Source organism: Bufo gargarizans, chromosome 3 (assembly GCF_014858855.1).
Source record: "Bufo gargarizans isolate SCDJY-AF-19 chromosome 3, ASM1485885v1, whole genome shotgun sequence".
NCBI classification, from domain to species: domain Eukaryota; kingdom Metazoa; phylum Chordata; class Amphibia; order Anura; family Bufonidae; genus Bufo; species Bufo gargarizans.
This window is the reverse complement of record NC_058082.1, coordinates 229,946,169-230,018,105: the sequence shown is the minus strand read 5'-3', so window position 1 is coordinate 230,018,105 and position 71,937 is coordinate 229,946,169. Positions and strand designations below refer to the sequence as shown.

The following is a 71,937-nucleotide window of genomic DNA, read 5'->3' as shown; positions in this document are numbered from 1 at the left end:
ACCAGCTGTTATTTATCGTCCCCCAGGCCCAGCCACCATCTTTCTTGACCACTTTAACACCTGGCTCCTACACTTTCTTTCTGCCGACATCCCTACTGTCATCATGGGTGACTTCAACATCCCTATTGACACCTGCTATTCAGCCGCCTCTAAACTCCTATCACTCTCTTCCTTCTGCCTCTCACAGTGGTCTCCCGCTCCAACCCACAGAGATGGTCACACTCTGGATCTTGCCTTTACCCGCCTCTGCTTCCTATCTAACCTTTCTAATTCGCCTCTCCCCCTATCCGACCACAACCTACTCACCTTCCCTTCATTGGTCTCTTCTGCTGCTGCTTCCCCGTTCCACACACTAACAACCCCCCCCCCCCCCTCCCCAGGAACATTAAACAGCTCGACTTTCGCTTGCTTTCTGACTCTCTTCTGACACTCTCTACCATTTGTTTCCTCCAAGACCCAGATACTGCCACCAACCTACCACAATAAGTACAGCTCTGGACATTGTTGGCCCCCTCACACACAACAAAACCCGAAAAATCAGCAGACAACCCTGGCACACCAACCTGACCAAGAAACTCAGACAACCTTCCAGGGCTGCTGAGTGGCAATGTAAGAAATCCCACTCTAAGGATCACTTCACCACATACAAGCAATCCCTCCTCATTTTCAAATCCTCACTCGCTGATGCAAAACAGGCCTACTTCTCATCTCTCATATCTTCCCTGGCCCACAGCCCTAAACAACTTTTTAACACTTTTAACTCTCTTCTCCATCCCCCAGTGCCCCCACCCTCTCCTCTCATCTCAGCTGAGGACTTTGCCACATACTTCAAACAAAAGATAGTCAACATCAGAGAAAGCTTCAGTGCATAGACCCTCTACACAACTGCCCAGTCCTCTTCTCCCAAAACTCGCTTCTTCACCATTACAGAAGAAAAACTCTCCACTCTACTCTCCAGATCACATCTCTCCACCTGTGCACTTAACCCAATCCCATCCTACCTCATCTCTAACCTCACAACAGTGTTTATCAGGGGTGTAGCTATAGGGGGTGCAGAGGTAGCAGTCGCTACCGGGCCCAGGAGCCTGAGGGGCCCCAAAGACCCTTGTGGTGCATAAGAAGACACCGGTATTATAGAAAGTGCATGCTGGTCAAGTTACACCTCTGGCTGGACGGAAGCAGTTAAAGGGGTTATCCCACTTTGCGTTTTTAAACTTACCTGCTGCCACCGCGCGTTCACTTCCTGGATTCTGGCTGGGGGCGGGCTTCATCTTGATTGAAGTCTTCTCCCGGTCGTGCCGTGCGCTGGACTGAACGCGGACGCCGCCGCGCATGCGCAATGGTGACTTATTCCTGCCCAGTATAGTACAGAGCCGGCGTGTGCGTCAGCAGCTCTGTACTATTCTGGCCGGGAAGAAGTCACCGTCGCGCATGCGTGGCAGCGTGCGCGTTCAGAACAGCGAGCGGCCCGGCCGGGAGAAAAGAAGGAGTCTTCTGGGCAAGCGCGACCATCGGGATTTTGGAGAAGAGCGGTGGTCGTAACCAGGGGAGACCGAGTCACAACAATAAGGTAAGTGGGGATGAATTTTATCCTAATTGGTGGGAATTTGTTAATAAAGTATATTTACAAAAATGATCACTGTCAAATCATTAACAGATTTAACAGTGATCATTATGATGGGATAACCCCTTTAAGTCAAGAATTTAACATGGGGGGAGACATTTCAATTTTTGCCTCAGGCAGCACGAAGGTTTTGTGCTTCCCTGCCCCTGACCACTTAACACTGAGTCAAGGGGGGCCGAAGCTGAACTCTTGCACCAGGGCCCGCGAGCCTTTAGCTACGCCCCTGGTGTTTATCCCAGCCCTAACTCATCTCTTCAACCTATCACTAACCTCTGGTGTGTTCCCCTTTGGTTTTAAACATGCTACCATTATACCCATCCTCAAAAAGCCTTCACTTGACCCATCTTCTTTGTCCCGTTATCGCCCCATTTCACTTCGTCCATATGCCTCAAAGCTACTTGAACAACATGTCCATTCTGAACTGTCCTCTCATCTCTCCTAGTGCTCCCTCTTTGTCCTCTGCTTTTGACACTGTCGACCACTCCCTTCTGTTACAAACTCTCTCATCTCATGGCATCACTGACCTGGCCCTCTCCTGGATCACATCATACCTCACAGAGCGGACATTTAGCGTCTCCCTCTCTCACACCACCTCCTCGTCTTATTCCCTCTCTGTCCTAGGACCCCTGCTCTTCTCTATCTACACTTTCGGCCTGGGACAACTCATAGAGTCCCATGGCTTTCAGTATTACTTTTATGCTGACGACACACAAATCTACCTCTCTGGTCCAGACATCACCACCTTACTATGCAGAATCCCACAATGCCTATCTTCCATATCCTCCTTCTTCTCCTCTTGCTTTCTAAAACATAACATGGATAAAACAGAATTCATCATCTTTCCCCATCTTGCTCAACCCCCCTTCCCCCCCCAACAGACCTATCTATCACGATCATGGCTGCACACTCTCCCCGATCAACCAAGTCCGCTGCCTTGGAGTGACCTCGGATTCTGCCCTCTCCTTCCAACCGCACATCCAAGCCCTTTCCACCACTTGCCGCCTCCAACTCAAAAACATCTCCCGCATACACGCTTTCCTCAACTTTGAGTCCTCTGTGGCCTTCCATCTAGCACTCTCGCACCCCTCCAATCTTTCCTCAACTCTGCTGCCTGACTAATCTACCTCTCACCCTGTTACTCCTCTGCCTCTCCCCTCTGCCAATCCCTTCACTGGCTGTCCACAACCTGTCCCCTCCCTACATCTCTTAGCTACTTTCCCGATACATCCCCACACGCAATCTCCTATGCTCACAAGACCTCCTCTCCTTTTATCACCTCTTCCCACAATCGCCTCCTGTGCATCCCCCACACTCTGGAACTCGCTAGCCCAACATATCAGACTTTCACCTACAGTGTAATCCTTCAAAAGAAACCTGAAAACCCACCTCTTCAGACAAGCCTACAACTAGTGACCCTGCTGCCTCTACACCGCCATGACCAACTTTATGCTCTCCTACTGTGTCCTTCTCCCATACCATGTAGATTGTAAGCCCTCACGGGCAGGGCCCCCTCTTCTTCCATACCAGTTTGTAACTCGTCTTGTTCATGCTTAGTGCAATTGTCTGTATTATGTATGTATACCCCTTTTCAGGGGTCGAGTGGAGGGGGAACGCATGGGAACGGCGTTCCTGCACTTTTTTCATGGCAGGAACGCCGTTCCCTTTCAGCCTCAGCCCTTTCACGGCTGAATCAGATTCACAGGGGGAGACGGAGCGCACTGTGCAGGGCAGGTTAAGGGAGGAGGGGCGGCTTCAGTTGAGAGGAAGCTGTCTGTGCGGTGCCGCTGCCTGCGACTCCTCTCATGGCGCCCCGCCCCCTAATGACATCATCTCCTTCACTACGAGATCATTTAGAATGTCTTTTAGAAAAGTTTGTCCTGGGATTCGAACTCACGACCTCTACACATCAGAGGAAGGCATTTACCCTCACAGCCATGAAAGCCGTCTAGGTAAATGCTTAAAAAAAAAAAATATAAGATTTCTAATTATACCTAGTGTACTGATATCTAGTGTACAACCATACACATGACAGCTGCCCACTGTGTATGGATGTAGCAGAGCTGGGTGTGTTGGGGCAGCTGTCATGTGTATGGTTGTACACTAGATATCAGTACACTAGGTATAAGTAGAAGTCTTAGTTTTTTTTTTTTTAAGCAACTACCTCAACAGCTTTTATGGCTGTGAGGGTAAATGCCTTGCCTGTAATGTGTAGAGGTCATGAGTTCGAATCCCAGGACAAACTTTTCTAAAAGTGTTTTTTTTTTTTTTATAAGACTTCTACTGATACCTAGTTTACTGATACCAAGTGTACAACCATACACATGACAGCTGCCCACTGTGTATGGATGTAGCAGAGCTGGGTGTGTTGGGGCAGCTGTCATGTGTATGGTTGTACACTAGGTATCAGTACACTAGGTATAAGTAGAAGTCTTAGTTTTTTTTTTTTAAGCAACTACCTCAACAGCTTTTATGGCTGTGAGGGTAAATGCCTTGCCTGTAATGTGTAGAGGTCATGAGTTCGAATCCCAGGACAAACTAAAAGTGTTTTTTTTTCTTTTTCTGATACTTCTACTGATACCTTGTGTACTGATACCTAGTGTACAACCATACACATGACAGCTGCCCCAACACACCCAGCTCTGCTACATCCATACACAGTGGGCAAAGTTACCTACAGTAGAAGTCTTATATATATATTTTTTTTAAGTAGCAAGCTAGACAGCTTTCATAGCTGTGAGGGCATATGCCTTGCTTCTGCTGTGTAGAGGTCATGAGATCGAATCCCAGGACAAACTTTTCTAAAAGTGCTATTTTTTTAATTTATTTTTTAGTCCGCAGCGACACAAATTACAGCATGCTAGATTTTCTGTGCTTTTTTATTTTTTGGAGGGGGGGGGGGGGTTGCAGTGGATCTTGGGTGAGTTCCCACACTTTTTTTCCCAGGACTTGACCCCTGCCCCTTTTCATATGTACAGCGCTATGGAATGAATGGCGCTTTAATAATAAATAATAATAATAATCACACATGCTGTAATTTTGCCTAAATGACAGGTTTCCCTGTATATCTGGGTTGCTGGGAGTGAAGCCACTCTTAGGGCCAGATTTATCATTAGCTCAAGTCAGAATAATGGAGTGAAAAAGTCACAAATTTTTGCGCAATCGTTTAAACTGCGCAAAAATTTGCGACTTTTTTCTGCTCTGCACTATGCTCGCCAGTTTTCTGAAAGTGGGCGTGTTTTCTTATGTAAATGAATCTCTAGACAGATTTACTATTGAGACTATTTAAAAAGTCGCAAAAAAGTTGCAATTTCACTCCAGTGAGGACCATGCTTATCTTATGAGACTTTTTAATAGAACATGTGACTTTTTCATAAAAACGTGCGACTTTTTCGTAAAGATGTGCGACTTTTGTAAAGCTGCTTACTGACGGATAAACTGCTACCGTCAAACCACATTTATTACAGTCTTAAAGGGCCGATGTCACGGACGGTGTACAGGAAACAAGACAAAGCAACATGCATATATGACTCACTGGATCCAAAGCTAAGGAACCAAGGGGAGACCCCTGCACAAGACCTAGCACTTTCCCTGGCTGCTCAGCCTATGCAAAGATCCCAGAGGTGGATGGTTGCATAGCCACGTACCTCGACTATATTACCCCTGAACACCCTACAATAGTGAGGGGACACGACCACCGGCTCCCTACACCAGACACGGAGGGAGTCAGGGTCACCTGGGATCGAGCAAACAGAAAATAACAGATAAATGTACAGCACTTAACTTTTTAGCAGACAGGAAAACAGGATGAGCATGCACACACACTCCAGGAAGAAGTATAAGCCGCCCAGTAATGCATTATGGGGCGGAATTTAAAGGGATGCAATCAGTCCAACTCCATGACAGCTGAGAGAGGCTAACGAGATGAGGAACTGAACAGCACAACAAAGAGAACTCAAGGAGGAGGTTCTGAAAGGCCTCTGTCAGAGCTTCTCAGCTGTCTGGTTGTGACAGTACCCCTCCCTCTACGAGTGGACTCCGGACACTCAGAGCCCACCTTCTCAGGATGGGACCTATGGAAAGCCCTGATGAGACTAGAAGCCTTAATGTCCGTCACTGGGACCCACATCCTCTCCTCAGGACCATAACCCTCCCAATGAACAAGGTACTGAAGAGAACCGCGGACAAGACGAGAATCCACAATCCTAGAGACCTGAAATTCAAGATTCCCATCAACCATAATCGGAGGAGGAGGCAAAGGTGAGGGTACAATGGGTTGAACATAAGGTTTCAATAAGGACTTATGAAAAACATTATGGATCTTCCAAGTCTGAGGAAGATCAAGACGGTAGGCAACAGGATTGATGACAGACAGGATTTTGTAAGGCCCAATAAACCTAGGACCCAACTTCCAGGAGGGAACCTTCAACTTGATATTCTTGGTAGACAACCACACCAGATCACCAACATTCAGGTCCGGACCAAGCACACGTCTCTTATCTGCCACACGCTTATATCTCTCACTCATGCTCTTTAGATTATCCTGAATCTTTTGCCAAATAGATGACAAAGACGAGGAGAATCTGTCCTCATCAGGTAAACCAGAAGACCCCTCTCCAGAGAAAGTCCCAAACTGCGGATGAAACCCATATGCACCAAAAAAGGTGACTTATCAGAGGACTCCTGACGACGGTTATTTAAAGCAAACTCAGCAAGGGACAAAAAAGAATACCAATCCTCTTGATTCTCCGCCACAAAACAGCGCAGATATGTCTCCAGATTCTGATTGACGCGCTCTGTCTGGCCATTCGACTGCGGGTGGAAAGCAGAAGAGAATGACAACCGAACCCCCAAGCTGAGAACAGAAAGCCTTCCAGAATCTGGAAACAAACTGCGTGCCCCTATCAGAGACTATGTCTGAAGGAATACCGTGCAATTTGACAATGTGATCAATAAATGCCTGCGCCAGCGTCTTAGCATTGGGCAAACCAGGAAAAGGGATGAAATGCACCATTTTGCTAAAACGGTCCACCACCACCAGAATCACAGTCTTCCCCGAGGAACGAGGCAGGTCCGTTATAAAGTCCATGGACAGATGTGTCCAAGGACCGGAAGGAATGGGCAAGGGAAGGAGAGGACCTGATGGCCGTGAATGAGCAAGTCTCGCAGGCTGCCACAAAACCCTCAACCAACTTACGAAGCGCAGGCCACCAGAATCTCCGAGCGATGAGATCCAGTGTGGCTCTTGCCCCCGGGTGCCCAGCAAGGACCGTATCGTGGTGTTCCTTAAAAATCTTGTGTCTTAAAGCGAGAGGCACAAACAACCTCCCAGGAGGACAAAGATCAGGAGCCTCTGATTGGGCTGCCTGCACCTCTGCCTCCAATTCAGAAAAGAGAGCAGAGACCACCACACCTTCAGCCAAAATGGGACCCGGGTCTTCAAAATTCCCGCCTCCCGGAAAACAACGTGACAGGGCATCTGCCTTCAAGACCATCTGGCCTGTCTCGGGTTCAGACGCTTGGCTGACTCCAAGTAGGCCAGATTTTTATGGTCAGTAAATACGGTAATAGGGTGTCTGGCTCCCTCTAGCCAATGGCGCCATTCCTCAAAAGCCAACTTGATGGCCAACAATTCCCTATCTCCCACGTCGTAATTTCTCTCTGCGGAGGAGAGTTTTTTTGAGAAAAAGGCACACGGTCGCCATTTGGCAGGAGAGGAACCCTGAGACAAGACCGCACCCACACCCACCTCAGAAGCATCAACCTCAACTATGAAGGGTAAAGAAATATCAGGTTGCACCAAGATGGGAGCGGAAGCAAAACTCTCCTTGATATTAGAAATAGCCTTATGCGCCTCTACCGACCAAGAAGAAAAATCTACCCCCTTTCTGGTCATATCAGTGAGTGGTTTAACAATAGAGGAATAATTCAAAATAAACTTCCTGTAATAATTGGCAAAGCCCAAAAAACGCATCAGCGCCTTCTGATTCTCAGGAAGCTCCCACTCAAGCACAGCGCGGACCTTTTCGGGGTCCATGCGAAAACCAGAAGCGGAGAGAAGAAACCCCAGAAATTGAATTTCTGGAACCGCAAAGACACATTTTTCCAGTTTCGCATATAATTTATTCTCCCGCAGGATCAGCAAGACCTGACGTAAATGTTCCTTATGAGTTTTGAAATCAGGAGAAAAAATCAAAATGTCATCCAAATACACTAATACAAATTTTCCCATCAAATGATAAAAAATGCTGTTCACGAAATACTGAAAAACGGCTGGGGCATTCATCAAACCAAAAGGCATAACCAAATTTTCAAAATGGCCCTCAGGGGTATTGAAGGCCGTCTTCCATTCGTCTCCTTCTCTGACCCTGACCAGGTTGTATGCCCCTCTTAGATCTAATTTGGAAAAGACTTTAGCCCCAACAACCTGGTTAAACAGGTCCGGGATCAGAGGAAGCGGATAAGGGTCACAAATAGTGATACTGTTCAGCTCCCTGAAATCCAGACAAGGTCTTAAAGAACCATCTTTTTTCTTAACAAAGAAAAAACCAGCGGCAACAGGTGACTTCGAGGGTCGTATGTGTCCTTTTCTCAGACTCTCAGAGATATAAGCACGCATAGCGATCCTTTCAGGTTGGGAAAGATTGTATAAACAAGATTTAGGCAGCTTGGCGCCTTGGATGAGATTAATAGGGCAATCATACTCCCTGTGTGGAGGCAAATCCTGAACTCCACTCTCAGAGAAGACATCCGAAAATTCAGAGAGAAAAGATGGTACAGTCTTAGTAGCAACCTCAGAAACAGATGTCGTGAGGCAATTCTCTCTGCAAAAGTCACTCCAACCATTTATTTGCCTCGCTTGCCAATCAATGGTGGGGTTATGTTTAGTGAGCCAGGGTAGCCCCAAAACTAGAGGAGTAGGCAAACCGCTAAGGACGAAACATGACACATCCTCAAGATGAGCATCACTCACAATTAAACGGATATTGTGAACTATGCCCTTTAATGATTTCTGAGAAAGTGGAGCGGAATCAATAGCAAAAACAGGTATATCCTTTCCCAAAGTGCGCACCTGGAAACCATGAGTTATCGCAAATTGATTATCAATGAGATTGACAGCTGCTCCACTATCCACAAAAATCTCACAAAAAATGCTCTTGCTCTCTAGCGCCACCCTAGCAGGCAGGACAAAACGGGAACTACAAGCAAACGGAAAACCTTCAATTTCCGCCTCAACCCTGCCAATAGTAACAGACGGAACATTTTTAAAAGATTTTTTCCTGTTTGTTTCTTTATTACTCCCAGAGAACTGCCTGAATCTCCTAGAGGGACAAACATTTGCCAAATGATTTATACCTCCACAACAAAAACAAACCCTCCCATGCGAGCTGAATCTTCTATTGTCAGAAGCAATCAACCCCAGCTGCATGGGCTCTTGCTCAGAAGGGGCTGACAGCGACTGAGACCCCTGCGCACAGAATGGGACCGCTGCACTGTCCTGGGACTGAGTATGACAGGAAGGAGAGATCTCTCCTCTCTCTCTAAGACGCCTGTCAATACTAACGGCCTGAGACATAGCAGAGTCCAAGGAAATAGGCCTTTCATGAAAGGCAAATGCATCTTTCAATCCCTCTGAAAGACCATGGCAAAATTGACTTCGGAGTGCAGCATCATTCCAACCAGTATCAGCTGCCCATCTCCGAAATTCTGAGCAGTATATCTCTGCGGATTGTTTACCCTGGCATAATAGACGTGGTCTAGACTCAGCCAGAGCAATACGATCCGGATCATCATATATCTGACCCAGGGCAAAAAAGAATTCATCCACTGAATGGAGGGGCTGTGCCCCCTCCGGCAGCGAAAAGGCCCAGGACTGAGCGTTACCCCAGAGCAGCGATATAATGATCCCCACCCTCCGTTCCTCATCACCAGAGGAATGGGGAAGAAGGCGAAAATTGAGTTTGCAAGCCTCTCTAAAACGCACAAAATTCTCACTACCCCCGGAAAACGTATCAGGGAGCGAGATCTTAGGCTCAGAACAAACTTCATGAATGCCAGCTGAACCGGTCACTTGAAGCTGAGAAAAAGTCCTGCGGAGATCAGCTACCTCCAATGAAAGACCCTGAAGGCGTTCAGCCAAAAGTGAAACCGGATCCATGCTTGAGACGGTTTTGGCGGCTTATAATGTCACGGACGGTGTACAGGAAACAAGACAAAGCAACATGCATATATGACTCACTGGATCCAAAGCTAAGGAACCAAGGGGAGACCCCTGAACACCCTACAATAGTGAGGGGACACGACCACCGGCTCCCTACACCAGACACGGAGGGAGTCAGGGTCACCTGGGATCCAGCAAACAGAAAATAACAGATAAATGTTCAGCACTTAACTTTGTAGCAGACAGGAAAACAGGATGAGCATGCACACACACTCCAGGAAGAAGTATAAGCCGCCCAGTAATGCATTATGGGGCGGAATTTAAAGGGATGCAATCAGTCCAACTCCATGACAGCTGAGAGAGGCTAACGAGATGAGGAACTGAACAGCACAACAAAGAGAACTCAAGGAGGAGGTTCTGAAAGGCTTCTGTCAGAGCTTCTCAGCTGTCTGGTTGTGACAGCCGATCATAAATCTGACTTGGCTAAAACTGACTTTAGCCATATGTTAAAGTGGAGTGAGCTGTCAGTCGTGATAAATCTGGCCCTTAGTCTCTTGATTTCTCAGTGGCAGTAGAAGAAACATTTAAGGGGTTGCCGCAAGTTTTAAACTATGGGGGAGATTTATCAAGAACGGTGATTTCTGCTCTGGTCTTGATATCCCCTGCTTTGCCGGAGGATGTACCTAGTTTATGATGAGGCACAGGCCTCATCATAAATTAGGCGTATCCTCAGGCAGTCTGTGTGCCTAAACAGAAATCTACAACAGCTCAGAACTGATGTAGATTTATGGTTTTATTTGCCACCAGAACTAGTGTAAATGAAGATAAATTTGTCTTGGCTGTTGACCACGCCCCTTCCCACCATTGTCACGCCCCTTCTGGAAAAGTGGCGAAGGCAGCGTACAAAGAGATACTTGCTATTTTTTTTCCTTCAAAAAGTCACATTTAAAAAGCTTTTTAAAGCCAATTTTCTGGCGCAAGCCAGATGATAAATCTTCCTCTGTGTGTCTACTTTGTGTCTGATTGGTGGTGATCCAACAATCACGATAATGGGGGTTGCCCTCAAATGAATGGAACAATGGTCAAGCATATGTGCTTCTGCTTATTTCATATCTATAGGGCTCTATAGCTCAACATTTATGCATATCTCTAGGATGTGCCACAAATGTTACAAAAAAGGTGAAGGTCTCACCTCTGGGACCCATTTCTATCTCCAGAACGGGCCCCCTGATCTGATGGGTGTGCAGCTGCTCATGCACGGCCACCCCCATGCACCTATATGGAAGTTGAAAAAACAGAGGATCTAGGACAACCCCTTTAAAAATGTTTTTATTGAATCACTTGCTACCAATACCTGTTTGTGATGATTAATTGAACTATAGATTTGCTGAATAAAATTTGCAGAAATAGATCTAATATTTCGGTAACTTAAGATGAAGAAAATGCGGTCACCAGTAGTCTGGAGTGATGCGGGTTTTTTTTGTAGCTCTATGGAACAATGGCCTGTTCCCACATGACATTTATATGGCAGCTGGGATTACTGGTTGCTGCTTGTACTTTTTAGAACAAATCTCACGAATGTCACATGCTTTCTGTGATTTGCATTCCTGCCTGCTGCAGCTTTTTTTAACCCCTTTTCAACATCTGCAGTACATGTATAGTGACATGGTTATAACATGGTTATAATGGAAAATAATAGCATTCTTTAATACAGAATGCAAAGTCAAATGTCAAGTGAGGGTTAAAAAATAATAAAAACATTACACACCCCATCCACTTGATCGCACAGGCTGGATCCTCTTCTTTCTTCTTCTTGAAGAACCTGCAAAAGGACCTTCGCTGACGTCATCGCGCTCACCATGTGGTGAGCGCAATTACGTCATCAAAGGTCCTTTTGCAGGTCCTTCAAGAAGAACAAAGAAGAGGATCCCGGCTGCGCGATCAAGTGGATGTGGTGAGTAAGGTTTTTATTATTTTTTAACCCTTAATTGACATTTGACTTTGCATTCTGTATTCAAGAATGCTATTATTTTCCATTATAACCATGTTATAATGGAAAATAATAAAGTAAATGTCGTCCCGTTTTGCTCATCCCTCGTCTCCTTAGCAACCATCCGTGAAAATCAGCCCCATTCATTTCTATGGGGCCTGCGTTACGTGAAAAACGCAGAATATAGAACATACTGCGATTTTCACGCAACGCACAAGTGATGCGTGAAAAACATCGCTCATGTACACAGCTTCATTGAAATGAATGGGTCCGGATTCAGTGCGGGTGCAATGCGTTCACCTCACGCATTGCACCCGCGTGGAATACTCGCCCGTGTGAAAGGGGCCTAAGGGTTTGTTATCCATTTAGTGCATGTGCTGGAGTATTTCCAGTGTGTCTGAATAGTCATGCTCAGTAATGGTATGGCTATACCTCCAGATCATTGCTCCTAAATGTCTTTCATTTTATTTAGACTTATGCAAAACTGCAAGTGAGTAAACCGAAAATAAGAGATGGGATGGAAAAAGTGGAGAATACGTCAGAGAATTACTTTCCGTGTGAATGTCGTAGGCATAAGGTGAGAAAAAACAGTATACTCTGTTCATCACATCATATATTTTTAAGTATTATTAAAGGGGATTTCCAGGTGTTTAAAGGGAATCTGTCACCACAATCTTGGACTATTATCTGCTGTAATATATGAGTAGAACTGCAGATAAGGAGTCCTCCCCACTATGATGGTATGGCACAGCAGCCTGGACTGTGTATTTCAGGGCAGCTTTGAGTGCTGATAGTAGGGGGAACAGAGGACAGTAGGAAAATAAAAAAAATGCTAAACTGGACTCCTTCCTCATGTATTACTGCAAGTAATAGTCCAGAATCGTAGTCACAGATTCCCTTTAATACTGATAACCTATCTTTAGGATAGGTAATCAACATCTGATCAGTAGTGGTCTGACTCCCAGCACCCCCACCAGACCAGTCAGCTGTTTGAAGAGGCCGCCTCGCAGCTAACCAAGTACAGCACCATCGATTAGATAGTGGCTGTGCTTGATATTGCAGCACAACCTGATTGACTTGAATGGGACTGAACTGTGCCTAGGCCATAGACTGATAACAGTGAAGTTACTGGTCTAGCAAGAGGCCACAGCACGCTGTAGCCTCTTCAAACAGCTGACCAGTGGGGGTGCTGGAAGTCCGACCACCACTGATCACTTATTGATGACCTGTCCTGAGAATATTACTATTACATGGCTGACGTGCATAGCTAGCTTTAAACTCAGCCGATGACAGTTCTGCACATGCCAGTGTCGGACAGGGGAGCGAGACTTTCCTGACTTTGACTGTTTTACAAACGTTTTACACCACTTTTCTGTGCACAAATAGTGGTGAACTATGCTAGCTATAACCCACATGTTTGAGTTGTGAATAAAGCATATACACTGTATAAGGTTCTGTTCACATTTTTGCTGTGGATCCAGATATAACAAAAGCCCAAATCACCTGTTGCAAGACGGCCATCACTGGTACTTAACATCTCTTGTGACTTATAATGGGGTATTTCTGTTTTCCCTGAGGTGTCCTTAATATTAACAGGAAAAAGGTGCTGTATACTGCACTATTTGTCATGGCAAACATGACAGAGTCTGCTGTGGAGGCTCCAACAGAACAGTCTGAACAGAGTCTTACACTTTATATATCGCTGTAACAGTGATACATTAGCAATTGTGCTTCTATGGGATTTTGCAAGGAATACTTCTCTAGGCAATCATAAATAATCCTTAATACAAAATCTGTGTCATTCATACCAACCAATCAGATTACACATTTCATTTTTGCAGAACGGAAATTTTCTATCCTTTGCCCAAAAAATATGTTATCATCCCAGCCATAGTCTGATCAGTGTCTGAGAAGAGAAGGGGATGCAGAAATAAGGGGCCATGCTGGGATTCTAGGGGCACTACTAAATGACAAAAAATAGGCATTTGTTATGTACTTTTAGACAAAAACTTGAAAAACATTTTTTTTATCTTGCAGGTCAAGGATGAGCTTTGATGCTAACAGAGGGTTCTTGTTTTCCATTACACGGAGCGCTGGAAGTTTGGGGATTTATAAAACAGCTGTATTTTGTACAGTCGATACAGTACTGCCAGACAACGCACAATAATATTCTGCCCCATTTCTACAAGAGAAATCTTTTTTTAAATAAATCCTGGTGTTTTAAACTTTCAGGTGGATGCAGTAACTTCTCCAGAGGGGCAGCAGTCAAACAGATCACTCAGTCTTTAAACAGCTGGATTAATAAAGGTTTCTAGCTAGATGATTTTATATTGTGCCTTTGATGAATGATGAAAGCATGGTAATAATGGATTGTCCACCAGCATTCTTCCTCTCAGTTCATTTTGCTGTAGACGACCAAGTAGACAGCACTGGGTGGCATAGTGACCTGCAGCATTGGGTTCCTGAAGGGAAATGCCCCCTTATCAACTCTACTATAGCCATGCTTGTACCTATGTGGCCATTCACCTCTACTCATGGACAGGCGCTATTCATCCACTTTTTTATTTTATTTTAAGGTTGATTTAAAGATCTCATTTATTAAAACTGGCTAACAGAAAACTTGGTCTTATTGCCCATGGTAGCCAATAAGAGTTCCCTTGCTTTGGTCTGGAAATTTTTTTGCGGTGCGGTGGCACGGACAGAAACACCAGAGAAGCACTCCGTAGTGCTTCCGTGGGGTTCTGTGCCTCCGTTCCGCACCGCAGCTCCAGATTGCGGACCCATTCACATTGCGGGCCACAATACCGCCACGGCCGTGTGCATGAGGACTTAGTGGGCGACATCAAAACAGTATCTGGTTCATATCAAGTTAGTCTTAACAACCTTGGCAGCAGATTGTTCTCAGAAGATTATGAAGAGGAGTTGAAGGACTGACACAATTTACATCCACTATTCCATATGTATGGAAACTTTTAAATCACCACAGCAGAGCTGGAGAATGCAGAGTGGAAGCAGCGCAGACCAGGGAAGGGAGATCTGCCGTCTGCTCAGTGTATAAATGGAAGCAACATGTGGTAAGAGCACCCCTTTGTGCTGCAGGAGATTAACCCTTTAGGGGGGAGGGCTCTGGTTACTGACACTTTTGGGGGGGGGGCTATTGTTGCTGGCTAGTAAGGGAAGGCGGGATTAGCCTCAGGGGGAGGGCAGTGACGGCCATCTTAACTGAATAGTGAAATTGCAGTTTTATGCAGACTGGTTGCTAAGGGCTGAATCTTATTAAATACGGGGTAAGTGAGTCTAATAGTAACTGATTCTGGAAGATCATCTTATTAGTAATTACATATATGAAAATTGAAATTAGGGTCTAAGTGTGACAGTTATCCTTTAAGTTTTACACAGTGAAATAATTTTTAAACAGAATAAAATCTTGTTTTTGTGTTGCCATTTTCTGAGAGGCCTATTTTTTTAATTTCTTGAGTAGGGGCTCATTTTTTGCAGAATGAGATGACAGTTTGATTGGTACAATTTTGGGGTACATAAGACTTTTTGATCACTTGGTATTAAACTTTTTGTGCGGCAAGGTGACCAGAAAATTGTGTTTTTTACTTTTTTTGTCACGGTGTTCGCGGGTCGATATGGACGTGGCGATACCTAAGGCTACTTTCACACCTGCGTTAGGTGCGGATCCGTCTAGTATCTGCACAGACGGATCCGCACCTATAATGCAAACAATTGTATCCATTCAGAACGGATCTGTTTGCATTACCACGAACATTTTTTTTTTCATGATAATGCAAACGGATCCATTTTGACTTACATTGAAAGTCAATGGGAGGCGGATCCGTTTTCAATGCAAGCAGAGTTTTGGTGTCCGCCTCCAGAGCGGAATGGAGGCTGAATGGAGGCAAACTGATGCATTCTGAACGGATCCTTATCCATTCAGAATGCATTGGGGCTGAACTGATCCGTTTTGGGCCGCTTCTGAGAGCCCTGAAACGGATCTCACAGGCGGACCCAGAAACGCCAGTGTGAAAGTAGCCTAATATGTCTACTTTTCTTTTTTCCCTATTTTTTGTTACTTTATTTTTTTTTCCCACTCTGGGACTTCAACTTTACAAAGCATTGGCTGTAAGTGTATTACAGACTGGCTCTCACGGAAGGCAGCCACGATGCCTAAGGAAGGAATCGGGCTGCCTTCTCTGCCATCGGGTCCCCGTCACAGCAGCGCGGGGACCTGATGGACACGCCACACCCGGCAGTATACTGAAAGTGCCGTGGTCAGCGCTGACCGCGGCAGTGCAAGGGTTAATGCGCCGGCATCTGTGTTTTCACCGATGCCAGCGCATACAGCAGGGGTCCCACTATCAGTGACTTCCGGACCCCTGTAGCTAATCGGGTGGGCGCAGCTCCTGCACCCGCCCGATCAGAGCGCTGTAGCTGTATGGCGCTGGGATTTCTGTCCCAGTTTGGCGCTGGTATCTTACGGGTTAATCTAGGCCGTGCTGTCTTTTAACCACTTCAGCCCCGCTAGCTGAAACCCCCTTCATGACCAGGCCACTTTTTACACTTCGGCACTACACTACTTTCACCGTTTATCGCTCGGTCATGCAACTTACCACCCAAATGAATTTTACCTCCTTTTCTTCTCACTAATAGAGCTTTCATTTGGTGGTATTTCATTGCTGCTGACATTTTTACTTTTTTTGTTATTTATCAAAATGTAACGATTTTTTTGCAAAAAAATGACATTTTTCACTTTCAGCTGTAAAATTTTGCAAAAAAAAAAGACATCCATATATAAATTTTTCACCAAATTTATTGTTCTACATGTCTTTGATAAAAAAAAATGTTTGGGCAAAAAAACAATGGTTTGGGTAAAAGTTATAGCGTTTACAAACTATGGTACAAAAATGTGAATTTCCGCTTTTTGAAACAGCTCTGACTTTCTGAGCACCTGTCATGATTCCTGAGGTTCTACAATGCCCAAACAGTAGAAAAACCCCACAAGTGACCCCATTTCGGAAAGAAGACACCCTAAGGTATTCGCTGATGGGCATAGTGAGTTCATAGAACTTTTTATTTTTTGTCACAAGTTAGCGGAAAATGATGATTTTTTTTATTTTTATTTTTTTCCTTACAAAGTCTCATATTCCACTAACTTGCGACAAAAAATTAAAAATTCTAGGAACTCGCAATGCCCCTCACGGAATACCTTGGGGTGTCTTTTTTCCAAAATGGGGTCACTTGTGGCGTAGTTATACTGCCCTGGCAATTTAGGGGCCAATATGTGTGAGAAGTACTTTGCAATCAAAATCTGTAAAAAATGACCGGTGAAATCCGAAAGGTGCACTTTGGAATATGTGCCCCTTTGCCCACCTTGGCTGCAAAAAAGTGTCACACATCTGGTATCGCCGGACTCAGGAGAAGTTGGGCAATGTGTTTTGGGGTGTCATTTTACATATACCCATGCTGGGTGAGAGAAATATCTTGGTCAAATGCCAACTTTGTATAAAAAAATGGGAAAAGTTGTCTTTTGACAAGATATTTCTCTCACCCAGCATGGGTATATGTAAAATGACACCCCAAAACACATTGCCCAACTTCTCCTGAGTATGGCGATACCAGATGTGTGACACTTTTTTGCAGCCTAGGTGGGCAAAGGGACCCACATTCCAAAGTGCACCTTTCGGATTTCACCGGTCATTTTTTACAGATTTTGATTGCAAAGTACTTCTCACACATTTGGGCCCCTAAAAAGCCAGGGCAGTATAACTACCCCACAAGTGACCCCATTTTGGAAAGAAGACACCCCAAGGTATTCCGTGAGGGGCATGGCGAGTTCCTAGAATTTTTTATTTTTTGTCACAAGTTAGCGGAAAATTTTTTTTTTTTTTTTTTTTTTTTTCATACAAAGTCTCATATTCCACTAACTTGCGACAAAAAATAAAAAATTCTAGGAACTCGCCATGCCCCTCACGGAATACCTTGGGGTGTCTTCTTTCCAAAATGGGGTCACTTGTCGGGTAGTTATACTGCCCTGGCAATTTAGGGGCCCAAATGTGTGAGAAGAACTTTGCAATCAAAATCTGTATAAAATGACCGGTGAAATCCGAAAGGTGCACTTTGAAATATGTGCCCCTTTGCCCACCTTGGCTGCAAAAAAGTGTCACACATCTGGTATCGCCGGACTCAGGAGAAGTTGGGCAATGTGTTTTGGGGTGTCATTTTACATATACCCATGCTGGGTGAGAGAAATATCTTGTCAAAAGACAACTTTTCCCATTTTTTTATACAAAGTTGGCATTTGACCAAGATATTTCTCTCACCCAGCATGGGTATATGTAAAATGACACCCCAAAACACATTGCCCAACTTCTCCTGAGTACGGCGATACCAGATGTGTGACACTTTTTTGCAGCCAAGGTGGGCAAAGGGGCCCAAATTCCAAAGTGCACCTTTCGGATTTTGCAGGGCATTTTTTACACATTTTGATTGCAAGGTACTTCTCACACATTTGGGCCCCTAAATTGCCAGGGCAGTATAACTACGCCACAAGTGACCCCATTTTGGAAAGAAGACACCCCAAGGTATCCCGTGAGGGGCATGGCGAGTTCCTAGAATTTTTTATTTTTTGTCACAAGTTAGCGGAAAATGATGATTTTTTTTTTTTTCTCTTTTTTCCTTACAAAGTCTCATATTCCACTAACTTACGACAAGAAATAAAAAATTCTAGGAACTCGCCATGCCCCTCACGGAATACCTTGGGGTGTCTTCTTTCCAAAATGGGGTCACTTGTGGGGTAGTTATACTGCCCTGGCAATTTAGGGGCCCATATGTGTGAGAAGTACTTTGCAATCAAAATCTGTAAAAAATGGCCTGCGAAATCCGAAAGGTGCACTTTGGAATATGCGCCCCTTTGCCCACCTAGGCTGCAAAAAAGTGTCACACATCTGGTATCGCCGTACTCAGGAGAAGTTGGGGAATGTGTTTTGGGTTGTCATTTTACATATAACCATGCTGGGTGAGAGAAATATCTTGGCAAAAGACAACTTTTCCCATTTTTTTATACAAAGTTGGCATTTGACCAAGATATTTCTCTCACCCAGCATGGGTATATGTAAAATGACACCCCAAAACACATTCCCCAGCTTCTCCTGAGTACGGCGATACCAGATGTGTGACACTTTTGCGCATCTAGGCTGCAAAAGTGCCCAAATTCCTTTTAGGAGGGCATTTTTAGACATTTGGATCCCAGACTTCTTCTCACGCTTTAGGGCCCCTAAAAAGCCAGGGCAGTATAAATACCCCACATGTGACCCCACTTTGGAAAGAAGACACCCCAAGGTATTCAATGAGGGGCATAGTGAGTTCATAGAAATGTATTTTTTTGGCATAAGTTAGCGGAAATTGATTTTTTTTTAGTTTTTTCTCACAAAGTCTCACTTTCTGCTAACTTAGGACAAAAATTAAAATCTTTCATGGACTCAATATGCCCCTCAGCAAATACCTTGGGGTGTCTTCTTTCCAAAATGGGGTCAGTTGTGGGGTGTTTGTACTGCCCTGGCATTTGAGGGTCTCCGCAATCATTACATGTATGGCCAGCATTAGGAGTTTCTGCTATTCTCCTTATATTGAGCATACAGGTAATGAGATTATTTTTTCCGTTCAGCCTCTGGGCTGAAAGAAAAAAATGAACGGCACAGATTTCTTCATTCGCATCGATCAATGTGGATGAAAAAATCTCTGCCAAAAAAAAAGGAGGGGAATGGCGTCTGCCAGGACATAGGAGCTCCGCCCAACATCCATACCCACTTAGCTCGTATGCCCTGGCAAACCAGATTTCTCCATTCACATCAATCGATGTGGATGAATAAATCATTGCCGGGATTTTTTTTTTTATATATATATATATATATATATATACAAAGTGCTTGCCAAAGCATAGGAACGCCGCCTCCTCCTCAGCTCGTATGCCTCGGCAAACATATCTGTCACTGCAGAGGAGAAAATCCCGTCTTGCAGCGCCGCATACACCGACTTGCGTGTAATCTGACAGCAGCGCAATGCTTCTGTCAGAATGCACATCGGTGCTGCAGCTAGTTCATCGGTTGGTCCACCTGGAAGGTAAAAAAAGAAAAAAAAAAAAAAAAGAAAAAACCAGGCCGCAACGCAATAATTTTATTAACTTTGGAACAGAATGCATAAACTTTAACTTTTTGAACTAAACATTAACATTTTGCTTACTGGTGTTTTTTTTTTTTTTTTTTTTTGTTTTTTTACCTTTATAGAACAAACCTCTCCTCCCCCATGGGTCAATGTGCAAAGCGCAAATCGCCCAAAGATGTGGCGAAGTGCGTTATGCACTTTGTCCCATGTGAAAGGAGACGTTTGCAGCAGCTGTGTGAGTGAATGGGCCCTAATAGCCCTGTGTGCCTATCCTGGTGAGATGTGATCCCTATGCTAGGTGTACCTGTGTGTGGTACTTTCGGAAACAATCCCCTAAGCATAGGGCAGGGTGGTCAGGACAGTCAGGACAGAAATACCGGGTGTCACGCCTTATTCCACTCCTGCTACAGACACGACATCTTTTTCGGGGTGACGGTTGGGTTGAGGTACCAGCAACGACATTGGGGAAATGTCGCTCGTGTAGACGGCTAACTACACTGGTGGATGGGGCCACGGAACCTTCTGGATACAGGAGGTTCTCAATGATCTCTTCCTGAAATTTGAGGAAGGATCCAGTTCTCCCAGCCTTACTGTAGAGAACAAAACTATTATACAGCGCCAATTGAATCAAATATACAGACACCTTCTTATACCAGCGTCTGGTTCTGCGGGAAACTAAATACGGAGACAACATCTGGTCATTGAAGTCCACCCCTCCCATGTGGAGGTTATAGTCGTGGACTGAGAGGGGCTTTTCAATGACACGGGTTGCTCGCTCAATTTGTATTGTCGTGTCTGCGTGAATGGAGGAGAGCATGTAAACGTCACGCTTGTCTCTCCATTTCACCGCGAGCAGTTCTTCGTTACACAGTGCGGCCCTCTGCCCCCTTGCAAGACGGGTGCTAACGAGCCGTTGGGGGAAGCCCGCGCGACTAGTTCGCGCGGTACCACAGGCGCCAATCCGTTCTAGAAACAAATGCCTAAAGAGGGCCACACTTGTGTAAAAATTGTCCACATAAAGATGGTACCCCTTGCCGAATAAGGGTGACACCAAGTCCCAAACTATCTTCCCACTGCTCCCCAGGTAGTCAGGGCAACCGACCGGCTCCAGGGTCTGATCTTTTCCCTCATAGACACGAAATTTGTGGGTATAGCCTGTGGCCCTTTCACAGAGCTTATACAATTTGACCCCATACCGGGCGCGCTTGCTTGGGATGTATTGTTTGAAGCCAAGGCGCCCGGTAAAATGTATTAGGGACTCGTCTACGCAGATGTTTTGCTCAGGGGTATACAAATCTGCAAATTTCTGGTTGAAATGGTCTATGAGGGGCCGAATTTTGTGGAGCCGGTCAAAAGCAGGGTGGCCTCTGGGACGGGAGGCGGTGTTGTCACTAAAGTGCAAGAAACGCAGGATGGTCTCAAATCGTGTCCTGGACATTGCACCAGAGAACATGGGCATGTGATGAATTGGGTTCGTGGACCAATATGACCGCAATTCATGCTTTTTTGTCAGGCCCATGTTGAGGAGGAGGCCCAGAAAAGTTTTAAATTCGGAAACTTGGACTGGTTTCCACCGGAAAGGCTGGGCATAAAAGCTTCCCGGGTTAGCGGTTATAAATTGTGTGGCATACCGGTTTGTCTCTGCCACGACTATGTCTAAGAGCTCCGCAGTCAAGAACAGCTCAAAAAATCCCAGGGCCGAACCGATCTGAGCTGTCTCAACCCGAACTCCAGACAGGGCGGTGAAAGGGGGAACTACAGGTGCGGCTGAAGTTGGGGGCTGCCAATCAGGGTTTGCCAGCACCTCTGGGATTCTAGGGGCTCTACGGGCACGTCTTTGCGGTGGCTGCGACGGGGTCACTACTGCTCGTGCCACCGTACCAGCTTCAACTGCCCTTCTGGTGCTCGCTACTTCACCAGGTTGTACGGCAGTGCTGGTACTAGGTCCAGGATGGGCTGGTCTGCTGGTGTATGCCTCACCACGTAATCCGGCAGCACCAGCCCCACTCTGATGCTCTTGAAGCGGATCCTGCGCAACCTGCGGTCTAGCAACACGGGGCCGGGTACGCCTGGTTCTATCAGGGACCTCAGCCTCCTCGTCCGAACTTTGGGTCAGAGAGCCGCTGCTTTCTACAGGTTCGTATTCTGACCCGCTGGATTCATCAGATGAGGGTTCCCACTCCTCATCCGACTGGGTCAGAAGCCTGTAGGCCTCTTCAGAGGAATACCCCCTGTTTGACATGTGGGCAACTAAATTTAGGGGTATTCCCTGAGACTACCCAGGTAAAAAAAGCAAGCCTGTCTTACAAAGGGGAGGCTAGCGAAGTACCGGAGGCCGCTGCGGTTGATAAAAAATATCAAAAGTGATTTTTTTATCGCCGCAGTGCGTGTAAAGTGGATGTGCAGCGATCAAAAAAAAATTTTTTTTTGTCACTGCGGTGGGGCGGGTGTGGGTGAACGCACGTGTGGGCGACCGATCAGGCCTGATCGGGCAAACACTGCGTTTTGGGTGGAGGGCGAACCTAAAGTGACACTAATACAGTTATAGATCTGACCGTGATCAGTTTTGATCACTTCCAGATACTATAAAAGTACAAATGCTGATTAGCGATACGCTAATCAGCGAATAACGGACTGCGGTGCGGTGGGCTGGGCGCTAACTGATCCCTAACTACCTAACCAAGGGACCTAAACTATACCTAAAACCTAACGGTCAATACCAGTGAAAAAAAAAAGTGACAGTTTGCACTGATCACTTTTTTTCCTTTCACTAGTGATTGACAGGGGCTAGAAGGGGTGATCAAAGGGTTAATAGGGGTTCAGGGGGGTGATCTGGGGCTAAGTATGTACTGTTGGTGTACTCACTGTGAAGCCTGCTCCTCTGCTGGATCCAACCGACGAAAAGAACCAGCAGAGGAGCAGGCAGCCATATAACAGATCATATTTACAAATATGATCTGCTATCTGGCACTGCGATTGGTTTTTTTGAAAATCAGCAACCTGCCAGCCAATGATCGCTGGCTGGCAGGTCCTGACGAAATACTCCTCTATGAAATGCCGGCCCGCGATGCGCATGTGCGGGCCGGCTGCGGCGAAATCTCGCGTCTCGCGAGATGACGCGCCGATGCGTCCAGGAGGAGAAAAGCAACCACCTTCCGGACGCATCGGCGCGTTAGGCGGTCCGGAGGTGGTTAAAGGGGCTGTCCAATGTTAACATCTTATCCCTTATCTACAGAATAGAGGATTAGTGTCTGATCAGCGGAGGGTCTGACACAGTATTGTTTTATTCCTTGTCTGTTGTTCCGTTTTTCGTGATTTTCTGCGGACCCATTGACTTTCAATGGGTCGGTTGAAAACTCGGCTAATGCACCGTTTGTCATCCGCGTCCGTGGTTCCAGTCCGTCAAAAAAATATAACCTGTCCTATTATTTTCACGGAAAACGGTTCGTGGACCCATTCAAGTCAATGGGACCGCAAAAAAACACGGAGGCACACAAGATTGTCATCCGCGTCCGCGCGTCTGTTTTTTATCATTTGCATGGCAAACCTGTCTTAGATTTTTTTTTTACTTTCCTTCATGTCTGGTGATCCTCCAAAATTAAAGGAGGACACACAGAAACGGAAACGGATCACGGAACAACGGAACCCCATTTTGCGGAACGGAACACAACAACGGTCGTGTGCATGAGGCCTAAGGGGCTGCTGGAGTTAGCCAAGTACAAGCGCTCAGCTATCTCCGGCAGCCTCATTTATAGCATCTGTTATTGGTCTGTCTTTCACTGATCCATTGCATAGAAAATGGCTCAAAATGATGTAAAAAAAGAAAAAAAAACTTGGCTTTTTTGTAGACACAAAACACGGATCAACCACAGTGAAAAAACAGGAGACATCACATGTCCTGACCTCAGACTTTTGCAGATGCAAACCGTCTAAGTATTTGCGTCCACAAAAAGGACACAGATGTGTGGTTAAAGGGTTTTTCTGAGATTTTAATACCGATAACCTATCCACATAGAATATGTAATCCACTTAGTGGGGGCCGAAAATGCGGGAAAACCTAAGCCGAATCCACACCATGTGCAGGTAGCTTTAGGCCAGTTTCAGATGAGCGAGTTGTGGGAGTGTGATTTCCTGAACGGAAGTGCGCTCCTGTGGCAGGACTTTACTGCGTTCTTATAACTTATAATGCTGTGTGTCATTGCCCAACCGGCTGTGATGAATAGTACTGACATAATGTCGTCAATTTCCTCCGATTTTTTTTCTGCATCGTGTGGATGAGATACACAATGGGGGAGATTTATCAAAACTGGTGGAAAGGATTTTTTTTTTAATTGCCCATAGCAACCAATCAGATTCCACCTTTTATCTTACAAAGGAGCTCTGAGAAATGAAAGGTGGACTCTGATTGGTTGCTATGGACAACTAAGGCCCCTTTCAGACGAGCGAGTGTCACACTCCTGACTCGCAGCGAGGCCCCGTCCTGACCTTCCAGCACTGCCGGGGTCACACAGCATTATACTGATTTATGAGGCTATGTAACCCTTACAGTTCTGGAATGTATTGGATAACACTGGCAGCATTACGCACCAAAAACCAGGGGTCAAGTCCTGGGAAAAAAAGTGTGGGAACTCACCCAAGATCCACTGCAACCCCCCCCCCCCCCTCCAAAAAATAAAAAAGCACAGAAAATCTAGCATGCTGTAATTTGTGTCGCTGCGGACTAAAAAATAAATTAAAAAAATAGCACTTTTAGAAAAGTTTGTCCTGTGATTCGATCTCATGACCTCTACACAGCAGAAGCAAGGCATATGCCCTCACAGCTATGAAAGCTGTCTAGCTTGCTACTTAAAAAAAATATATATATAAGACTTCTACTGTAGGTAACTTTGCCCACTGTGTATGGATGTAGCAGAGCTGGGTGTGTTGGGGCAGCTGTCATGTGTATGGTTGTACACTAGGTATCAGTACACAAGGTATCAGTAGAAGTATCAGAAAAAGAAAAAAAAAACACTTTTAGTTTGTCCTGGGATTCGAACTCATGACCTCTACACATTACAGGCAAGGCATTTACCCTCACAGCCATAAAAGCTGTTGAGGTAGTTGCTTAAAAAAAAAAAACTAAGACTTCTACTTATACCTAGTGTACTGATACCTAGTGTACAACCATACACATGACAGCTGCCCCAACACACCCAGCTCTGCTACATCCATACACAGTGGGCAGCTGTCATGTGTATGGTTGTACACTTGGTATCAGTAAACTAGGTATCAGTAGAAGTCTTATAAAAAAAAAAAAAACACTTTTAGAAAAGTTTGTCCTGGGATTCGAACTCATGACCTCTACACATTACAGGCAAGGCATTTACCCTCACAGCCATAAAAGCTGTTGAGGTAGTTGCTTAAAAAAAAAAAAACTAAGACTTCTACTTATACCTAGTGTACTGATATCTAGTGTACAACCATACACATGACAGCTGCCCCAACACACCCAGCTCTGCTACATCCATACACAGTGGGCAGCTGTCATGTGTATGGTTGTACACTAGATATCAGTACACTAGGTATAATTAGAAATCTTATATTTTTTTTTTTTAAGCATTTACCTAGACGGCTTTCATGGCTGTGAGGGTAAATGCCTTCCTCTGATGTGTAGAGGTCGTGAGTTCGAATCCCAGGACAAACTTTTCTAAAAGACATTCTAAATGATCTCGTAGTGAAGGAGATGATGTCATTAGGGGGCGGGGCGCCATGAGAGGAGTCGCAGGCAGCGGCACCGCACAGACAGCTTCCTCTCAACTGAAGCCGCCCCTCCTCCCTTAACCTGCCCTGCACAGTGCGCTCCGTCTCCCCCTGTGAATCTGATTCAGCCGTGAAAGGGCTGAGGCTGAAAGGGAACGGCGTTCCTGCCATGAAAAAAGTGCAGGAACGCCGTTCCCATGCGTTCCCCCTCCACTCGACCCCTGCCAAAAACCATCACAAAACTGACCAGGAAAATGTGCAACACCAGCCTAAAAACTGCATGTGGTTTCCAGGATTATTTTTACTGCGCCAAAAAAGCCAGAACCAATTTGTGTGTTAAAAAAACAAAGAGCAAAATCATCCTTAGGTGTTTTTATGGCCAAAATTTGCACAAAATGACGTGAGGCAGGCAGCCCAGCTGAATCTGCCCCGCTGTTATTCCGCTTCTCCTGCACTAGAGGGCAGCACTGGGGCCTACTGCTCGGAGCCCGCCACAGCTGTCAGTGACTATCCTACAGAAGACTGCAGAGGAAGCGAGCAGTCCACAGTCTGCACAGCAGCCACGTGCCTGGGAGTTACGTCATACCCGGAAAGAAGTGATAGCCCCGCCCCTCACCGTGTAGTCACCCCGCCTAGATGTGTGTGGTGGCAGCCATGGGGGATTACACTGAGGTACATGTCGGAGGGATGTCTGTCTGGGCATGACTTGTCTGTACTGTGGCTTCGTTCCCCCAGTGTGAGCACTCTTCTAATCTGTGCAGTGCAATCATCAGCACACTGCACTGAGAGGGGAATGCAGTGTTATCAGCAGACTGCACTGAGAGGAAATGCAGTGTTATTATCAGCAGACTGCACTGAGGGGAATGCAGTGAAATCAGAACACTGCACTGAGAGGGGAATGCAGTGTTATTATCAGCAGACTGCACTGAGGGGGAATGCAGTGTTATTATCAGCACAAGGCACTGAGTGGGAATGCAGTGTTATTATCAGCACACTGCACTGAGGGGGAATGCAGTGTTATCAGCACACTGCACTGTGGGGGAATGCAGTGTTATTATCAGCAGACTGCACTGAGGGGGAATGCAGTGTCATTATCAGCAGACTGCACTGAGAGGGAATGCAGTGTTATTATCAGCACACTGCACTGAGGAGGAATGCAGTGTTATTATCAGCACACTGCACTGAGGGGGAATGCAGTGTTATTATCAGCAGACTGCACTGAGGGGGAATGCAGTGTTATTATCAGAAGACTGCACTGAGAGGGAATGCAGTTATTACCAGTACACTGCACTGAGTGAGAATGCAGTTATTATCAGTACACTGCACTGATAGGGAATGCAGTGTTATTATCAGCACTGCACTGAGAGGGAATGCAGTGTTATTATCAGCTCACTGCACTGAGAGGGAATGCAGTGTTATCAGAACACTGCACTGAGTGAGAATGCAGTTATTATCAGTACACTGCACTGAGAGGGAATGCAGTGTTATTATCAGCACACTGCACTGAGAGGGAATGCAGTGTTATTATCAGCACACTGCACTGAGAGGGAATGCAGTGTTATTATCAGCACACTACACTGAGAGGGGAATGCGCGTGAATGCAATGTTACACAGAATTCAGTGATGTGTGGTGATGGTAACCCTGCATTCACGCTCGGTACAGTGTAATGACACCACTGCATTCACACTCGGTACAGTGTAATGACACCACTGCATTCACGAGCGGTACAGTGTAATGACACCACTGCATTCACGAGCGGTACAGTGTAATGACACCACTGCATTCACACTCGGTACAGTGTAATGACACCACTGCATTCACACTCGGTACAGTGTACTGTCACCACTGCATTCACCCTCGGTACAGTGTACTGTCACCACTGCTTTCACGCTCGGTACAGTGTACTGTCACCACTGCTTTCACGCTCGGTACAGTGTACTGTCACCACTGCATTCCCGCTCGGTACAGTGTACTGTTACCACTGCATTCCCGCTCGGTACAGTGTACTGTCACCACTGCATTCCCGCTCGGTACAGTGTACTGTCACCACTGCATTCCCCCTCGGTACAGTGTACTGTCACCACTGCATTCCCCCTCGGTACAGTGTACTGTCACCACTGCATTCCCCCTCGGTACAGTGTACTGTCACCACTGCATTCCCCCTCGGTACAGTGTACTGTCACCACTGCATTCCCCCTCGGTACAGTGTAATGTCACCACTGCATTCCCCCTCGGTACAGTGTAATGTCACCACTGCATTCACCCTACAGCCTGGGAGAAGGAGACGCCCACTGAGAAACAGGGCAGTCTCCTCCTCCCTGTACCGATAACAATTAGCATACCAGGCAGGCAAAGTGAACGGGGGAACGGAGCGCCGGACAGACACACTAGTAAGAGATATTACATCCATGAATTATGCCCTACACAACCCCCTACTTATTTCATAATGTCTGGATCCATGAAAGGTCCTCTTTTGTGTCATTCCTCTATTATTCCTAGTAGAAAGTTATGAATAATGGTCCATTTGTGTGTCCCTGCACAGTCTGCTACTGTTCGGTCAGTGCTGCCAGTGACAGCCCATCCCACTGGTAACACCCAGGTGGATCTTTATTCATAAACTTCTAGCAGGAATAACAGAGGAATGGCACAACATAGTTGCATACGAAATGCATTGGGAAATGTGAGTATTTACTAAGGGCTCATGCACACAAATGTATCTTCGGATGCAGAGCCATTCACTTCACACGCTGTGCTGTCTGCATTTGTATGTCTGTTCCGTGCCACACGCAACGGATGGCCCATTCTGCAAAATACAGAACACACATGGCATCGCCAGTATCCGTGTTTTACAGATCCGATTTGTGGACTGCAAAACTACGGTTGAGTGCATGAGCCCTAAAATATGTAAAGGGGTTTTCCAAAGTTCAGATATTGAAGACCTATCCTCAGGGTGTCTGGCTACTGGCACCCCGCAATCAGCTGTTTGAGGAGGCTGCGGTGCTCCGATGAGTGTTGTGGCCCCTTCCTAGGCCAGTGGTATCACGTGACCTAGTGAATGGGGCTGAGCTGCAATATCAAGCACAGCCACTATCCAGTGGACGGCGCTGTGCTTGGTAGGCCGCTGGGAAGCTGCAGCCTCCTCAAATAGGTGATCAGCAGGTGTGCCCGGTGTCTGACTCCTGCTGATCTGATATTGATGACCTATCTGAATCTTGGAAAAAACCCTTAAGGCCTCATGCACACCACCATACGTATTTTGGGGTCCGCAAAACACAGATCCGCCAAAAATACAGATGATGTCCGTGTGCATTCCGTATTTTGCGGAACGGAACAGCTGGCCCCTAATAGAAGAGTCCTATTCTTGTCCGTAATGCGGGCAATAATAAGACATGGAGTATCTTCCCTTTTCTTTTTGCGGACTCGTTGACATGAATGGTCCCACATGCAGTCAGCAAAAAAACTAAACGGAAAAGACATGAAAAAATATATGTTCGTGTGCCTGAGCCGTAACTGTGCTGAGTGGGATTTGGGAGAACTAACATTCCCAACCCTCCAGCCCCCCCCCAAAAACCTTGGAATACGGTACACTTTCTTTCTGAAATTGTCCTCTGTCTCCTGTTGCTGGTGTCCATGTGCCCGCATCTTCCATCAGCACATCCCTATGGATGGAAAGCCATGGCCTACTGCCTGGAAGCAGCGATGGAGCCACCTACGTGTAACCTTGTATTTAGGGGAAGGTGTAATGCCTCTTTTCTAGGGAGTTTTATTGTATCTTTATGTTTTCAGGAGAAGATGACAATACCGTTTGGTGAGAAACACCTGGATGCAATGCTTTCTCTACCTAGAGACTACAGTGGAGTTAGATATGGACTTATTCTGACCCATGGCGCTGGAGGTGACATGAACTTCCCACAATTGGTGTCTTTGGCAAATTACCTGGCCTCCCATGGATTGCTGTGTCTGAGATTTACATGTAAAGGCCTTAATTTAGTATACAGAACAAAGGCTTACAGTGCAGCGCTGGTATGTACATCCTTGATCAGATTTCACATCACGTGGCTTTCCCCATATTTCCAGTATGGACGCAGCGAGTGTTTGGCCGCATTCAGTATGTGCCCAGATGCAGCCGCCACAGGCTCCATTTTCTGACTTGAATTACAGTAAAGGGAATCCCATGTAAAGATCTCTCGGAGTCAGGAAAACACAGGGAATCCTGTCATCCTTTACTTTCTTCTGATGGAAGCCTGTGGGCGAGGTATGCCTATACAGTGTATATGTTGGGAATTCCTCCTGATCTCCAGTATACAGTGCAGGCACCGTCTGCATAGGCGAGGGTACTTCCACACTAGCGATTTTCTTTTCCGGCACTGAGTTCCGTCCTATGGGCTCTAGAACTGATCAGTTTTATCCCCATGCATTCTGAATGAAGAGTAATCTGTTCAGGAGGCATCAGGATGTCTACTGTTCAGGACGGAGACCATACCGTAGCATGCTGCGGTTTTATCTCCTGCCCAAAAAACGGAACACTTGCCGAAATACCGGATCCGTCATTTTTGTTTCCATAGGAATGAATTAGTGCCGGATCAAATTAGTGCCATTCAAAATACCGGAATGCCGGATCCGTCTGCGCAGACTGAAATTTTTTTAAAAATAAATAAATGCCGGATCTGTTTTTTCCAGATGACACCGGAAAGACTGATCCGGCATTTCAATGCATTTGTAAGACAGATCAGGATCCTGATCAGTCTTACAAATGCCATCAGTTGAGATACGTCTTGCCGGATCACTGTGCCGCAAGTGTGAAAGTACCCTTATCAGTATCTGTTCAGTGGGGGTCCGACACCCAGAACCCACGCTGATTAGCTTTTTGAGAAGGCATCGGCACTCGCAGCTATGCCTAGGTCTTTTGACGTCACATGGCCTAGATGTAGCTCAGCCCCAGTCAAGAGCTGCTATATAATGTACTGCGCTGTGCTTGGTGGATAGAGGGAAGGCCGTGGCGCTACAGCTGATTGGAGGGGTCCCGGGTGTTGGACCCCCACCGTTTAGAAATTGATGACCTATGCAGAGGATATGTCATCAGGAAAAATATCTCAGACAGCCCTTTTTAAGGTCCCTTTCACACAAGCGTGATTTCCACGCGGGTGCAATGCGTGACGTGAACGCATTGCACCCGCACTGAATCCTGACCCATTCATTTCAATGGGGCTGTGCACATGAGCATTGTTTTTCACGCATCAGTTCTGCGTTGCGTGAAAATCGCAGCATGTTCTATATTCTGCGTTTTTCACGCAGCCCTGGCCCCATAGAAGTGAATGGGGCTGCGTGAATAACGCATTGCATCCGCAAGCAAGTGCGGGTGCAATGCGTTTTTCACTGATGGTTGCTAAGAGATGATGTTTGTAAACATTCAGTTTTTTATCACGCGCGTGAAAAACGCATCAAAACGCATTGCACCCGCGCGGAAAAAACTGAACAACTAAACGCAATCGCAGACAAAACTGACTGAACTTGCTTGCAAAATAGTGCGAGTTTCACTGAACGCACCCTGAACGCATCCGGCCCCAATCCGCAACGCCCGTGTGAAACCAGCCTAAGGCCCCTTTCACACGGGCGAGTTTTCCGTGCGGGTGCGATGCGTGCGGTGAACGCATTGCACCCGCACTGAATCCTGACCCATTCATTTCTATGAGACTGTGCACACGAGCGGTGATTTTCACGCATCACTTGTGCGTTGCGTGAAAATCGCAGCATGCTCCTCTTTGTGCGTTTTTCACGTAACGCAGGCCCTATAGAAATGAATGGGGTTGCGTGCAAATCGCATGCATCCGCAAGCAAGTGCGGATGCGGTGCGATTTTCACGCATGGGTTCTAGGTGACAGTCTATTCACTGTATTATTTTCCCTTATAACATGGTTATAAGGGAAAATAATAGCATTCTGACTACAGAATGCTTTGTATAATAGTGCTGGAGGGGTTAAAAATAATAAAAAAGTTAACTCACCTTCTCCTCTTGTTAGCGCAGATGCCGGTCTGTTCTTTATCTGTGGGCTAAAGGACCTTTGATGACGTCAGATCACATGCTCCATCACCATGGTGATGGACCATGTGATTGGAGCATGTGATCTGACGTCACCTCAGGTCATTCAGTCCACAGCTAAAGAACAGAGTGGCATCTGCGCGAACAAGAGGAGAAGGTGAGTTAACTTTTTTATTATTTTTAACCCTTCCAGCACTATTATACAAAGCATTCTGTAGTCAGAATGCTATTATTTTCCCTTATAACCATGTTATAAGGGAAAATAATACAATCTTCAGAACATCAATCCCAAGCCCGAACTTCTGTGAAGAAGTTCGGGTCTGGGTACCAAACATGCGCGATTTTTCTCACGCGAGTGCAAAACGCATGACAATGTTTTGCACTCGCGCAGAAAAATCGCGCATTTTCCCGCAACGCACCCGCCTCTTATCCGGGCAAAAAACATGACGCCCGTGTGAAAGAGGCCTAAGGGTTTATTCACACGATGGATGTTTTGCATCTAGCCACTATTTTTGCCTCCAGATATGAACATAGCATTAATTGTACAGTATTTGTGTTACGTGGGTGAGAAGGCTTTATATTGTATACACACACTCCTTTCTAATAGTGAAATAACATTTTGTTTGCACTTATTCTAGACCTACATGAAGTCTAATGAAGAATATAAAGTTGCTGGTGTCTTTCTTGCAGGTGAGGTTTATCACTTAAAGGGGTTATCCGAGATTTTAATACTGATATACTTTACATATATAATGTGTGTATTTAAAGGGCTTTTCTAAGACATTTTAACTGATGACCTATCCTCTGGGGGGTCCGACACCCGGGAGCCCCTCCAATCAGCTGTATGAGAAGGCACTGGCAGTCCTGTGAGCGCCGTGGCCTTCGCGCAGATTACCAAGCACATCACCGTACATTGTATAGCAACTGTGCTCAGTATCATGCTTGAATGGGGCTGAACTGCGTCTAGGCCACGTGACCGATGAACGCGTCGTCACCAGCCTAGGAAAAGCTGAGAGAAGGCCGGGGTGCTACTATTCAGAGGATAGGTTGTCGGTATTAAAATCTCGGAAAGCCCCTTTAACAGAACACTTGTATAACAAAGAACTATTGTATGATAAAAGGGCATTTTTTTTATTCAATATTCATTTTTGGCCGGTTTTCCCTTTTGCCAGTACTGTATTAATGGAAATCAAATACAAAATAGTATCCTGTGGCAGTCAGCGCAGAGAGATAACATTCCTATGCAGATAGGTAATCCATTTTTAGTTTACTGCTGCTGTGAGAGATCTTATTTGCTAGTATACGTGGAATTAGGATAACAGTATAACAGCTCTAATGTTCTCTTGAAGAGCATTGCACTTATCAGTGTCGTGTTTGATGCTCTGAGGTATGATCTCTCCTTGGGGAGAGCGCCTCGGTGGGAGGAGACTTATAGGCCATACAAGCGCCTCTGGAATTCTGGGAAGAAAAGGATGCAAATGAGCTCCTAGCAGGCTGATGCTCTAATTGAGTCACTCCCCCCCCCCCCCCCCCCCCCCCTCTGGCAATGTAGAGAGGGAACAGCCTGCCAGATATTAAGTGCTAGTGTGAAACTAGCTTATACCCCTGTCAGAACTTTTTAGTGCTTTATATAAGTACTGTATTTGTATTTTTGACTAGTGATGCTCCACATAATTTCTTTAAAGAGAGCAAGTACTGTAGTAAATTGAATAGCCAAGGTAAAGTTTATAAGACTGGCTTCACACACCAGATTTTTTTTCTGAAAATCAGTTCCATTTATTTGAATGGGGCGGCAAGCACACGGATTTCTGCAAGCCCCATTCAGGAGAATGGAACTCTCAGACGCTGACATTTCTGCACCCTAATAGTATAGCAAGCAATCACAGTGACGTTTGGGCAGTTGACAAGTATATTGTGGCTGTCACACAGGACGATCGATGGGCTCTCGTGCTGCCGCCTCTATAATGAGAACTGCTTGTGAACAAGAGGACTCCTTTATCCAGGGCCTGATCTGTCTGTCATATCCTCTACACCCTCCCAAGGCAAAAAGCAAGCTGCGAGATGAAGATCTGTTACTGATAACAAAACCAGCCTTGTTCATCTCTGGCTCAGCAGATGAGATGTGTGACAAGGTAACTGCTTTTCTTGAAGATCTATTATATGGCGTTTGTAAATCCATGTAGAGGTTGGTTATTAACTCACTGTAATAAATTAGAGTAGATATAGTTGTCATTTAATTTGCACAAATTAGTAATACATATATTATTACCCTTCTGTAGCCGATAGTTCTCCTTTCCTTACTTATAGACTGTGAGAGGGAAGGGGGAGCTGCAACTACATGATGTGTGAGACTGGATGCTGTGAGAGGGGAAGAGGAGCAGCAAGGCGAGGGCAACTGATAATTAGTCAGAGCACACAACACAGCTCTTCAGCTCCACATCAAAATGAAACAGCTCATTCAGCAGAGTTAAAGCAACCCTCTGCTTCAAGAAAAAAAATTGTCATTAACTCGGGAACAAACAGAATACTTACATGGTGCCTACCCCTGTGCGCCCCTTCTGCTATCCTAGATCATTCTAGAGATTGGTGGGGGTCTCATCAGTCAGACCCCACTGATCAAAACCTTTCAGATATTGCTTTGCATATGTGCAGTGTCCTCTGTAACCGACACACTATGGGGGAAATTTATCAAAACTGGTGCAAAGGAAAATGGCTTAGCTGCCCATAGCAACCAATCAAATTGATCCTTTAATTTGTCAATGGAGCTTTGAATAATGAAAGGTGGAATCTAATTGGTTGCTGTGGGCATCTAAGCCAGTGTTCCTTTGTACCAGTTTTGATAAATGTTCCCCTGTATCTCTGGTGGAGTTCTATAAAATGCACACAGGTTCACTGAAAATATTCATAAAAAGAATAATATCCATGACGCTCACCAAATAAAAGTTTATTTTATATCTCCATCATAAAATCTGAATCCAGGTAGTGTGAGAAGTCCTGCGCTCCTCCCAACAACGGTTGGTGTCTCCCTGACGCTTCATCCAAGCTCACTATGTCAGATGTCACATACCAGATGTTTTCTGAAATGACAATTATGCCATGGGTTGTCCCAAGATATGTCTCACCTTGTCACCACCACTGATTACAAGAACTGTACTGCTATATCTATTAAACCCATAGACTGATTGGAGTTGCAGAATGCACACTTGACTCCCGTTCCATCCATGGACCATCTATGGTTAGAATATTTATTTATTAATACTTTGTATAAATGTGTGTAAATATATAGGTAACTTTATCACATGATGGTGTACTGTTGTGCGACAAGATGTAATACCGCACTATGATGAAGCATCTCCTCTGTATTTACTACCTTTTTTTATCTCAATCCTGTTTTAGACCTTGATGACTAATGTTGTCGGTAAGATGAAAGCTCCTGTAAAGATCCACTGGGTTGAGAATGCAAATCATGGACTGACAGCCAAAGGGAGAACACTGGAAGATGTGCTGCCTGAAATGAATGAAAAGACTTTCTTGTGGATTCAGCAGATTGTGAAACTACACACAGTTTGATCGCTCTGCACATTTCAAAGATTACGCACTGCAAATGGCATCCAGACTGTGCGGAACTGGTGAAATGATGGGGATTCACAGAACCACCAGTGGATCTGTGAATCCTGACACATCAAGGTGCAGTGGATTGCTCTAGAGCAGGGATCAGCAACCTCCAGCTGTTCAGAAACTACAACTCCCAGAATCCTCCTTTCACTTCTATGGGTGTTCTAAGAACAGCTGAGTAAATGTGCATGCTGGGAGTTGTAGTTTCACAACAGCTGGCGTGCCGGAGGTGGCTGATCTTTGTTCAAGACCATACATACATACTTAGAGATTATACTATCCAGTTTGGTACGGGGGTGAGGGGGCTGGGGGGGTGTTAAGGCCCCATGCACACAAACCTATTTTTGTTTTGCACCTGATTCGCATTTTTTGTGGATCAGATGCGGAACCATTCATTTCAGTGGGGGCTGCAAAAAATGCAGACAGCACTTCTGTATGTCCGTTCTGCTAGGACATTTTTATAGACGTGAAAAAAAATGGAAGCATGCACACGAACGTGTCCGTGTTTTGTGGATCAGCGGTTTGCGGACCGCAAAACACGTATGGTTGTGTGCATGTGCCAAAATCTCCTGAAGACATTTATCTTAAGGTGCTATACACCTTAAAAAGCTGTCGGCCAAGCACTGTTTTGGCCAACGGCTATCTCTCCTGGTTCTCACATACATGCTAGGTTTGGACATGCGTGTATGTGTTTTCAATGGGGAGAGACGAGAAAGCCACTGTCCGACACCTCTGGCTGCGGCTTATATTCCTGGAGGACAAAAGGATCAGGTGTTAAAATTCAAAGCTCCCAATCCTTTTCTTTCCCAACATCAGCTGACTAAGAAGAGTCAGGAGACCCCTATAAACATTAGACTGTTCGGCAATTTTGCAGGGAATGACAGGTTTGACTGCCAGTAGCTTAACTAGCATCTGTCAGCATGATCAACCCTCTTAAACAAGGTATATTGCCTGGAAGGGTTGATCATGCTGAATGATACCTTTATTTTGTCTCAAGGGTTAATATTTGCAGATTTATTGACCTTTTTATATCTATATAAATTACCTATTTGGAGCACCAAGGGGCTGGCCGTAGGGCTAGGACCACTGCTAGCTCGACGCTCTGTGCTCTCCCTACTCCCCCCCCCTCCCCTATGATTGACAAGGCTAGACATTTAATCTAGCCCTGTGTTATCACTTGGAAAGCAGCAGATGCATGATTATGGGGGTGGCCATCTTGTCTGAGCTGTTTTTAACAGCATTAGGCCTCTTGCACACTGCCGTGTTTCACGGCCGTATGCGGGCCGTGGAACCGCGGCCTGGATCCCTCCTGAGAGCAGGAGCGCACGGCGTCACTGGTTGCTATGACGCCGTGCGCTCCCTGCTGCCGCCGCTATACAGCAATACACTGGTATGATCTATACCAGTGTATTACTGTACTGTGCCGGCAGCAGGGAGCGCACCGCGTCATAGCAACCAGTGACGCCGTGCGCTCCTGCTCTCAGGAGGGATCCAGGCCGCGGTTCCACGGCCCGCATACGGCCGTGAAACACGGCAGTGTGCAAGAGGCCTTAAAGGGAACCTGTCACCAGGATTTTGGTTATAGAGCTGAGGACATGGGTTGCTAGATGGCCGCTAGCACATCCGCAATATCCAGTCTCTATAGCTCTGTGTGCTTTTATTATGTAAAAAAAAAAACATTTGATACTTATGCAAATAAGGCCTCATGCACACAACCGTTGTGTGCATCCACGGCCGTTGTTCCGTTTTTTTCTGTGGACCCATTGACTTTCAATGGGTCCGTGGAAAAATCGGAAAATGCACCGTTTGGCATCCGCGTCCGTGTTTCTAGTCCGTGAAAAAAATGTGACCTGTCCTATTAAAAGGTGAATTGCGTTATGGATTCCGTTACCACGGACCATCACAGAACGCCTTCAGAGGCATAACGCAATTCACCACCAACAAATGAAGTGTGAACGAATTTCAAAATATGAAATCCGCTTATGTAAGCAATAGGTTATTCGCTGATGACACATTTCCTTTGGACACAGTGAACCGATCCACACCCAGAATGACTTAGAATGTAATAATGTCATAAAATGATGCTGGATCCCGTCACATCTGACCACACGGCATAAAGTTCACTTTTCTCTATACTGTAGCGTATTGGTTTTGTACAGTTGACTGTATATCTTCTTAATAAATGTCTTCACGTTGTGCTTCTTGATGCTGTGCTGCATGGCTTTACGCTTCTAGGAATAATTTAGAGGTCAACCCTTTCACTGCCAAGGACATGCCTAATCCTGTATATTTGGTTTAGGCCTCTTTCACACAACTGTATGGCTTTTTCAGTGTTTTGTGGGCCTTTTTTCGAGATCTGTTTTTCTGTTTTTTGTTTCCGTTGCATTTCCGCTTTGGTTTCGTTTTTCTGCATAACATATACAGTATAAAGTAATTACATATAAAAAATTGGGCTGGGCGTAACATTTTCAATAGATGGTTCAGCAAAAACGGAACGAATACGGAAGACACACGGAAGAATTTCCGTATGTGTTCAGTTTTTTTGCAGACCCATTGACTTGAATGCAGCCACGGAACGTGATTTGCAGGGAATAATAGGATAATAGGACATGTTCTATCTTTCAACGGAACATAAAAACGGAAACTGAATGCATACGGAGTACATTCCGTTTTTTTTCGGAACCATTGAAATTAATGGTTCCGTATACGGAACACAAAAAACGGCCCGTATGCAGAACGCAAAAAATGATCATGTGAAAGAGGCCTTACTTCATGCTTCGGGGGGAGGGGGCTGCAAGTGACATCAGAAAGAGAGCACAGTCTATTACTGCTATCTCTCCCCTACCAATCGGAGACTACAGTATTCAACTTCACACAAAACTGGGTAAAAATGGATACTAAACAATTGTAAAATCTGAAAAAAATCATCAATATAATTAGGGTTTAAAATTAGGTTTGTAATATTTTAACCCATTGAGGAAAAATTTGTAATAGCTTAATTCAAAAGATATTTTTTTTCAGTCAACATAGCTATAGGAGGGCTTGTTTTTGTGGGTCGAGTTGTATTGTTTTCAATGGCATCATTACGGGGTTCATCTGATTATATTGTATAACTTTTTTTTGCCGGAACTGCCTGCCGAATCAGGCAATCTGCATTCAACCGCACAGCATTTGTAGACAAATGCATTGCAAGAACGGATCTGTCTCTCCGTTTGTCATACGGACAAACAGATCCGTTCGATCTAGACCGTTTTTTTTTCCCCCACATTTTTACCGGTCTGCGCATGTGCCGACCAGAAGGACGGATCTGGCATTGCAGTATTTTTAATGCTGGATCCGACACTAATACATTTCAATGTAAATTAATGCCTGATCTGTTCAGGATGCATCCTGATCGGATTGCTCTCCATTTAGAATGCATGGGGATATACCTGATCAGTTATTTTCCGGTATTGAGCCCCTAGGATGGAACTCTCTGCCGGAAAAGAAAAATGCTAGTGTGAAAGTGCCCTTAAAGGGGTGCAGTGTGATGATATTGATGATGTATTCTCAAGGTAGGTCATCAGTATCAGATCAGCAGGGGTCCAACTCCTGCCGATCAGCTGTTTGAAGGGGTCGTGGTGCTTGTGCCAGGGCTGCATCCTCTTCCCTGTTTACCTGCAGGCCATCTGGATGTAGCAGAGGTGCAGTGTTATTACAACTGCTCCTCCCATGGGTCAGCATTCGTAGTTACACTGCACCGCTGCTACAAGCTAGACTGTGTGCAGTGAAGGGCGCATGCACACGACCGTATGTATTTTGTGGTCCGCAAAAAAAAAATGGATGACATCTGTTTTTTCTTGTGGATCCATTGTAACAATGTCTGTCCTTGTCCGCAAAACGGACAAGAATACGTCATTCTATTTTTTTGTGGAACTGACTTGCGGACATACAGATACAGAATACACATGGAGTCATTTCCGTTTTTTGCGGCCCCATTGAAATAAATGGTTCCGCATAAGGGCCGCAAAAACAAAAAAGGTACGGACAGGGGTCGGGAGCACTGCATTCTCTCCACTCTTTAGGGATCATGCACACAACGTTAATAGTTCAGAGGAGGACAGGAGTAAAAAACGAAAATACAAAAACGGAATGCTTTGAGGGTCTTAAAGGGGTCATTTCTGTAAGAGGCGAGCCCTCCATGGGCTGGATTTGTTTTTTCAGTGATCACACAGCTGCTTGATCAGATGGAAGTCCGAAGTTTTAGACCACCTGCACAGGTTGCGGAAATACCTCAGCGTAGTACAGTACCCGCACACTCACAAATCCCATGTACACTTTGCGGAAGGTTGCAGGTCTCCAAATCTGCAGCATGTCAATTAGGCTACATTCACACGCGGCAGAAAATTCTGCGACTGAAAATCTGTTCCGTTCACCTTGATGGAGCTGGCAGAAATCCATGTGCTTGCTGCCCCATTCAAATGAATGGGACCAATTTTCACTTTCTGCCACCAAATCTGCCGCATGTAAAGGCACCCTTATGTTTGCGGTTTTACATTTCACCCTTTTCCAATGAAGGGCGAGATCAGCTGCAATTAGAAATTGTGGATTTTGGTGCGGATATGTTGCAGAAATGCACATAAATCTGTGTAGATCTTATGTGTTACCACCGGCATGGTCTGCAGGCAGCTTTAGGAGGTCAAGTCAACACCTTGAACTTTTTGTCGTGTCCCTCAAACTATTCCTGAACAACTTTTGCATTGTGGCAGGGCTCCATATCCTGCTGTCAGAGACCACTGCCAGTAGGGATACCATTGTACCCAAGTGCCACATGCTCGTACCCATCACAGATCCTATAATGCAGTGGATCGTTTCCCATCTCACTAGATTTAGAGAGGTCTGTGGATGAGATCTAGTCCAGGGATGCTCAACCTGCGGCCCTCCAGCTGTTGTAAAACTACAACTCCCACCATGCCCTTCTTTAGGCTGATAGCTGTCTGGGAATGATGGGAGTTGCAGTTTGCAACAGCTGGAGGGCCGCAGGTTGAGCATGCCTGATCCACGTCAATCAAGCAAAGTTGGGAAGCAGCACAGGTGACCATGTCCTGTGCCTGCGCCATTATTATACAGCTGGCGCAATATGTGCAGATGACGTAATACTGCCGCAGCCAGGACATTGCGATCTACGTGTCAGTGTGTAGCCCCAGCCTTACAGAAAAACAGAACCTTGTAGGGGAGTCCCAGTCATGCACACGAATGTGTGTGCCGCGGACCGCAATGCATGGACACCTGCCATTTGCAGATCCATTCACTGTTACAGCCGGCGCCTGTATACTGTGGACTCGCTGTTTGCGGGCCTCACACGTTCATGTGCAAGAGCCCTAAGGCCTCATGCACACGGCCGTATGTATTTTGCAATCCGCAAAAAATACGGATGACGTCCGTGTGCATTCCGTAGTTTGCAGAACGGAACAGCTGGCCCATAATAGAACAGTACTATCCTTGTCCGTAATTTGGGCAATAATAAGACGTGTTCTATTTTTTTGCGGAATGGAATGCACACGGAGTAACCAGTTTTTTTTTTTTGCGGACCCATTGAAATGAATGGTTCCGCATACGGTCCACAAAAAAAGACTGAACCTAACGGCCGTGTTTTGCGGTCAGCAAATTTTAGATCCTGGCCGAGTGCATGCCACTTTTTTTTTTTTTTTCTCCATTCAGTAGAAAAGTCCTATCCTTGTCTGCAAAACGGACAAGAACAGGAGGTTTTTTTTTTTGCGGAGCCGTGACAGACGTGCGGATGCGGACAGTGAGAGGGTCCACATCGGATCAGACGGAACTCCAGCCCTTGGACTGGTTGGCGACTGTTTATACCATGCGGCACACCGTTCACACTCACTACATGCGACATCCTGGTCCCATGTAAACGAATGACGGAGCCGCTCTTATTTCCGTCATGACCAGTTACATGAGGAATCTGCACACACTGCCAGGAGGACTTGTGTGATCGGACTGCTGGGACAGCCCGGAAGCGGTTAGCGGGGTGAGGAGACTACTTCCGGGGCACTGAAAACTTTGTTGCACGCTGTACTGGCAGAGTGTGGAGTGCCTCATCATGGCACCTGACCCCTGGAATCGGATCTCTGTGCCCAGACCTGCCATTCAGTGCCAGCTGACCGTGCCCCCCGGAGACCACACAGGTGATGTGACAGGGTGCAGTAATGTCCTGCAGCAGCCTGGGGTCTGCTGACCATGTGCAGGGCTCCCCTGTGTGTGGCGCTCTCACAGGCAGCTATGTGATTATAGACAGGCTGGTAAGGGCACTTTCACACTTGTGGCACAGTGATCCGTAGCACTGCCTGCTCCATCCGTCAAACCGCATGCAAACTGATGGCATTTGTCAGACTGATCAGGACCCTGATCCATATGACAAATGCATTGAAATGCCGGATCCGTCTCTCCGGTGTCATCCGGAAAATCGGATCCGGTGTTCTGCCAAATCTCTATACCTTGCGAAAAGTCTATACCGGAAGTGACGCGGCCGCACAGGGATCAGCTGGAGGAGGGTGTGCGTGGCGCTGCGCAAGCGCAAATCCACCGGCTTGCCAAGGAATCATTGCAGCGCCGCGATAGAAGTACTTTGTGCACCTCGTGTGCGCACTTAGGGGTATAGAGATTTTGCAGCAGATCTCCCTACCCCTGAGTGCGCAGGCACCCACAAATCGGTTGCAGAGCTGAGTGCTGGATACCGAGGTCACCAGTCGCCTGCGCACCCAGGGGTAGGGAGATCTGCTGCAAAATCTCTATACCCCTAAGTACTTATATTGCGGCGCTGCAATGATTCTTTGGTAAGCCGGTGGATGTGCGCTGGCGCAGCGCTGCGCACACCCTCTTCCACCTGATCCCTGTGTGGCCGCGTCACTTCCGGTATAGAGATTTGGCAGAACACCGACATTCATTTTTTTTTCTCACTTTTTTTTTTTTTTTGCGGTCTGAGCATGCACAAGCCGCAATGCCGGATCCGTTTTGCAGTAACTCGGCAACATGCTGCAGTATTTCCTCCGTCCAAAACGCCGTTCAGTGACTGAACTGAAGACATCCTGATCGGATTTCTCTCCATTCAGAATGCATGGGGACAAAACTGATCAGTTCTTTTCTGGTATAGAGCCCCTAGGATGGAACTCAATGCCGGAAAAGAATAATGCTAGTGTGAAAGTACCCCAAGGTAATGGTATCATGTAGTCTCGCTGATTTATGTGTATATATATATACACAGAGAATTATTATTGTTTCCCTCAAAGTGTGAACTGATCATGTTTTGGTGACACTAAAAGACCTTTAATGCATTTTTTTCTTCCAGAAAAGGGGATGAAAAACCTTCATAATAAATGTTCTGCTGTTCACTCCTTTTTGAAGAGCAAGACATTAAATGCCGAAGTTGCAACACTGGATTCCATACTGTACGTGTATCACCACAAGCTGAGCTGTCATAAACCGTACCTAGCTTTAAAACAGGTAGGTAGATCATATGGTAACATGGGTTGTGAAAGGGCTTCACCTGGTAATAAAGATATTGTACCAAGTACCCAGAGTCTGCCCCACAGACTCGTACTTACCTACTCTCTCCGCACTGCCTATGGTGTCTCCATCTTCCGGTCCTTCACATGCTCTGTTGCAGCCAATGACTGGTCTCAGTGGTGTTGTGGCCAGAAGCAGCGTGTCACTGCTGAAGCCAGTCATTGGCTGCAGTGGAGCATGTGACCATACCCATGCAGCGCTGTAAGATGGAGACGCCAGAGGCGGCGGGGAGCAGATAAGTATGAATCCTTAAGCTTAGTGGGATAGGCCTTATTACCGGAGAACTCCTTTAAACAGGTGTTCTGGGATTTTGGTCTGGGAAATGTGCCGGTCATACAGAGTGTTTCCTGGACTGAATGTGCTCGTGTGCAAGTAGCCTAAGTGACAGAGTTTGACTTTTCTGTGATGCTTTCAATTTTCTTCCGTGCATATAATATATACTGCTTGAGGAAGGCTCTATTGCTGAGTGCTGCCCCTTTTTTTTCGGATTGTCTACATTGGGGTTTGCTTACCTCCTTCAGGGGCGTTGCACCCAACTGCTTTTTTTTCTAGATGGTGCTGCGCTATATATATATATATATATATATATATATATATATATATATATATATATATATATATATATATATATATATATATATATATATATACACATACACATACACATACACATACACACACACACATACACATACACATACACATACACACACACACACACACACACATACACATACACATACACATACACATACACATACACATACACACACACACACACACACACACACACACACATTTTCCTGTTTTTTTTTATTCTGTGGGTACAGAAAACCCTCATATCACCTGTGCATTGGAGCGCAGCACGTGGCTGTGTTAATCCTTCCAATAGAGTTTAAATGGAGCAGTAATGCCCATGCTGGACAGCCCCTCCATTCTGTGCTAGTACGGAGGGTCCTAGTCTGACGCCAACTGGATATAACCTTTGATGAAATGCTTTTTTACTGGGATACAGATTCTAGTAGAGCAGTGAGCACCGTATTTCACCATAGAACACCGCCCACACTAGTGAAACAGGGGTTAGCTCAGAAATTTGCAAATAAATGCCAAATATTGACCTGTGTAAATGCGCCCCTGATGGAGACTTATTAAAGGCTATGTACACAAAATTTTTATTTATTATTGCATTGTACTTATTTTTAGCTAAAATTTTTTTTTTTTGTTTAGTCTTTATTAACAATATGGAATCCTTTTTTCTGTTCAGAGCTGACATGCTGTATTTAGCTGCCTGTGGATTTTTTGTCTTTTCCGTCATCTGGGGAGCAGACAGACTCCTTATCAATAAAGTAAAAGTACCAGTCACATAGTTAGAAAAACAGTTAACCCTCTGTGAAATAATGGCTCAATATTTTTAATAAAAGCCAATTGAAAATATGATTTTTAGCCCAAAATAAGTTAATTGCAATAAAATAAAAATTAAAAACAATTGCCTCCAAAGGTGTACATAGCCTTTTAAGGCCCTGGCTAGTTCATCGTGACCTGTATATGAGACCCTGAGAGTGAGGAATCCCTCTGACATCCATGCATTAGTACAGGGCTTCTCTTCATGAGACCAGCCCTGTAAGGTAATATTTAACCATACAGGTACATTTATCTTAAGGGTCCTCACACTGGCAGCACTGTAGGGAGCTGGCACTTGGGATGTGATTTCCTTGCATCTGTTCTCCCCTATAGCGTAATTGAGTTGTTTTTGTGAGGAGACGTTCATGTCACAAGTATTAATGAAGTAAAACATGTTCCCACTTAACCCATGGCATTATGAAAACCAGACTATAAGCCTTCTTTTTCCCTTTGCTTCTCCAGGTACAACAATGTATAAGACGGATAAAGTCGATGGGCTTAGAAGATTCCATGAAAGAGATGATGGATTTATGCCCAGTGTATGTTCTTACTCCATTAATAACATGATTAAGTAGATGCATCTATAGCAGGGGTGTCAAACTCAAATTCATCGGGGGCCGCATCAGCAGTTTGGTCACCCTCAAAGGGCCGGTTGTATCTGTAGGACTATGTGTCCACTCTTTATTATCATAAATTATTGTCACTGCATTCAATTATTACTGTTTTTTTGTAATAATGTAAGTAATAACTAGCTCTGAAAGCTTAACCTGCAAGCGCTGACTGGGGTCACATAGCATTATACTGATTTATGATGCTATGTAACCCTTACAGTTCTGGAATGTGTTGGATAACACTGACATAATGCTGTCAGTGTTATCCAACACATTCCAGAACTGTAAAGGTTACCGTATTTTTCACCCTATAAGATGCACCGGCCCATAAGACACACCTAGGTTTTTGAGGAGGAAAATAAGAAAAAAAAAATTTTGAACCAAAAGGGGGGTGCTTTTGGTGGGTTTTGAACTAATTGTGGTCTGAGGGTGACGCACTGTTATGGGGGATCTGTGGGTGACGCACTGTTATGGGGGATCTGTGGGTGACGCACTGTTATGGGGGATCTGTGGGTGACGCACTGTTATGGGGGATCTGTGGGTGACGCACTGTTATGGGGGATCTGTGGGTGACGCACTGTTATGGGGGATCTGTGGGTGACGCACTGTTATGGGGGATCTGTGGGTGACACATATATAGCATCTTATGCTATGTGTCATCCACAGATCCCCTCCATAAGTGTCCCTGTAGTAGTGAATGACCCTCAATACACGGGCTAGGGGCCGGCATCTGCTTTTATAATGACAGCGGGGCCCGTGCAGTGACTATTCTACTACACGGGCCCCGCTCACTGTATAATCGTATCTCTAATAGTTAATGGTTACCGTATGTATATAATCGCATAAGGAGTGCTGTGTATTACCGGTACTTACAACTACAAGCGCTCGCAGAGAGGAGGCAGGCCGGGAGGAAAGGCGCTGGCAGCGTGAGTCATACGTCCTGCGCCCACGCCGCCTGCTTCATTCATAAAGTGGGCGGCGCAGGCGCGTGACGTATGACTCACGCTGCCAGCGCCTGTCCTCCTGGCCTGCCTCCTCCCTCCTCTCGGCGAGCGCTTGTAGTTGTAAGTACCGGTAATACACAGCGCTCCTTATGCGATTATATACATACGGTAACCATTAACTATTAGAGATACGATTATACAGTGAGCGGGGCCCATGTAGTAGAATAGTCACTGCACGGGCCCCGCTGTCATTATAAAAGCAGAATCCGGCCCCCTGCCCCTCCTCCCTCACAGCTGATACACCCGATACAGGGTCCGGGAGGAGCGGGGGCCGCCTGCAGGAAGTGATAATAAAAGGTGAAGGCCGGCGGCGGCTACGCGGGCCACATGACTAGGTCTGGCGGGCCGGATTCGGCCCGCGGGCCTTGTGTTTGACACCCGTGATCTATAGGATCAGCAGTGCAGCCGCCAAACCCAAGTTGGAGGGTGCCCTTGACCTCTCTCACAGTCCTTGAGAAACTGACGTGAGGCTCAGGGGGCATACAAACGACCATGTCCGTTTTGCAGACCGCAAACTGCAGATCCACAAAACGCGTATAGTGGCCGTGTGCACACCACATCTCTTCAATGGGTCCGCGATCCGCATGTTGGGACATATCCTGTCTTTTGTGGCACGTCCGTTTCCAGTTTTCTTTTACCCCTGGATGGTAAATCTGTGAAAGGGAATGTGTCATCAGAAAAAGACTATTGTTTAAATCAAGGTTTTAAAAAAAACATTTTTAAGTGTTTTCTGAGATAAAAAAATAATAATATATATATATATATATATATATATATATATATATATATATATTGATGACCTATACACTGAATAGGTCATCAGTATCTGATGTTTGGGGGTCCGACACCCGGGACCCACGGCGATTAACTGTGAGTGCTGCTACCTTCTTTCAGCTTACCATGCTCCGCACCGTACATTGTATGGCAGCTCACCTCCATTCACTTAAATGGGGCTGAGCTGCTCCTAGGCCATGCGACCGATGAACGTGTCGTCATTCGGCCTAGGAAAAGCAGAGAAAACAACTGATTAGCGGAGGTTGGACCCCCACCGATCAGATTCTGCAGAGACTCAGGGAGGTTTATGTTTGTTTATGTAATCTGCCCTAAGGCTGATTGCATACATTTAACCACACAGATGCCGTGGTCAAATGTGACCACCGCAAGTGAGCAATGCAGATGTAGGAGTCGACCGCTCCCATGCACGTAACAGCGTTCCCCAGTTGAGATTGGGGAACCTATTATATTTTTAATTTTCTATGCCAGTATCTATATTTAAACAAAAAACATAAAATTCTGTAGTTTTCACTCTGACCTCTAGGCCTAATAATAGGCGTCACTTTACTGCAGTTACCTGCTTATCTGTCATTCTAACCTTGCCTGTAATGATATTACCTCCGTGTATAGATAACACATGGTCCGCCATTCACAATATATGATTGTCACAGTTTATCTATTCTTTCTTCTTAATCACCTCCGCACAAGTCACAGAACATGACTAGAAAACTCTCCCATAGAAATCAATGAGGTCCCCTCCTGACCATTGTGTCTATGGCCCATGTGGCTGCTGTTAAGAACAGCTCGGGCAAGATGGCCTCCCCCATAATCGTGTTCAGAAAATAGAATTAAAAAAAACTTAACTGTTAACTGAAATTTGTATTTATTGGTGCCACGTTCCCTTTAATGCTTATGTGTCATGTACATTCATAGCTGTGCTTTATAAACCAATGGAAAGGCTGGGACAGCAGAAGGGATCTTGTAATGGAACGTTCATAGAGCCCATGTCCGGTCAGGCAGTCCCTACCATCAGCTGGGTAGTAGGTATTGACTGTATTGGTCTGGATGCTCTGCGATTTGCGGTATGTTTTCTTCAATGTGTTGGCATATTTATGTGGTACAGACTTTTTTGACCTTCATCTTCAACTTGTTTAGGAAAAGCGAGCTTGAAGGTGCACAGTATTGCACTGTCCCATGTCAACCTATTTTGGAGCTGGTGTCTATGAAAATTCTGGGTTCCTGCAAGTTACTAGTACGTCTCATGGATTGCTGCAACAAGGCCTTTCGGTATCCTTTATGTAGATCTTTCCTTTAGGGCCAATTCATCAAACTCTGTGCTGCAAAAGCCATATGGTGCTCCTTCCGTTTTGAATCCTGCCATGTGCCCCCACTCCCCCCCCCCCCTCCACAGTTTACCACCACATATGGGGTGTTGCCGTATTCAGGAGAAAATGGGTAACAAATTATGGGGTGCTTTTTCTCCAGTTACCCTTTGTGAAGATGATAAATTTTGAGCTAAAGCATAATTTTATTGGAAGAAATGTAACTTTTTATTTTTACAGCCAAGTTTTTCCAAATTCCGTAAAACACTTAGGGGGTCAAAGTGCTCAGTACCCCCCTAATATATTCTTTAAGGGGTGTAGTTTCCAAAATGGGGTCATTTTTTGAGGGTTTCCACTGTAGGGGTACGTCAGGGTCTCTTCAAATACAGAATGGTGCCTAAAAACCATTCTAGCAAAATCTGCCTCCAAAATCCATATGGCGCTCCTTTCCTTCTGACCACTGACACGAGCACATAGGGCAGTTTACTGCCACATATTTCTGTAAAATGCAGAATCGGAGTAATATATATTGAGGTTTATTTTGCTGTTTACCCTTACTGTGTTGCAATTTTTTTTTTTTAACACAAATTTACAAAAAAAAGACATTTTTGAAATTTCTCCATTTTCCTTTAATTCTTGTGGAACACCTCAAGGGTTAACAAAGTTTGTAACTTCAGTTTGGAATAGTTTGAGGGGTGTAGCTCCAAAAATGGGGTCCTAGTTTTTATGGGTGGTTTCCATTATGTAAGCCCCTCAAAATCATGCTTACAAAAATTGGTTTTTGAAAGTTTGTTAAAAATTAGAAAAATGGTTTCTAAACTTCTAAGCCTTCTAATGTCCTAAAAAAAAATGATGCCAACATAAAGCAGACATATAGGGAATGTTAAGTAACAAATATTTTAGAAGCTATCCCTTTCTGTTTTAATTAAATATCCCACCTCTGTCTCTGGCCTGCTGGAGAGATGTTTGGTGTTCATATTGCTTGCTTAGGGTGGGCTCGCATCCCGTTTTTCCTATCTGTTTAACGTATACAAAAAAGTATATGTAAACGGATGCCATACTGGGGCATCCGTTCACCATAGAGTTCCATTGTATTTAAAACATATACCCTTTTTTTTTTTTTACCGGACCCTGCAGGATACAAGAACGTGGTGTGTGTTTGTGTGTGTGTAATAAATATATATATATATATATATATATATATATATATTTTTTTTTTATATATATATATTTATTGTGAACCCACCCTTACCCATGCTGCAGATCCGGGGGGGCCTATCAAAATAGGTTTTTATACTCTGATCATGTGACACTTTGCACACATGAGGCTTCAGAAGTTAAAGGGGTTCTTCGGTTTCAGCAGGAAACCAGACAACACTGGGGATTAGCCCGAAATTTAGTGGTACTTACCTAGCAGCCACTCTGGTTCTCCCAGCCAGGCTCAGTTTACCCAGCTACAGCCTTGACGTCACGTCACCTTGTGACCACTGCAGCATCTCTTACCTCTTCAATGCAGAAGAGAGAACCAGAACACTGACACTGGATCTACTAGGTAAAGGACCCTGAGTTCTTTATTTCAGATCCGGGGTTGTCGAGTTTGTTGCCGAATCCTAACAACCCATTTAAAGGGGTTGTCTGGGTTCGGCTCTGAACCCGGACATAACCCTTTCTTCGGCCAGGACGCCCCTCTGATTTGAGCATCGGAGCATGAAATGCTCTCCCTTGCCCTGCGCTGAACTGCGCAGAGAAAGGGCTTTTTCCGGAGGTCCGGTGACATACTGGGCCTCAGTATGGGTATGCTAATCGGAGGCTTCCACTTAGCAGTGCGCCTGGGGACGTCACTGGCACTAATGTTGACTTTATTTTTTGTCAGGTCCATTACATAAAATCTGAATTAGAATCTGTTTCAATTCCAGTTTGTAATGTATCAAACCAGGAAAACTGTATGTGTGTGGGACTACATTCACAAGGCACTGTTTTCCTTACATTCTGAGACTTTTGTTCTCAACGACCTCTAGCTGTCTCAGTAATGCATTCTGCAGTACACATATCTTAATGACAGTAATGGACACACCTTTATGTATTGCAGTGTGGACATGTGTACACTACGTGCCTCCCTGTGCCTGCTGTAAGGCTGTCTATAGAGCTGTCCTTCACAGGTCTGAGCAACTGCTTAAAGGGCTTCTGTCACCCCACTAAAGTCACCCCACTTTTTCATTTATTGGCTACTTAAAATCCTTATACTGCGATTTTCTCAATATAAAGTCCTCTTACTCTTTTTCGTTCAGTAGTTTCTTCAGAAAAAAGCACTTTTATAATATGTAAATGACCTCTCTACCAGCAAGTAGGGCGGTTAATTAGCTGGTAGCAGCCGCATCCTCCTTTCAAATAAACGCCCCCTCCTCCTGCTGATTGACAGGGCCAGCGACTGCTCTCGTTCTCTGGCTGGCCCTGTCTGCGTTTTAAATCTCGCGCCTGCGCCACACCGGTCTTCAGTCAGCGCAGGCGCACTGAGAGGAGGACGCTCGCTCAGCCGCTCCATCCTCAATGCGCCCGGTGACATAAAAACCAAAAATCGAAGATAACTGTCTCTTCGTTGTTCATTCATTTGCCGGGATGCTGAGAAGTGGGGGTAATGTGTGATCACCCAAAGCTGCTACTGCCATGGGTTTCAGCAAATCAAGATAATTGTCGTAGGGTTTGTCAAGATGGGGCAGACCCTTTTTTATAAGCGAAAAAAAAGTAAATTTTTTTTTTAATTAAAAAAAATATAGTAACTGGGTTTACATGGCTTGGTTTTTAGTGATTACAGCTTTGGGTTGCACCAATACTCATGTCCAGCTTCTGTGTACAAAGGGCAAGGTAGCCTTACCTAAGCACCAATATATTGTCAAGATAACCGGTCCATTGCATAAGGGTGTCATGAATTGCTAGTAATACATTGTTGCACAACGAGTTGATTTCAGGTGCCTATAAAATACTGTATCACCAGGATGTTCTCATTTTCATTTGTGTAATGACTTTGGATTGAACTAAGTTTAAAGGAATGTGTCCTCAGAAAATGTTCTATTGTTTCAATCAGATTTTTGGTCATTTTTAAATTTCCGTCTCTCTATTTAAAAAATAAAATAAAAAATCGCCTAAAATCCTGCAGTTTTCACACTAATGGTGTCGAAAGAATTTTTGTATAGGTACCTTTTCAGTAGCCATTGTATTAGCTTTACAGATAATAAATGCAGTGACAGATATCACCTATAGATAAGAGGATCTACCATGCACAGTAGGTGATATCACAGCTTATCTGCTCCCTCCTGACCTCTCCACAGGTCAGAGCATGCCTAGAAAACTCTGCCATAGATGTCAGTCTATTGTCTATGTACCATGTGGCTGCTCTCAAAGGACAGAAAGTCTCAACATAGTTTAGGCCTAATGGCCAGTGTGAAACTGCATGATTTATTTTTTATTTTTCCACGTCATCCTGTCTGGCCCTGAGTTTGGGTGATATCTTCAGCCATTTAGTATGCGGCACAGGCGTAGTAAATAAAGACTGCTTGCCAGCCGTGGACTTCCTTACTGCGCCTGCGCCGCATAAAATAGATAGGGACGTAGAAAATTAAAAATAATCACTGAAAGTGTTTAGTATAAAAACCTGATTTAAAGGGGCTCCATCATCAGCGACCTCCCTATCAAGCTGCTGGCACAGACGCACAGATTTGGGTCTCCTCATTAAACCTCTGTTTTTCTTTGGCTGCATTCACGAGTTCTGATACCTTTTTCTTAATATGTAAATCATGACTTTGGGGCAGTGAGGGAGTCGCCATTGCTCTTATTGCGCACTGGCCCTGTCAATCAAAGCAGCCAGGGAAGGAGTGGAGCTTGTGGACAACAAGAGCAGTGGTGACGCCCTCATTGCACCAAAGGCATAATATACCGGTACATATTAATAAAAAGAGCCTCGTCAACAAAAGAAAAACAGCGTATTAATGAGGTGAACCAGAGCGATGTGATGCAAATAGTTTGATGTTGAGGTCGCCGGTGACAGGTTCCCTTTAAAGAATGGGTCATTTTCTGATCTATTTGCTTTAAAGCATCTGTGGGCAAAAAAGAACAGCCGCACTTAGAGCATGCTGGGTTTTGGAAAATAGACCCCACAAAAAAAAACATTTCCATATCGTGATCAAATTGCAGCTTTTGCAGTTTACGTATAATTATAGCAAAACTGTCATTTTTCTGTAAATTGTGGAAACTTTAGCGGAAATATGATTTGGCCACGACCGCACTTATTTGCATATAAAATACGTTTTGTTGTACATTTTTCCTTTACTGCCATGAACAGTTTATGCTTACAGCATCTGAACTTGGAGGAGTTCATTATCATAAATGTTGTGCTGCTGGGATTGTTGAGCCGTTTATGGTATGTATACTTATGACGTTGCGTAGTAGTAACTGTGCCGTTCCACTTCATGCACTTTTCTCCTCTATTAATGCCATTGAGTATTTACAGCCGCTCAGAAAATACTAAAGAGATGCATTAAAAGAGCACGCTGGAGCACACGGATGTGCGGTGTTATGCCTGGTGCATGATGTGAGGGGGGTGGAGTATGACACAGTAATGAGATACTCCACTCCTCTGCACTAGGCATAACACAGTGGCCCAGATATACTAATCTGTCTGCGTCTAAAACAGGCATCCTCAAACTGCGGCCCTCCAGCTGTTGTAAAACTACAACTCCCACAATGCCCTGCTGTAGGCTGATACCTGTAGGCTGATCGGGCATGCTGGGAGTTGTAGTTTTTAATCAGCTTTTAGACCAGGCATCCTCAAACTGCGGCCCTTGAGCTGTTACAAAAGTACAAATTGGTGCAATTATGGCACGGGTAGGGATTCGATACTTTTTTTTTTTTCACCTGGCCTGAAAAGGAGGTGGGGCTTACTGGAAAAGGGAGGAGCTGCAAGGAAAAGAGCATCACAAGTCTGGTGTACAATTCTGTCCAAAGTAGGTATAGGCCTAGACAAAAGTCCTAACCCTGCACCACATTTACCATCCCGCCTGAGCCCCTAATTTGGTGCAGGTTTAGACAGCCTGTCTAAGGCTACTTTCACATCTGCGCTTTCCCTGTCCGCTATTGAGATCTATCATGGGATCTTAATAGCGGGGGGGGGGGAGAGAACGCTTCTGTTTTGTCCCCATTTATTGTCAATAGGGACAAAACGGAATGCACCAAAATGCATTCCGTTCCGTTTGGCTGCGTCCCCGTCGTAGACAGAATAACGCTGCAAGCAGCATTTTTCTGTCCGCGATGTGATGCGGAGCAAGACAGATACCTCCTGACTCACAATGGCAGTCAATGGGGACGGCTCCGTTTTCTCTGACACAATAGAAAACTGATCCGTCCCCCATTGACTTTCCGAGGCTGATCCGTCTTCGCTATTTTAGAGATAATACAACCGGATCCGTTCATTACAGATGCAGACGGTTGTATTATCATGATGGAAGCGTTTTTGCTGATCCGTAACGGATCCAGAAATAACACTGGTGTGAAAGTCGCCTAAGGGCACCTGTATACCATGCAGAAAAAGGGTAAGGGCTCATGCACCTGACCGTGGTTTTTGTCTGCATTCAATCTTCAAAACTGCAATAGTGTGCAAGTCCAGAACAGAGGATCGTGCTCACACACGGAACTTGATTCCCGCAATGGACTCTAAAGGTCCTTTTACACAGCCTGATAAATGTTCATTCCCAGTAATTGGCCTGTGTAAAAGGTGCCAGGGATCAAGCAGACGCTGGTTCCTCAGGTGATCGTGTCATTCTGCCAGCACATGAAACCGTTTCCCTGCAACAGATCACGCTGTCTAAACGGAGATCTGCTGCCCAGGAGCAATGATCTTCTTTGGGGAAAAGTGATCACTGTTTTCCCCACACAGCGGAGGTGATTGCTATATGTAAATGAAGCCCTTGTCTCTGCTGATGATCCGGCAATTATCGGTAATATCTGGTTTGTTCCCTATAATTGCCTAACCCATCAGATTGTGTAAAAGGACAATCTGTAAGAGTAGTAAATCTGGGCCAGTTTGTGTTGTACAGAGTATCCCTTTAATTTAAAGGAATACTCTAATACAGAGGTAGCAAGTGTAATATATAATAGCTCCCACATGTATGTATCGTCTGTAGCTGTGTTCACACTGCAATCATTGTCTGCTGAACTATTCTGCCCAGTAGAAAGGGGAATCTGACAGACCCATTAATGGTGGGATCCATTACAAAACAGAAGCACAATAATTTTCATTTCCTTTTTAGGGTTCTGCACAGAGGACTGTTAAAACTTCTCAGCGCCTTGTACAGCCCACACATTTCTCTGCAGAAAGAGGTGTCAGCCTTTCAGAAAATGCCTTACTTTAAAGACTTTGTGTTCCCTGATAATATTGAAGACCACATTGGTTCTGTTTTCAGTGATTTTGTTGGAAATAAACCACAAAACCCATTTTCTTCCAAAAAAGGCGAAGCGCAATTTCTGAGTATAAGGTTTGACCGCAGTAACCTGGGCAGAGAGGAAACGATGGGCATAATCACAGATCTTGATATAAAAGAAACAAAAGCATTTGTTGATGTGGGGCAGCCAATACAAAAGCAGAGATTTACTAGAGGTGAGAGAATGGGGGTTATGTTCCACACGTCATGTTATTTCTTCCATATTATTTCAGTACCTGGAAAAGACTGGGCTTTATCAAGATATTGCTAGTTAATAGGAGCAGAGTGTACTATAGACGAAGGCTCCGATATCCCTGTAATGTCTAGTCCTCCAGTATGGAGTAGTTCTGTATTTGCTCTGCTGTTGGGCTCGTTTCCGCACAGATCTGCTGTTAATGCCATTAATAGAGTCGCTGGCAAGAAAAGTAGGTGCTGGAACATATAACAGCGGATGTAGCCTAAGGCTCTATTCACACATGACGGATTTGCTGCAGATTGTTACACATATGCATTTGCTGGCCTGTTCCACAGGTTTAGCATAAATAGCCTGTCATATTTGACCTCATTTCACCTACACTCTGTATGTACTATGATTTTTAAAGGGGTATTCCACTTGGTTAAAGTTGTCCTCTATCCTGTGGATAGGGGATAACTATCAGATCGGTGGGGTCCTACGATCACGAGAAGATGGGCCCTGTACCCCCTGCAGCCTGCCTGAAAAGAATAGAGCTATCGGTCGCACATGCCCCTGGCCGCTCCATTCATTGAGCGTTTAAGAGACTACAGCGCTCCGCTATCTCCAGAATTCCCATAGAGATGAATGGAGCTGCTGCATGCATGTGTGACCAGCTGCTCCATTCTTTTCAGGCGGGCTGCAGGGGGTTAGGGGCCCACTTTCTCGCGATCGTAGGACTCCACCGATCTGATAGTTATCCCCCATCCTGTGGATAGGGTATAACTTTAACCCACCGGAATACCCTTTTAACTACGCCACCTTAGAAGTATTTGTGTGTAGACATTAACTGCTCAGCTGCCACAGAACTGAAGTTCAACCATGTCTGATCCTTTTTCCATGCACTACCACTGCATGCATGTTGGCTGAACATTTAATACACATTGGACAGTAGGCTGGTTCCACCAAAATCGGAATGTTTGACCGACCTTAGTCTGATGTGTATGGCCACGTTTTGGAGAATGCTAGGCATTGGTGTTGCTACAGTTAGAGGACCAAGGCTACTGGCCAAGATACACATACTGCATGTTCCTTGGGAGTGACATTACCGATCATGTCTGTACAGAAAGTGACTATACTTTGTATCTCTGTGTTGATGTGCAGGGAAGCTGGACTCCTTTGATGTGAAAACATTATTTCTGCCAGTAAAAGCAAGCAGTTTACAAGTAAGTTTCAGTTGACCTAGAATTAATGTACAGTACTTGCTCATTTATAGCATTAAATCTTAAGCGTTTTTTCCAGACTTTGATATTGGTGTCCTATTTTTCAGATAGGCCATCAATATCCAATTGCTGGGGGTTTGATTCCCAGCATTGGCACCAGTCAGCTGACTAATGGGGATCACTGTGCTCCAACCACGGTCCCTTCATGCCATCCATGTTGTAGTGGCTGTGTCTGCCAATGCACTTCTCTGAAGCTGGGTCCCGTTTAGGTGAATAGGACCAAGCTTCAGTACCAGGCCCAGCTGCTATCGATTTGTACAGTGCTGAGTCCGGTGAACAGTGGGATGTAGTTCTCGCCTGAGCACTGTGTGGCCTCTTCGGTCAGCAAATTGATTGAGGTGTCAGGAGGTGGACCTCACAGAACTGACATGGTTAAGGATAGGACATCAGTATAAACACACAGGAGGGAAATTAAAAAGTCTGCTGGGGCAGAAAAGTGGAACCAAAAAGTCTAAAATTCCCCTTTTTCTCAATTATTTAACTGTTTTTGTTAAATAACCGTTGTACACCACACTTCCCACTTTTGCATAAAGATTGTCCTAACATATTTCATATTTACACCAGAAATCTGGCATACATTGTTCCTAGTTGATGTTTATTTCAGTTGTCTAGGATTGCCAGGACTCTAAGATTCTAAGGATAGGTCATTAGATTTACCAGGATAACCCCTTTAATTCCAAACACCAGAGGGTGTTCGGTGTGGTAAATTCTGTGGATGGCAGGTCTATAGTCAAATAGTAATTCTCCTGCCTACCATACAGAAAGTTGAGGTTTCAACTTCCACCAAAGACCAGTAAAAATATCTATTTAATGCAGCTTACAGGGCAGTTCACACACCAGTTATTTGGTCAGTTATTTCCATCAGTTTTTGTGAGCCAAAACCAGGAGTGGAGGCCACTCAGAGATAAGGTATAATGAAAAGATCTGCACCTGTTGTGTGTTTTTGACCCGCACCTGGTTTTGGCTCACAACAACTGATGGAAATAGCTGACGTGTGAACTAGGCCTTTGAATCTCACTTTAAGGGTCCATTCACGGATCCGCAATACACCCGGCCGGCACCCCCATAGAATTGCCTATTCTTATCCGCAATTGCGGACAAGAATAGGGCATGTTCTATTTTTTCAGGAGCTGCGGACCAGAAGATTGGGGCCGTGCTCCTGAAATGCGGATGCAGAGAGCACATAGTGTGCTCTCCGCATCCATTCCTGCCCTATTGAGAATGAATTGGTCCGCACCCGTTCCCGATATTGCGGAACGGATGCGGACCTATTTAACGGACGTGTGAGTAGAGCTTAAGGTGGATTCAATGAAGCATGTATTTAATCCAAGCCTGTTGTAGGATGTTTGTGATTACCATTTATACTTTGCTGGGAAATATCCGTATGAGTTGCGTTAGGCCAGTATATGGAAGCTCACTCATGGCTGCAGGTCATTAAGGTTGTACCTTCCGTGTTCATTAAGGTGCTTGAGACCCTGTTGAAAACGTTTTTCAGTCCATCTATCCCTCTGAGTGGAGCGTGACATTATAAAACATTGGCTTCACCATATAAACAGCGTTTCACATGTGGGTCAGTCAAGATCAGAACTTGTGCCCTCCTACCCCCTAGGTATTAGAAGTGCTATAACTCTCTTAAAGAGAACTTATCACCTCTCCTGACATATCTGTTTTAGAAACTACTTGCATTCCCCATGTAATACCAATTCTGCAGCATCTATTCTTAGGATTCTGTGTTGTGCCATCCCTGTATTTTTTTCTGCTAAAAAGTTACAAATTGCCAGCAATCTGCAGTAAAGATACGCATCATTCCAACTGCACTGAGTCGGTGACCTCCGCCATCTCTACACTAGCAGATGATCCCCATGTCATTATTAAACCGGCTGACAAGGGGGGTAATATAGTGGTCATGGACTCGGTGCACTACAGGAATATGTGTAAAAACTTGTTGTCTGACAAGGAAACCTATGAAATTCTGGATAGAGACCCCACTGATGGCTATAGACGTGAATTGAAAGCCATTTTGGACAATGCGAAAGCTGCTCAAATTATTACAGCAGATGAGTATGCCTTCCTCTACCCTGCGCATCCCCGTCGATCTACCTTTTACGGTCTCCCCAAAATTCACAAAGGGGTAACCCCCCTAAAAGGGAGACCTATAGTTTCTGGTGTAGACAACCTTAATCAGAACTTAGGGGTGTATATTGACCGGGTATTAGCACCATTTGTGACCGCACTGCCATCTCATGTCAGAGACACCACTGACCTCCTTAAGCGTTTAGAGGGTCTGACACTGGAGGAGACCTGCCTTCTATCAAGTGTTGATGTGGAGGCTTTGTATTCCTCCATACCACACAGGCTTGACTTGATAGCTGTTGAACACTTCCTCAGGTCCTGTGGTTGTCAATATCGCGCCCACAGCCAATTTGTCCTCCGTATTCTTTCAATTCACCTTAACCAGAAATTTCTTCTCCTTTGACAATAGGATCTACCACCAGCTCAGGGGTACCGCGATGGGGAGTCCTTGTGCCCCATCGTATGCAAATTTATTCCTGGGCTGGTGGGAGGAGACTCTGGTTTTTAGGGAGGATGAATCGGTGGACAATTCTCAAATCGGTCTGTGGGCGTGATATATTGATGATATTTTCATTCTCTGGAATGGTGAGCAGATGTGTTTTGAGTCCTTTGTGCGGCATCTCAACCAAAACAAGATTGGGGTGCATTTTACTTGTGAATCGCACCCCACTAGTCTACCCTTCCTGGATATTAGGATCGCAAAGAACACCAGGGGTGAATTAGATACTTCTATCTATAGGAAGGCAAACTCCAAGAATTCCCTCCTCAGATGGGAGAGTAGTCATCCACTCCCACTCAGGAGGGGGATTCCAAGGGGTCAATATCTCCGATTGAGGCGTAATTGTTCAGAAAAGCATGAGTTCATCACTCAGGCGACTGACTTGAGGATGAGGTTTTTGTCAAGGGGATACCCCGACCACGTCCTCAGGTCCGCATATCAGGCAGCCTTGTCTCGTCCAAGATCCTCTCTGTTAACCCCTAATCAAACCTCTACTCCTGAGGCCAAAGTGTTAAGAATTGTTACTAACTTTGATAGGGGGTCTAAACAGCTCAAACAGATTATACGTCATTGGGAGGTCCTCAAAATGGACCCTGACTTGGATGAGGTATTAGGAGAACACCCCCAGATTACTTACAGACGGGGGTGCAATCTGCGTGACAAAGTGTGGCAATTGTGTAGGGTGTAAACATATACAGACTACAAAATCATTTGTGAGTTTAGTTACAGGCAAACAGTACTCCATCTCACATTTCATTAACTGCAGGTCCAGAGGAGTTATATATCGCATTCAGTGCGAATGTGGGATGGAGTACATAGGTAAAACCATCCGTGAATTCAGGAGGAGGATAGGGGAACACCTGGGGGATATGTCACACAAACGGGATACCCCGGTGTCCAAACATGTACATACAGTCCATAATGACAGAGCCCAATTGAGATTTATGGGCATTGATCTTGTCAAGCCTCCATTCAGGGGAGGAGATTGGGATAAGAATCTTCTCCAGCGCGAATCACGCTGTTTTTTTTGTTTGAAGACATCTGCCCCCCTTGGTCTTAATGAGAGGCTTGATTTTGGTTGTTTTATCTAAACACCCTCCGTGGCTTCATGTCCTAGTCCTCTCCATGATGAACCCTGTTCTTTGTATCCGTGCAATAAATGTCATTGTTGCCTTGCTGCAATTTTGGGTCGCAGCGTAACTATGGACACGCTAGATTGTGAGCGCTCTGTATGGTTGCCTACCTATTGTTCTCTAGGCAACCTCCATAGCCGCCTCCCCGCGACTGTGACTGGCTGCCTGCATCACGTGGTGTCGGCCCCGGTGTCGCGCGCGGCGCATGCGTGTGACATCAGACACCGGGGCAGATGATCGCAGGGCGGTCCTTCTAGGAAAGGCGCACATGGGTCTTATTCAAATCCCACAGAGGTATATATCAGTGTGGCTGGTAGATGATTAGTATATTCCCCAAAACTATAGGGACACTACCTTTAGTGATGGCCACCATACCCTCATACACCAACCAGCAGAGGAACATCCATCCCTCTGCAGAACTGCATCCCAATATCGGGGGGTGACAGTCTACAAGTTCTTCCTAAAATTGAAGGAGCTTTTTTGCTGCGGGGTCTTTTTTACCTGCAGTTTCATACTTTGTTTTTCCTATGTGTACCATATTCCCCTGAGGAATCGACACGACAGAAACGTGCCACGTCGGGAGGTCTGAAGGAATATTTTTAGCATTAGAGATCAGGTCCCAGATATGGACAGGTATCCGGACGGGGTCGCCCCTTTCGGGGCGGGTGCTCTGTGTAGATAGGCAGTATGGGAGCAGTCCCCTTCCCCCTTCTCTAGGATCAGATAGGGCACAGTTCCATCACTACCTCCATTGACACCACGCCACCACGGGACATCCTCTGGTCCAGGCATTACCCAAGTCAAGTGGATCATCTTCCTTTACTGATCCTAGCCGTTTGGTTGGTCTGGTAAGACTGTGTGCACCCTCACAGGTGTAGCAGATTAATTTTCTTACTACCAGTATTGGGGTACCAAGATTGGACCCCCCTTTCTTTGTTTGTTATGTTGATGCATCCTTGTGGTGTATTTTATTGCATACCTTATTAAAAGTTACATTTTATTGAGCATATTTCCCCCTTTTCTCAGTGGGCCCTTTTGTGTTGAATCTTGGAATATTAGTGAGGCATTTGAATTCTAAGCCTCATTACCATTTTTACTGCTGGGTGTTACCAGTAGTGAGTGTGTCTTACTTTGTCCAATCAGTGCTGCTGGTGTCAGACTGTGCGGGGACACACCTCCCACTGATAACACCCATCTGTACCTTTACTGCAAGATGCTAGCAATTCATTCATAAATGTCTAGTAAAAATACCAAAGTAATAGCACAGAAAAAGAACAAATGCTCTAGAAATGTTATTACATGGGGAATGCAAGTAGTTACTATAAGACATGTCTGAGGAAGTGACAGGTCCTCTTTAAGTTCAGTGTAATGGTCTACTTTGCTATGGGATATTTGTGTGACATGGTTATTTTATTTATATTTTTGTAATATGCGTCTGTAGCCTCCCAATCTTCAACAGGCCCAGCCCTTCATAAGGTGGGAAGCCAAGCAGAGTTAGGCCTCTTGCACACGACCGTATGCCCTCTGAGATATACGGTCCATGAGCTGGCCATATGTCCTGGAGCGGCATAGATTACAGTGATGGTCGGGACGCCCGTGGGGATATTGTCCCGCACTTATACGAACTTATGAGTGCGGGACAATAGTCCCGCGGGCTGCCCGGCGTGCACAGCATTATTGTAATCTATCATGCTGTGTGCTCCCGTGCGCACGATCAATGCCGCTCCGGGACATATGGCCAGCTCACGGACCGTATATCTCGGAGGGCATACGGTCGTGTGCAAGAGGCCTTAATGGTACTTTTACATTAGCGTTTTTCTTTTCCGGCATACAGTTCCGTCACAGGGGCTCTATACCGGAAGATAACTGATCAGGCATATCCCCATGCATTCGGAATGGAGAGTAATCCGTTCAGGATGTCTTCAGTTCAGTCGTTTTGACTGATCGGGCAAAAGAGAAAACCGCAGCATGCTACGTTTTATCTCCAGCGAAAAAAACTGAAGACTTGCCTGAATGCCTGATCCGGCATTTTTTTTCCATAGAAATGTATTAATGCCGGATCCGTCCTTTCGGTCTGCGCATGCGCACACCTTTAAAAAATGAGAAAAAAATAAATACCGGATCCGTTTTGCCTGATGACACCGGAAAAACGGATCCGGTATTGCAATGCATTTTTCTGACTGATCAGGCATTTTTCAGACTGATCAGGATCCTGATCAGTCAGAAAAAATGACATGCATTTGCATACAGTTTGCCTGATCAGGCAGGCAGTTCAGGCAATGGAACTGCCTGCCGGAATCAAACAACGCAAGTGTGAAAGTACCCTAATGAGAGCTCCATACCTTCACTCAACAGGTGCAGTCCTGGAGAAGGTAGAATTATCTTGCAGTTTCCAAAGGGCCAGAAAGTCATCTGTTCTTCCTTCTTCTGGGCAAGTGTATAACTCATAGAGTTTTCCTCGGGTAGTGTAAATATGATTAGCTTTCTGTGCAGATTTATTAGCTACTTGATTGGTTAATCTGCTTGTGGTATGGGAGTTAGAGGTGCATCAAGGTGCGGACAGTGAGGCTAAGTTCACACGGCAAAATCGGTGGCAGAAAAATCAGTAGCTGATAGCTAGCTGAAAACAGGTAGTTTTTGGTGGCAGATTTCTAATTTGGAGGAGGTTTTAGAGGCGTTTTTACAAGAGTATTAGAGTATTTGGTAACTTCTATAAAATCCACAATTAAATCTGCTTCCAAGAACTAGCCGTTTTCAAATCGGCCACTGAAAGTGTAGTAGCGATCTACTTCAGATTTCCGTTTTTGTACTTTTGCTGCCTCTGAGCTTTGGCCCGCTGGCTCTGTTACCGGTAAGTGCTATTGTACGTTTCTGGCACATGGACCTCCCAAGATGTGCTAAATTTATTAAGAGATCCTTGTCTTAATAAAGTTGGAGAGTTTGAGAACAGCACAAACTAGGTCAAGACTAACGTACGAGACACCAGCCTTGATGAGTTTCTCCCATAAAGTTTATCCGAAAATTTTAAGTGAAAATTTCTTTATATTTACAATTTTTCATGAATATTTGATCCATAGTTAAGTATCATTCATAGGAATGTATATATTTTCCTTTGCAGGGTCTTTGTTGTAAAAAGAAGTCAAATGAGCCTAAGAAAAAACGGGGTCTGTCTCAACAAAACAGAAAAAGGAATTGTGTAAAACACTTGGTGCCTAAAATTCAGGAGGTGGCGGATTTTAAAGCTCTCGCCAAACAGCTGCTTCATGCAGTAAAATGGTGTAAAGAGAGGAAACTGAAAGCAGAGGCTGTGTTCTTTAGGAATAGATATCTGCGATGTAACAGACTGAGACGTACTGAAGCCCTAGGATACAGGTAAGGCTGGAGCTGTGCTGATCTATGCATTAAATCCAAATTTGCAGCCACACTCTTTAGTGCGTATACGTATACTGTACAGTGTATACCCATCTGAAAAGCTGTTGTTCGGTACAGATTTGAATCATTCAACCCTGTGTAATGACATTTAAAATAGCCGCGATAGAAATTTTATTGAACTTGTCTTGGAGATTACAATTTTAGACCCATCCTGGGCACAGTTATCCCTTTAAAGGGGTTTCCCAGTTTGCATCAACATCCTTTGAAATAATCATTTATACAGGTAGCTGTCTTCTTGTAATGTATTTCTTTTACCTTTATTGCTCCTCTTATGTTTTGACTCTGGATGTCCATGCAGATCTTCAGCTTTGATAGGGCGGTGTTTATGGAACTAGCTGGGTGGGAGGGGCTATAAACTAGCGCGGGTTGAGTTGTGGTAGAGAAAGCTGACTACTAAGGGGCTTTGTATTCTAGTCAGTGTGTGTCTGTTGCAGGCTTTATTAACTATGCATTTTTGGAGTGATCGTTCAGGGTCTTTTGTCACATAAGATGGTAATTCAGCTGTTAAATATACAATTATGTAAAAAAAATATTTGGGTGGAGACATGGCCGCTGGAACCCCACGTTGTATGGAAAGGAGTTGCAAGACGTGGCAGGCTAGAATGTGGGCTGTACTTCATGCAAATCTTTGGGATGTTCGGCATCTGCCAAGTGGGAGCAGTCTGTGGGTCCCAATGGCCTGTGGACAGGTGATGGATTTTAACATCTGGAACACCCCTTTCAAGGACTGTTTGAATTCCCAGTGCCCCTTCCCTGTATTTTTTGATTACTTTCATTTACATGACCCAATTGGACCTCACTAAAGTGGTCTGGCATGTTTTGGTTGATTCACCTTTCACTTGCATCATGTTTTTTTGCTGGTATCGGTCTATCTCATTAATATAGATATTTTATTTATATTTTTTCCCCTCCGATTTTCTTTCAAGTTTACCAAAGAAGCTGCAGTGTTGGAAAAAGTCCATATGTCACCGTTTGCGCAAGCAGACTCTGAGAAAAGATCACCTAAACAGATGGTTAAGGATTCAACGATTTTGGCAACCTTGGAAACACATGGTCTCTTGCCCACAAAGACGCAGAAGAGTTAAAAGGAAAGGTTTTAAAAGCTCTCCACTGTGTGTAGATTTGTTTTCTGATGAGCTGGCGCCGTCTTCTGCTCCCAAGGATGCTGCTTTGAGACCACCGACATCTGAGCTCCACAAGTCCTTCACTAAAGCAACAGAGCAATGTCTTACTGACGCTGATGACATTGATGATATATTCTCGTCAATTGGAATTTAACAGACTTCACTATGTGTAAGAGGGTGAATTGTTATGGGAAGCAATAAATGCACAGTATTGTATACTAAAGGGTTCTTGGCAGCATATTTTCTATATTGGGTAGTCTAAAGACAAAGTAGTCCGCCCCTGCATAACGGAAACGGGACGGATCCATTATGCAGCCCATAGACTTCTATTATGACGGAATGCCTCCGTCATTCCGTCATAGAATTGCGTTATGGTCCGTGGTCACGGAATCCATAACGCAATTCTGCTTTTGCCAGTAAACAAATCGCAAACAAATTTCAAAATATGAAATTCGCTCATCTCTAGTAATGACCTTTCACGACCCAGTGTTTGACATCCTCTGTACACCAGGTCTGCCTCAAAATCTTTGTATTAAAAGTTATTTTCGGGCATGCGTCCTAGCAACTTCGTATTACAGCCATCCACTCCATCCTACTGTTCCCCACACTTGCATAACAAACATGGTGGAGGCAATGGCAAGATGGCTTGTTATTTAACTGCTCCCTACTAAGCTGGGATAGATTCGACTTTGATACCGTAGAAGCATAAACATGGCCCGAGTTCTCATGAGGAAGCACATGGCCCAAATAGGGATTAGGCCACCTATTGCTTTGATGTATATCACAAGATAGGGGTTTTATGTGTGACCTTGGCTGGAGAGGATGCTAACCATTTCCTGAACCCTCTAACTGTTCAGGTCTGTGAAAGAGTTGTGTAGGACCCTAACACTATCTTCAGGTTTTATGATAAGGGGTCTCTGTGTAGGCGGTTCCATCTTACTGATTTTATGGCTACAATCTCCTGACCTGGCTTTGGGATGACCCACTACAAAAATGTGAAGTGAGGGGTTGCCTACAACTAACAATTTTGATATCTGGATACCTCTATCACCACACGCATCTTTTTTGCAGAATACTACATTCCATAGTCATGAGCAAATAGGCCTTATTCACATTTCTGTGTCCATGATGACATCTTTGACAAGATGTTCAGTAGTTCATCCATGAAGAATCCATGTTTGGTCAATATCCCATTTTCTGCTCTCCTTGTATCCTCTGTATTCTGCTGACAATACTATATTGAAAAAAAAGGTCATGCTTCTGTGGTGGAACCCTGGACTGTGGTAAATCACAGATGTGGGTACATGTACTGTCCGTGAAGAGCACAGCACATGTCTGTGATTTACTGACTTCTGAATGAGGTGTAATACTGAGTTGCTGCAGTGACAGTTGTAACTCTATTCTAAGGAACCAACCAAATGTGACAAAGCCACCAAAAATAGTTTTTGCCTCTCTGAAATACACAGACTGTTAAAGGGAATGTTAATTTTAGTTTTGTTAATTAACCACTTCAGCCCCGCTAGCTGAAACCCCCTTCATGACCAGAGCACTTTTTACACTTCGGCACTACACTACTTTCACCGTTTATCGCTCGGTCATGCAACTTACCACCCAAATGAATTTTACCTCCTTTTCTTCTCACTAATAGAGCTTTCATTGGGTGGTATTTTATTGCTGCTGACATTTTTACTTTTTTTGTTATTAATCGAAATGTAACGATTTTTTTGCAAAAAAATGACATTTTTCACTTTCAGCTGTAAAATTTTGCAAAAAAACCGATATCCATATATAAATTTTTCGCTAACTTTATAGTTCTACATGTCTTTGATAAAAAAAAAATGGTTTGGGTAAAAGTTATAGCGTTTACAAACTATGGTACAAAAATGTGAATTTCCGCTTTTTGAAGCAGCTCTGACTTTCTGAGCACCTGTCATGTTTCCTGAGGTTCTACAATGCCCAAACAGTAGAAAACCCCCACAAATGACCCCATTTCGGAAAGTAGACACCCTAAGGTATTCGCTGATGGGCATAGTGAGTTCATAGAACTTTTTATTTTTTGTCACAAGTTAGCGGAAAATGATGATGATTTTTTATTTTTATTTTTTTCTTACAAAGTCTCATATTCCACTAACTTGCGACAAAAAATAAAAAATTCTAGGAAACTCGCCATGCCCCTCACGGAATACCTTGGGGTGTCTTCTTTCCAAAATGGGGTCACTTGTGGGGTAGTTATACTGCCCTGGCAATTTAGGGGCCCAAATGTGTGAGAAGAACTTTGCAATCGAAATGTGTAAAAAATGACCGGTGAAATCCGAAAGGTGCACTTTGGAATATGTGCCCCTTTGCCCACCTTGGCTGCAAAAAAGTGTGACACATCTGGTATCGCCGTACTCAGGAGAAGTTGGGGAATGTGTTTTGGGGTGTCATTTTACATATACCCATGCTGGGTGAGAAAAATATCTTGGTCAAATGCCAACTTTGTATAAAAAAATTGGAAAAGTTGTCTTTTGCCAAGATATTTCTCTCACCCAGCATGGGTATATGTAAAATGACACCCCAAAACACATTCCCCAACTTCTCCTGAGTACGGCGATACCACATGTGTGACACTTTTTTGCAGCCAAGGTGGGCAAAGGGGCACATATTCCAAAGTGCACCTTTCGGATTTCACCGGTCATTTTTTACACATTTCGATTGCAAAGTTCTTCTCACACATTTGGGCCCCTAAATTGCCAGGGCAGTATAACTACCCCACAAGTGACCCCATTTTGGAAAGAAGACACCCCAAGGTATTCCGTGAGGGGCACGGCGAGTTCCTAGAATTTTTTATTTTTTGTCGCAAGTTAGTGGAATATGAGACTTTGTAAGGAAAAAAGAAAAAAAAAGAAAAATCATCATTTTCCGCTAACTTGTGACAAAAAATAAAAAATTCTAGGAACTCGCCGTGCCCCTCACGGAATACCTTGGGGTGTCTTCTTTCCAAAATGGGGTCACTTGTGGCGTAGTTATACTGCCCTGGCAATCTAGGGGCCCAAATGTGTAAGAAGTACCTTGCAATCAAAATCTGTAAAAAATGGCCTGTGAAATCCGAAAGGTGCACTTTGGAATATGTGCCCCTTTGACCACCTTGGCTGCAAAAAAGTGTCACACATCTGGTATCGCCGTACTCAGGAGAAGTTGGGGAATGTGTTTTGGGGTGTAATTTTACATATACCCATGCTGGGTGAGAGAAATATCTTGGCAAAAGATAACTTTTCCCATTTTTTTTATACAAAGTTGGCATTTGACCAAGATATTTTTCTCACCCAGCATGGGTATATGTAAAATGACACCCCAAAACACATTCCCCAACTTCTCCTGAGTACGGCGATACCACATGTGTGACACTTTTTTGCAGCCTAGATGCGCAAAGGGGCCCAAATTCCTTTTAGGAGGGCATTTTTAGACATTTGGATCCCAGACTTCTTCTCACACTTTCGGGCCCCCTAAAAAGCCAGGGCAGTATAAATACCCCACATGTGACCCCACTTTGGAAAGAAGACACCCCAAGGTATTCAATGAGGGGCCTGGCGAGTTCCTAGAAATTTTTTTTTTTTTGCATAAGTTAGCGGATATTGATTTTTTTTGTTTTTTTCTCACAAAGTCTCACTTTCCGCTAACTTAGGACAAAAATTTCAATCTTTCATGGACTCAATATGCCCCTCACGGAATACCTTGGGGTGTCTTCTTTCCGAAATGGGGTCACATGTGGGGTATTTATACTGCCCTGGCTTTTTAGGGGCCCTAAAGCGTGAGAAGAAGTCTGGAATATAAATGTCTAAAAATGTTAGCGTTTGGATTCCGTGAGGGGTATGGTGAGTTCATGTGAGATTTTATTTTTTGACACAAGTTAGTGGAATATGAGACTTAGTAAGAAAAAACAAAAACAAACAAAAAATTTCCGCTAACTTGGGCCAAAGAAATGTCTGAATGGAGCCTTACAGGGGGGGTGATCAATGACAGGGGGGTGATCACCCATATAGACTCCCTGATCACCCCCCTGTCACTGATCACCCCCCCTGTAAGGCTCCATTCAGACGTCCGCATGATTTTTACGGATCCATGGATACATGGATCGGATCCACAAAACACATGCGGACGTCTGAATGGAGCCTTACAGGGGGGTGATCAATGACAGGGGGGTGATCAGGGAGTGTATATGGGTGATCACCCGCCTGTCATTGATCACCCCCTGTAAGGCTCCATTCAGACGTCCGCATGTGTTTTGCGGATCCGATCCATGTATCCATGGATCCGTAAAAATCATGCGGACGTCTGAATGGAGCCTTACAGGGGGGTGATCAATGACAGGGGGGTGATCAATGACAGGGGGTGATCAGGGAGTGTATATGGGTGATCACCCGCCTGTCATTGATCACCCCCCTGTAAGGCTCCATTCAGACGTCCGTATGCGTTTTGTGGATCCGTAAAAATCATACGGACGTCTGAACGGAGCCTGACAGGGGGGTGATCAATGACAGGGTGGCGATCAGGGAGTTTATATGGGGTGATTATGGGTGATCAGGGGTTCATAAAGGGTTAATAAGTGACGAGGGGGGGGGGGGGTGTAGTGTAGTGTTTGGTGCGACTTTACTGACCTACCTGTGTCCTCTGGTGGTCGATCCTAACAAAAGGGACCACCAGAGGACCAGGTAGGAGGTATATTAGACGCTGTTATGAAAACAGCGTCTAATATACCTGTTAGGGGTTAAAAAATTCGGATCTCCAGCCTGCCAGCGAGCGATCGCCGCTGGCAGGCTGGAGATCCACTCGCTTACCTTCCGTTCCTGTGAGCGCGCGCGCCTGTGTGCGCGCGTTCACAGGAAATCTCGCGTCTCGCGAGATGACGCGTATATGCGTCCAGGAGGAGTAAAGCAACCACCTCCCGGACGCATATCTGCGTTAGGCGGTCGGGAGGTGGTTAAAATCGACGGATTCTGGATGTAAATGAACTATCCAGGGGTCATCCGAAGTCGCTTTGCTCAAAACTTCAGTATAAGGCACTGGCGTTTCTGGGTCCGCCTGTGAGATCCGTTTCAGGGCTCTCACAAGTGGCCCAAAACGGATCAGTTTAGCCCCAATGCATTCTGAATGGATAAGGATCTGCTCAGAATGCATCAGTTTGGCTCCGTTCAGCCTCCATTCCGCTCTGGAGGCGGACACCAAAACACTGCTTGCATTTTTTCGATGTCCGTCTGACGAAACAGAGCCAAACGGATCCGTCCTGACTTACAATGTAAGTCAATGGGGACGGATCCGTTTTTACTGACACAATATGGTGCAATTGAAAACTGATCCGCCTCCCATTGACTTTCAATGCAAGTCAAAACGGATCCATTTGCATTATCATGAACAAATGCATTAAAAAAAAAAATATTTTTGTTCATGGTAATGCAAACGGATCCGTTCTGAACGGATACAAGCGTTTGCATTATAGGTGCGGACCCGTCTGAGCAGATACCAGACGGAATGCAGGTGTGAAAGTAGCCTAAGACTGTACGGAGATTAGTCTCCGTACAGTATTAGAATGTATGGGCTCAGACGAGCCGAAGTCAGTTATTCGCAAAGTCGTGTGTGACTTAGTTGAATAACTTTGGTAGTTGATTTTCAAAGTGGAAAACCACTTTAAAGCTTGAAACCGAACTCTGGTTTGGTTCCGAGGTACTAATGGTTTTCCACTTTGAAAATCAACTACCAAAGTTATTCAACTAAGTCACACACGACTTTGCGAATAACTGACTTCGGCTCGTCTGAGCCCATACATTCTAATACTGTACGGAGACTAATCTCTGTACAGTATTAGGCTACTTTCACACCTGCGTTCCGTCTAGTATCTGCACAGACGGATCTGCACCTATAATGCAAACTCTTGTATCCGTTCAGAACGGATCCGTCGCAGTAATTTAAATGCTTTTAGATGCCGTGATCAAGTGAGATCACAACATCTAAATGCGCAAAAACCTGGAAGCTTGCGCTTCCGGGCTTCCTACCCACCAGACTTTTATAATATGCTAATGAAGCCTCTAGGTCAGGCATCCTCAAACTGAGGCCCTCCAGCTGTTGTAAAACTACAACTCCCACAATGCCCTGCTGTGGGCTGATACCTGTAGGCTGTTCGGGCATGCTGGGAGTTGTAATCTTGCGACAGCTGGAGGGCCGCAGTTTGAGGATGCCTGCTCTAGGTGCTATGAGGGCGTTGCTGCAGCACCTAGAGGCTTGGCCTACTCTCCTTTTCTTGCCCATATTCATTGGGGGGACACAGAGACCGTGGGTATAGCTATGTCCTCTAGGAGGCGTTGACACTAGTAAAAGCTGTTAGCTCCTCCCCCGGCAGCTATACCCCCTCCAGCCTGGAGAGAGAGCTTCAGTTTTTTCTAGTGTCAATAGGAGGCAAGACCTCCCTGCTTTGCAGGGATCTCCTGAAGATTTTTTATATTTTAATCGGTTCCGCACTGCTGCCTCCCCCACAGAAGACAAAGTGGACCAGGGCAGCCTCGCTCCCCTGCATCCCGCCAGCCAAGGGGTCACCTAGGTCCGCCAAAGAGAAGACCCTCCCGCCATACCAGACGCCTGCCACTCCGGTGCCAGCTGCTGAGGAGGTGACCCTGCTGGAGAAGGTGACCTTGAGGGTCCACTTAGGGAGGGTTAAGAGAAGAGGATGAGAGAGGTGAGTACACTATTTCAAGGGTTCTACGGAAATGGCTCCCAACTTGGCCAGACACAGGCTTCATTTTATTTTTATTACTTAGCCAGCTCCCCCCCGTGCTGTCGGTACTCTGGCACATAGAGGGTTAATGACGTTAAATCACAGTGGGCAACCGTGCGCACCGCTTTGGTGGGGTGTGGAGTAGATGCAGAGTGCCAGGGTTGGACACCGGCCGGCGTCTGTTCTCCCCCTTGTCTACGCTCCCCAACAATAATCATCCCCTGGAAGCGGGCGCCTAAGAATGCGCCGCTCCAGGAGACTAACATCGGGTCCGGGCGCCGCAGAGCTCTGGCCCCGCCTGGTCGCTCCGGCCGGCGCAACATGCTACCTGCGCAGTCCGGCTTCCGGCCTCCCCAGCATGCGGGCGCTGCGGTCCGGCGCGACTTCTTACAGCGACTCGTTATGTCTGGGGAGCGCGCTGTCTCCGCAGCCCTCGGTGAGCCGGCCGTACAGTTGGCCATGTTTCCTAACTTTAGGCCGGCTTGCGGCCTACTATCCCGCACTTCACCAGGGAGGGGGGGCGGTCTGGCGCGAATTCTTCCCGCCTCGCCTTGCCCACACCTCCCCTACCCTCCCACAGTATCTCACAGAGCCCCGCCCTCGGTTCAGGCAGCTAACCCTCCTGGTCAGCCTTTCTTATGGCTGGCACAGGATTTCATGGGTTTATATCTGCAGAGCTTTTATGTTGAAATTTTCACTCCTCTGCCTTGCCCAATTACCACCTGCGCAATTGTGGGCATCTCAGTTTTAACAAATTAAATAAATAATGTCCATTCGGGTCCTCCCCCCCCCTCAGTCCTCCATCACTGAGGACCCCCCCCTCCCCGTCCGTATCAGACTGGGCCTGGGTCCTATCACAGTCAGAGGAGGACCCTTCAGTTTTCCATTCACCCTCCGGGGTCAGTTTGGTTGATGAAGCTTCCTGCGCAATCCTCTGGTACATCTGGATACTTCCTTTCACCCTTTAGGGCCGTTTGGTTGCCAAGCGCTGCCTGCGCAATCCA

The 71,937-nt window shown here is 45.3% G+C and overlaps 3 protein-coding genes and 1 long non-coding RNA gene across 5 annotated transcripts in view; 3 read left to right on the top strand and 1 right to left on the bottom strand.

Moving 5' to 3' along the window:
- The window catches only part of POGLUT2 (protein O-glucosyltransferase 2), a 116,306-nt gene extending 102,214 nt beyond the window's left edge, over positions 1-14,092 (top strand). Inside the window, exons 9-10 of the mRNA XM_044285641.1 lie at positions 12,245-12,349; positions 13,810-14,092. Of these exons, the coding sequence (XP_044141576.1) occupies positions 12,245-12,349; positions 13,810-13,827 (123 nt within the window). The 3' untranslated portion in view covers positions 13,828-14,092. The remainder of the gene's footprint in view (positions 1-12,244; positions 12,350-13,809) is intronic.
- A 12,124-nt stretch (positions 14,093-26,216) lies between these two features.
- Positions 26,217-36,625, top strand: TEX30 (testis expressed 30). Its single transcript, XM_044285194.1, has 5 exons — positions 26,217-26,349; positions 29,465-29,701; positions 32,357-32,408; positions 33,648-33,850; positions 35,115-36,625. Exons 1-5 carry the CDS (start codon positions 26,314-26,316, stop codon positions 35,286-35,288), a joined length of 702 nt encoding a protein of 233 aa, XP_044141129.1. The 5' UTR covers positions 26,217-26,313; the 3' UTR covers positions 35,289-36,625.
- Positions 34,565-41,352, bottom strand: LOC122931184. Its single transcript, XR_006388218.1, has 3 exons — positions 41,212-41,352; positions 35,089-35,226; positions 34,565-34,795 (listed from the first exon to the last, which is right to left on the bottom strand). It is a non-coding gene; the product is annotated as an uncharacterized LOC122931184 (long non-coding RNA).
- Positions 41,353-41,355: 3 nt separating this feature from the next.
- Positions 41,356-64,411, top strand: NEPRO (nucleolus and neural progenitor protein). Of its 2 annotated transcripts, XM_044285192.1 has the most exons (9): positions 41,356-41,512; positions 42,673-42,827; positions 44,754-44,830; positions 47,836-47,967; positions 52,339-52,416; positions 54,302-54,648; positions 55,809-55,870; positions 62,751-63,004; positions 63,991-64,411. In XM_044285192.1, exons 1-9 carry the CDS (start codon positions 41,428-41,430, stop codon positions 64,340-64,342), a joined length of 1,542 nt encoding a protein of 513 aa, XP_044141127.1. In that variant the 5' UTR covers positions 41,356-41,427; the 3' UTR covers positions 64,343-64,411. The 2 variants fall into 2 exon arrangements, with proteins under 2 accessions (XP_044141127.1, XP_044141128.1); XM_044285193.1 differs by lacking the exons at positions 47,836-47,967; positions 52,339-52,416.
- The last annotated feature ends 7,526 nt before the right edge of the window (positions 64,412-71,937 follow it).

What these genes read in the sequence shown, in the direction of transcription:
- TEX30 (XM_044285194.1), top strand. Translation starts at nt 26,314, where the DNA reads ATGTGTGTGGTGGCAGCCATGGGGGATTACACTGAG. An exon ending in CCATGGGGGATTACACTGAG is followed by an intron (nt 26,350 to 29,464) that starts GTACATGTCGGA and finishes TTATGTTTTCAG; the next exon opens with GAGAAGATGACAATACCGTT. An exon ending in CAGATGAGATGTGTGACAAG is followed by an intron (nt 33,851 to 35,114) that starts GTAACTGCTTTT and finishes ATCCTGTTTTAG; the next exon opens with ACCTTGATGACTAATGTTGT.
- NEPRO (XM_044285192.1), top strand. Translation starts at nt 41,428, where the DNA reads ATGGCACCTGACCCCTGGAATCGGATCTCTGTGCCCAGACCTGCCATT. An exon ending in GCCCCCCGGAGACCACACAG is followed by an intron (nt 41,513 to 42,672) that starts GTGATGTGACAG and finishes TTTTTCTTCCAG; the next exon opens with AAAAGGGGATGAAAAACCTT. An exon ending in TGCTGCAACAAGGCCTTTCG is followed by an intron (nt 47,968 to 52,338) that starts GTATCCTTTATG and finishes TGCCATGAACAG; the next exon opens with TTTATGCTTACAGCATCTGA.